Genomic DNA, 72089 nt, shown 5'->3' on the forward strand with positions numbered 1-72089 from the left:
TTCCTAATTAGCAGCGGCCAATATGTCATACAATCTCTGAGTAGATTGGTTTGGAGGCTCAATACTTATTGATGGGGAGAAACTAGGCCCTGCTGCATCTGCAACTAGTTGCTCATAAGCATTAGAGAACTCACCATGTTGATATTCCACATTGCAAGTGTTGTCAGTCGAATCATTACTTCTTCTATGGACCGCATTGTAGTTTTGAATTTTGCCATGCAAATACCATACGTAATAGTCTCTAACAAACCCATATTTCATCAGATGAAACCTAACTGTATTCTCATCTTCAAAACTGCGATTTTGGCACTTAAATCGATTACATGGACACCTAATTAGTTCTCCATTCAAACAGTCTGGAAACTGTTTGGCAGCTGATATGAATTCATTTAATCCTTCAAGGAATAAAGAATTTAGTAGACCATCTTTTAGTCTTGCATACATCCAACCTCTATCAGAATGCATATTGTACCTATTGTACCTAGAAAAGAGTTGGTCATAATGGTCAAAACGACTATCAATATTTGCATATTGAATTTCAATCACAATCTAAGTTATTGAAAGATGACTATATCAATTAATTCATCCAACCAAAGAAAATGACTATCAATTTGAAAGTTGATGAAGACAAAGAGAAGCTCCCTTCAACTCAACCAGACTAGGAAAATATACAATGTCCAATATACCTTATGTTCATTTGATTAAACTTTTGTCACTCCAAAACCAGGAAAATCTACCAAGTCCAATATACTTTAAGTTCATTTGACTACACTTCATGTAAATAATCAAGTGAAAATAAAATGTAACTACCATGAAATATTTTTAAATTTAAGGAAGAGGTGACCATAAGTCTTGTTATCATTTTCTGTACTTTTGGCAATTTTTTTAACACATCTATGTATAAATTTATTAATATATTTTATTTTTAAATTAAAATTAAAAAATTGAAAATAAGTTAGTTTTTGAGAAGGAGGACTTACAGGGAAAGGCATCCCCAAAAGTATATATTTTATTTTTAAATAAGAAGATAAGTTAGTTTTTGAAAATTAAATAAAATTAATATATTTTATTTTTAAATTTATCAATTATGGAGTAACTTATCATTGTGTTGATTTTTTTAAATTTTAATTTAGCTTTTAGAATTTTTAATGAAAGACATATTGCTCAAAATATCATTCTTGCTCAAAAGACTTATTTTTGAAACAGCTTTAAATAAGAAAATAAGTTAGTTTTTGAAAATTAAATAAAATTAATATATTTTATTTTTAAATTTATCAATTATGGAGTAACTTATCATTCTGTTGATTTTTTTTAATTTTAGTTTAGTCTTTAGAATTTTTAATGAAAGACATATTGCTCAAAATATCATTCTTCTATATTTAATTTCAGAAGATCTTAATATTTCCTCCAGTTATGAGTTTTATGGATTTTCTTCAAAAGCTACTGGAATCACACAACAAGAAAACAAGAAGAATTGAAATCACAATCTACTGGAATCATTGAAATCACAACAACTGCAGCATCTCTTCATTCCAGAATGCTACAAGAAGTTGTTGGCAGGTTAACATTTAACCATACCTTAGATTTAAAGGGAAAAAGAAGACACTTAGGATGAAAATTTTTTTAAGGTTCATGGGTGGTGCATTGGAATGTGTCAATTTAAAAATGATCATGATGCATGTGATAGTATGTCTTATAATAGATATCTAAAAATAAACAAATTAATCAAATGTGTTCTAGTATGACAAACAATGGAGTTAATGAAGAAGCTAACTCTCTAAATGAATTGCATTATTCAGTCGCGCATCAGATATTTTGCTGCACAGCTATCATAGGAGTTTCAATGGTTTTGTTGCTAAATTGACTGAAGAGGAGAAGCAGAAACTGGCAGGTGGGTGTGCCCTCTAAAATATTATGCTGAAACAAAAGAGAATACACACGATTTAGTAATCTTGACTGAACTTCTTTTTCAGCCATGGAAGGTGTAGTGTCCATGTTTCCTAGTCAAAAGAAGAAACTCCATACGACAAGGTCTTGGACCTTCATGGGGTTCCACCAAAATGTTACAAGATCTACTAAAGAAAGTGATATCATTATTGGAGTCCTCGATATAGGAATTTGGCCTGAATCTGAAAGTTTTAACGATGAAGGATTTGGTCCACCTCCTGCCAAATGGAAGGGAACTTGCCAAACATCCTCTAATTTCACTTGCAACAAGTAAATTTTAAATTGCTATAGAACTTACAAAAGGACACACCACATATGTATATTGTTTTCTTATCTTCTAACATTTTTCCCCCATAATCACAGCAAAATAATTGGAGCTCGATACTATGGCTCTGAAGGAAACCTTCCCCAGGGGAATTTGTTTCCCCCAGAGATTTAGAAGGCCACGGCAGTCACACTGCATCAACTGCTGCTGGGGACATTGTTAATGAAGCAAGCTTACTTGGTTTGGGCTCAGGGACTATTGAAACAACAAGAAAACAACACATAAGAATTGAAACAACAAGCTACTGAAATCATTGAAAAACAGCCACAACAAAGACCAACCAACCAAAGCATTAAACAGAAAGAGTGCAAATAAATTCACTTGATGAAAAATTCACAACAAGAATGCACAACAAGGAACAATGAAAACAGCAAACAGCAAGAAAACAACACATTATAATCACACAAAAAAATTCAATAACTCATTACAATAATCTCACATTAACATATCAATAAAATTCAACAACCCATTTCAATAATTTACACAAAAAAGAGAGCATTTGAAATCACAATCTCAAAATTAATTCAAACCTGCAGTGACTGGACCAGCGGATGAGGCGAAAATCAGCAGAGGCTTGCTTGAGGACGAGGAGCAGCACCGGACAGCAGAAGAACTAGACCAGCGGATGCGCCGATGAGAATTAGATGATGCAGCAACGATGACCAAAGGGAGTAGCGGAGGAAAGAGAAGAACTAACCACTACCAGCGGACGCAGCAGCGGCGTGACTGAGGACAAGGAGCAGCACCGAACGGCAGACGGACTAGACTGACGGAAGCAACGACGACGATCAGAGGGAGCGATAGCAAAAATAGAAGAAGCAGCCACCACCAGCGGACGCAGCAACGGTGTTGACAGCAGGAAGAGAGGTTTTGGAAAATTTTGTTGAAATGCCGGGAAAGGAGAAGTCAATTTGTGTGATTGAGAAAGGGAAAATACAGGATTTCATATATTAGGGATTTCAATTTTAGTAACGGACACATCCGTTGCTAAATTTAACTTCTGTAACGGATAGTTTATCCGTTACTAAATAAATTGAATAGAAAATAATTTAGTAACGGAGTAGTTCATCCGTTACTAATTTTGTGCCCATTGAACCAATTCTGTAACGGATATGTATCCGTTACAGAATTTAGTAACGGATTAATAACGGATTATTTAATCTGTTACTATTGTTGTTCTTTACATGATATCCGTTATTAATCCGTTACTAATCAGTAACATATATTTTCCGTTACTATTTTCCGTTACTATTCCGATAAATTTTTGTAGTGATTGGTTGAAATAGACTATGCAGTTAATTTATAAGAAAAAGAGGGAGATAGTTGGCGCTTATGGCAACTACTCTCACGCTTAAGTCAATAAACCGAAGAAAATGAGAGTGTAATGAGATGTTTTGAACTAAAGAGTAGTTGTGTAAGAATGCGTACATTGATTTCTGTATTTATCAACTTTTATATTATAAGAAGGTATAGTTAATTATCAAATCTCCTGAAAATTCGACTAGTACCAGCTAATAGATAAGGGATCTCGCAGTTATAGATGTAATAGGGATTTGTTAGATTGTATTATCTAATGGTAATTTTTCGTGAAGCCTCACTCTACTAAGGAGAGGACGAGTCTCAGCGAAGGACCGATGGCTACAACATCCAGATCTTCCTTTGAGTGGAACCATATATCACCTAATTAGACTTTTACCACGTGGTCTTGTCTTATGGTGACAATTCATGACTTATTTTGGGCGATTGTTATGTTACATGAGAAGTTCCTTCGTTGGACTTTGATTCTTCAGGTTCTAAGATTACAGTTGCCTTCACGATCATAGGCGCGTGGCACATTTAGATTAACTTTCTATGCTTGCGTCACTTTGCCAAAAATGACTGAAACAAACTTGCCAACCCCGCTTTGTGGCCTTAGCATAAAATGTCTTAGTTAGCGGGACTAATACTTGATTATGGGCGTTGCAGATACTCGCTTTATGGCCTTACTTGGCGATTACCCGACTTGTGGCGTTGTTCTTGTATCCACACTTTCATCTATCCAATATTTTTTATATCAAAAAAGGTTTAAAGAATACATCATAGTTTTATTTATAATATTTTCATAAATTACTAGTATTCTTTCAAGAATAATTAAAAGACACGGTCATAACTTGACCAATTTCAAAACTCAGGGTTTGACTCAAGAGTTGAAGATATGTGACATTATACTTCTATATGCCCTTATTGCCACTCGGTCCTCTGGCAATTACGTGAATAACCCCCACGGTCTCATTTTCATCAAGATTAACTGGTGTTCTTATCTCAAGGCCTGACCTCTTTTCTTTTCTCTCTTTTAAAGTAAACTTTTGGAGCGTGTCGTCTCTTATCAGTCTCTTAATTTTATCATTTAGTTGCTGACATTCTTTTGCGTGCCCATGATCCTAATGAAATCGACAATACTTTATTCTGTCTCGCATGTCTAATTTGTCCGGGTTAAGTTTCGTGGGCCATTTGATATATTTGCCATTTTTCCTTATCCACATTAAAATATGTGTTTGTGAGTCATTCAATGGAGTATAATTCTTATACTTACCTTGGTCATCCCTTCTTCGGGAGATTGGTTAATTTATGCGATCTCCTTCATACCCTTGCCTCTCTTGGACTTCATTATCTATCCTGATTTACTTCTGAGCTTTGTCTATTAGTTTTTGGTACGTAGCGGTTGGATTTTTTATTAGAAAATCCATGAACTTGATATTGTGTATTCCTTTCTTTAACAGCTCACATGCTATCTCATGATTTAATTCTCCCCCCTATATAACTGTGGGATAAAACTCCTTAAAGACTCGCCATTTCCTTGGCGGATCTTCCGTAAATCAAAGAGGAGATTTTTAGGAAGTATGCAAGTAATAAACCTAAATTTAAATAACATAGAGAGTTATGTAAAGTTCTGAATTGAACATGAGCTCATATGTTTGTACTATTTATGAGTCAAACCTGTGAATGTTGACGGAAACACTCGGCACAATACAAAATTATTGACATCTTGAAGTTGTATTGTTGTCCAAAAGATTACTAGGTGACTCGTGGGATCTGCTGTTTTATCGTATTTGTCTAAACTTGAAAGTTTGAACTTGGCAGGAAATGTCTGTGCCAAGATCTCTGCTGACAGGGGCGAGCCATCGTCCAACTCATAATCCTCCTCCTGCTCCTTCTGGTTCCTTTGCAGGCCCGTATCAGCTTCCATTTGATAGCCTTTGGAGCCTCATCTGATGACTTCTCTTCCTCCATCTTGGCCTTTCCGTTGGACTGCATTTGGATTGTCTCTGTTCGATTCCTTGGGGTGTCGATAGAAACTTCCTTCTTTATTTTGGAAGCCATGAAGGAGGCCTCCTCCTGAGTTTTATACTGCTCGAAAGTGGCCTGTAACCTCTCATTATTTAGATTGCTGAGATGAGCCTTATTGACCATTGATGGGTGTTTTGTACACTACTAGGAGTAGAGAAAATGATTACGCCCTTGTTGACAGCAGTTTTAGCAGCAGCTCGTGAATTGTCAACCATTTTAGAGAATAGAAAAGGAAAAAGTTTCTTTTTGGAAGAAAATGAATGAATGACCGGTTTCTATTCCAATTGAACAGAGAAAAAATCCAATGGAAAATCCCGGCAATGGAATCTAATGATATGGTTGAAACGAGATTGTGCTGCGATTGGTCAATCTGCAAGAAAAAGAAAGTGAGGTAATTAGCGTTTATGATAGCCACTCCAATACTCAAGTCAGTAAACTGAAGAAAATGGCAAGTATAATGATATACTTTGAATTCAAGAGTAGATGTGTAAGAATGTGTATCTTAATTTCTGTATTTATGAGCTTTTATACTATAAGAAGATGAAGTTGGTTATCAAATTTCCTGAAAATTCGACTAACACTGACTAATAGATAAGGGATCCCGCGATTATAGATATAATGGAGATCTGTTAGATTATATTCTCTAACAGTAACTTTTCATAAAATCTCACTCTATTGAGAAGAGAGCGAGTCTCAATGAAGGGGCCGAACACTACGATGTCCGGTCTTTCTTTCCATGAGTGAAACCACATATTGATTAATTAGATCTTTGTCACGTGACCATATAATATGGTGACGATCCTTACTTTGGGCCATCGTTGTATTACATCAATATATATATTTAAAAATTACATATCTATTATTTAATAAAATTAAAAAATAATAAAAATAAAATTCATATATAATAAATTAAATTAAAATTTATATATGAATTTATTACACTTTTTGGCCTATAATTTTTATTTTTTTTATTTTTTACACATATTAAGAAAGATTTTATTAATTTTTTAATTATATACATCTTAAAAATATTAAATTTTAGAGATAATTACAAAAAAATTATCATATAATTTTAACGCATTTTTTAAGTCGGGTTCAATTCTTTAATTTGTCATAAAAAGGTTATATACTTTTACTAATAGTTCTATACTTTTACTTTATCTAATACCGTTAAATATCATTCGTAATATTATTTATTTCTCAATATTTAATAAAAATTATATTTTAAATTTAATTTATTAAATTTTATTTGATTAAAAATAAATTTTTAATTTAAATTTTATATTTTTAATTAAAATTAATCTCTATAATTTTATAGATCGATCACTAAAATTATAATTATTAATAAGTAATTTTATTTACAAATTAATCAATCTGTTTATTAAATTTTAATATTTTAAATATGAAAAATAATAAAATAAAAATAAGATAAAAAATTAATATCTCTTTTTTTGTCCTGTTTAATAAAAAATTATTGAGAAAGAAAAAAATAGATGAGAAAGACCTCTCTTACTTGAATTTAGATAAATATTATACTAAAATTTTTTATTTAATTTTTATTTAATTAATTTATTTTTAAATATAAGATATAAAATTTAATAAATATGTGAGATTAATTTAAAAAAATATATAAGCACTTATTTATAAATAATTATAATATTTTAGAAATCAATTTATAAAAATATAAAGAAAAATTAATTAAAGAATTATTTTATTATAAAATAAAATTTTACACCTAAATTTATAAATATCTTAATTAAATTATATACTTTATAAAATTTTAAAAATTTAAATGTAATTATTTTAATTAAAATTATTTTTAATTAATTTTTAAATATTACATTAACATTTATTAATAATATTAAATAGAAAAATTTCAAGTAAAATTAAGTAAACTTTTTTTATCACAATTTAAATTATAAAATTTTGACAAAAAAATATTAAGATAATTTTTTATAGTTACTTTTAAATTTTATTAAATATTAAAAAATATTTTAAAAAATTTTAGAAAATAGATAAAAATTAATTTAATTTATATGTTATAATAATAAAAAAAATGACTAATAATTTTAAAATAATAGAAAAAAATTGACAAAGAGTAAAAAAAGTTCAGGGGATTGGCAATGTGCTGGACACTGATCACATCTCACCTGCATTATTGCTTCTAACGGTCCCTCGTTCAGTCACTTTAACGCAATTTTGCCACTGTAAGTTGTGGGACAGAATTCTTTTTTTTTTTTTTTTTTTTTTTTTTTTTTTTTTCCTTGAATTGGCTTCAATTTTGGAGATAATTATTAAAATAATGTTTTTAAAAAATTATTTATTAAATAGTATGAAATCAAAATAAATTATAAAATTAATATTTATTCTAAAAAAGGCAATTAAATTTTCAATATTTCTCAATAAAACTAATTTAAATTGCATTTTTAAAACCAAGCATTAATTTTACAAATTATTTTGAATTTATACTATTTTGGTAAATAATTTTTTTAAATAACATATTTTTAATAATTATCCCTTATTTTTGGTTTTTATGGATCACATGAACTTTATTCTGATATTTATCATGATTTATTTTAAAAAATAAAATTAATAAATTTATATATAATTTTATTTTTTAAAAAAATAAAATTTTTAATAAAATTTTTTTAATAAAATTTTTTAAAAAATAAAATTTTAAGTTAAAAATATATATAACTGTATTTTTAAAATATTTATTATATTTTTATTTTATTACTCTCTAAAATTAATTTAACTTATTAAAAATTATACTTTATTTTTATTAAATAAACTTTAGAACGACACGTGTTATTTATTAAAGTAAAATTAAAAACATCATAAAAAAATAGTGTAATAAATTAAGTTGAGAATTATAGGATAATTCGTAAAAAAAAAAATAAAGCAATTGGACACGTGTCACAAACACATCTAGTTGCTGGAATTTGAGGTTTGTTTTTCCCTCTTCTTTTAGCATAAATTCTTCTTTATCTGTTGCTTGTTTATATTGGTTTGTTATTGTGTTGAATGCTATTTCTTGATGGTTTATTTATGTTGTGATAATTATTTAAAAATAATAAAAAGAAATTTAATTGTGAATCGAGTAAGTTTATTTCATAATAAATTTATTAATAAAAAAATTATAATTATAAATTATTTCTTTTCTCTTAAAAAAATTTATTTATATTGTTTAATAACTCACAATTTAGTATATCAAAACAGCAATAATATTTAAAAAATTTAAAAATAATAATTTAAAAAACTTACCCGTAATAAATTTTTATATATTTTTAAATATTAAAATATAACTACATTATAATTGTTGACAGTTTATAAAATTTAAAACTTGATTCCTGTGCATTTTAAATAGTAAATAATTCAGTACTTAAATTTTTATTTTATTAATAAAATATATTTTTTCTTAAATTTTATTGTTAATTATAAAAAAATTAGTAAACTTTCAACTTTTTATATTTCAATTTTCTCAATTTCTAATATACATCAAAATATTTTACAATAATTTTATATTAAATATTTTTTCATTATATAATTCTTAAAATTTTATTTTTATTAACAAAATAGTTATTTTATTAAAATTTATTAATAAACTATAATAATTTGGTGATTTGAATTTTATTTTCTATAACAATGTAGTTCTTATATTTAAAATATATATAAATAAATTTTAGAGTTAATGGCAAAAAAATCCTCTACTTTTAATTTTATTATAATTACACTCGATTTTTTTTATCAATTAAAATTTAACTTTTTAAGTTAGTCCAATTATATCTATCGTTATTTATGCCGTAAAATTTAATTGAATTGTTACGTCACTCACTACATCAATATGCCATGTCAACAAATTTCAAAAAAAATTAATAATAATTTAAAAGTTTAGGGAATAATTATAATAAAATTAAAAGTATAGAATTTTTTTGATAATTATTTATTTTATTGATAATTTTTTTAGAAAATGGATGAATGGAGACTGAATTTATAATTTTAGATAAATTATATATTATTTTATTATTTTTTTTGAAATTCATTCTAAATATTAATATAATTTAAAAAAAGTGAGGATTAACATTATATGAAAGTTAAAAGAATAATTAAAAAAATATTCTAAAAAAATATTTTATTATTTTTAATATTTTTAATTAAATCATATTAAATATTATTTTAAATTATTTTTTAATACTTCATAACTAATATATTTAATAAAATTATTTTCTTAATGATAGTTTTAAAAGTAATACTAAATACTAAACATATTAGACAGATTTAACAAATAATCGGTTAATAATGATTTTAATCAAAATAAAATCAAGATAAATTATTATTATAAAATTATTGATAAAAATAAAAAAATTAAATAATAATATAAATAATAATTTTTAAATATATTTAATAGTGAAAAAGAGTAATTTGATAATTTTGTAAGTTTTTGACTGTACAAATAAGGGTAGGGTATATTTAGGTAGACATTAAAAAACAGAATTTAATTAGTAAAAGGTAAAAATATAAGATGCAATTACAATAAAAATAAAATATATAAATTTTTTTATGATTAATTTTAAATTTTATTAACATGGCGTGGTAATGTAGTGTTGATATGTCACTAACTTAGACAATTTCATTAATTTTTTAACCACATAAATAATCACCATGTAATATTGAAATAATTTTAAAAGATTAAATTTTATTTAATAAAAAAATATAGAATATAATTGTATAGAATTTTTTTAGTAATTATCTTTAAATTTTATAAAGATAATTATTACTTTAAATAATATCAAAAAATATTTAATATAAATCAGGAATGAAATATTTTTATATAAATTAAAAATTAGTAATTTTAAAGATTAAGGTTTTGAATTTATATAGTACAAAACTGCTATAAATATCTTGATATAAATTAAGAATTAAAGAATTTAGGTTTAAAGATTTAGGAGTTTATACAAAGAAGCAATATTTAATATAATATTACTATAAAATATTTTGATATATATTGAAAATTAAAAAAAGTTAGAGTTAGTAATTTTTTTTCATAAGTAACAGTAAATTTTAGAAAATAAAAATAAATTTAGATTTTAAAAATTAAATTATTTATTATTTAAAAAATATGAGTTAAATTATAAATTTCATTAAATTTTAAAAATCTTAGTTCAATATATATATATATATATATATATATATATATATATATATAAGCTTACTGTAATTTATAGGTACATCAAGTAAAATGTGAGAATTAGAGAAGGAAAGGTGGATTTCACTTGGTCTCATTGCCTTTGCTGTTTTGTGGCTCTTCTTGATCTTTTATTTTTGATTTTGCAATGGAGCCTTTCTTTGCCTTTGGGCAAGACGGGTTTCTCGTCCTTCTTTACTTCTCCCTTATCATAGAAAGATGATGTAAGTGTATTGTTTTGCTTTTATTTCTTTTGTTTTGATTTATTTTTTCATATTGTGGTATTCTCGGAGAGGAATGATTTTTATCAGATCTAGTTTTTGAGAGATTTGATGACTCTACTCTAAAAATTAAAGAGGTTTTGATTGGGGATCGCACCAAATGCACCCAGTAATTCACGCTCCCATAAATCGACAATCGGCTGAATTTGCGGGTCGCTTCTCTAATTGTTTCATTTTGTCTTGTGTCGCCTTTGTGAGTTCTCTTATGAACTTCCTTGTCATGTTTGGCATGCATGATTGCTATCTTCTTCTTGCTGTCCTTTGGTTGATTGCTAGCAAGGTTGGATGGCCTGCTTTGTTTGTTTGATGGACATTGGTGTTGCTAGTTGGCTATGGCGGTGAGGGGTGTGTTGGCAGAATCATGTGTTGCTTCTTGGCTGTGTACTCTTACAGATTATGGGCATGGGTCATTGTGGCTATTGTAAATTTCTGATTGTGTGCCTCTGGATTTTTTTTAGATTAAATTAGTGGGTTTTATTAGTTTTACGGTGGACTGTTATTGTATTTTAATTTTTTAGGTTGGACTCACACCCTCTTAATACTGTAATTAGCCAACATTAATCATGAAAAATGCAAGCTCTTGCATTGTTTAAAAATATGTTTATGTTTTTTAATTTTTTTTTTAATCAAGTATCACACTTATATTTAATTTTTTTAAATTTCAAGAGTATGGTAAATTTTATCTTGCTTTTTAAAGTGTAATAGATTTTAAATTCACCATGCTCTAGATTTTCTGAGAAAGGATTTAATAATTATTTTATCTTTATTGAATAGAATTTTTTTTATAATATATGAATTAAATAATAATTCTTTTTAATATTTATTTTTTTAAGACAAATAAGGGATACTCTAGCAAAAGTTATACGTAATACACCTAGTGTAAAGAAAGTTAGTGGAAAGCTCCAAAGAAAGACTTGCATGTTTTGGATTCGATACCCAACTAAAAATATTTATTTTTCCCCTTTATTTTTACTAAAAATAAATTTAACTATTATTCTTGAATTAATCTTAGCCCTATAATGTTACAAACACTCAAATTTTTACATAATTTAAAGGTAAAAAAATTTATTTTTCCATTGTAAAAGAAATCATTATGAAAAAATAACTTTTTCATAATAAATACTATTATATAATCACATCGTATTTTACGATCAACTATAATAGTTTTCACTAAATATTTTTTTATCATAGCGTTAATAAAATTTTACGAGAATTTTTTTTTTTCGAAAAAAAAGAAAAACCTAGAGCAGCCTTCAATGTGTCCAGCAAATTGTGCTGTCGCAGGAATTTTTTTATAAATACATCTACAATTTTCAATTTTATTTTATTACACTCAAATTTTATTTTTTTAATTAATTTTATAATTTTGCTTTAACAAATAATTAATATGTAATTCTAAAATTTATATATAAAAATACAAAATTTAATAAGTTAAAATTAGAGTATAAATGAACAAACCGAATGAAATTTTGGAGAATTTAAATTTTATTTTTTAAAATTTGTAATATGTTTAAATTTGGATCCTTAGTAAAAGAGTTTAAATGAGTCAAGTTTTTATTAAGTTTAAACGAGTTGAGTTTAGTTTCAAATAATTTATAAAGATTTCATTTATTTATATGTATAATAAGTTTTAGTTTAAAATTAATAAATTTAAAATTAAATAATTTTAGTTAAATAAGTATATATAGAAATTAGCTCGTAAATTTATAAAAAATAACTTTTAAATTTTAACGATCTGAATGTCTATAAAATTTAAGAGTGTAATTAAATTACGTAGAGTTAAACTTTAAAAAATTTAAATTTAACTCATGAAAGTATAAGCATGATTAATATATTCGCGATCCTACTTATTAACTCGGAAATAAATCGAGCTCACAAGTCTTAATAAGTCTTAACGAACCGAATATTATATAGTTCAAATTTGACCTATTTACTAAACGAATCTAAAAATTAAGTTCGAGATTAACTCATTTAGAAATCGAGTTAAGACTGGTCAAGTTTTTATCGAGTCAAATCTGGAGTAGATCATAAACAGTTTGGTTTATTTATTTTGCAGTAAAATTAAGTTTTGTTTGAGTTTACTCTAATATCATAGATAAATTTGAATTTTATTTATAAATAAAAAATCATTTTTATGAAAAATTAAATTAAATTAAATTAAATTACTTTTGCAGTTTTGTCCATATCATGGACAACAACATGACTGGGGAGACATTTTTTTTTTTTTTTCTCTCATATATAAAGTTGATTCAATTAACAGAAACGGTCCCATTCTCACAAATGAAGCCACAATTGATTAAGGAGATTTTTTTTTTTTCTGTCCACCCTTACACATCAATTCTCATTCTTATATCCCACATGATAAAACTGTGGATGAGGTAAACTATTAACAGTTACAAGCAATAGGTGTCCTGTTGCTATTCCACCTGTAATACAACTATGGACAATGTCTATATATATTGCAACTCACTTCTTTTTTCTTCCATGCATATCTGAGATTTCAGTTCTTTGCTTTCATTGTAATTGCTTTGTCTTCTCTTTCACGTTCAGAGTTCAAATGGAGTTTCATCTCCAACACATCTTTGTTTTTCTCACTGTAAGCTCCGAATCTCTCTCTAGTTCTACCTATATTATAAGAAAGATTTCTTTCTTTCCTGAATTTAGTTTTCGGGTACGTATATTTCTATTTATTTATTATCATTATCTTAAATCTGTTCTGTTGCAGATTATGGCAGTGACAAGCCATGCTGCTTTATCTCCTGAGCAATACTGGAAAACTGTTCTGCCCAGCACTCCAATGCCAGGAATTGTGAAACATCTTCTACATCCAGGTCTGTATTGAAGGCCTCAGCTACTCTTTTACATAACTTTCAACCGAATATATATATATATATATATATATATAGAGTTTCATGCAATATACAATATCAGTAGAGAGGAGATCATGTCCGACTTAATTCTTTGTTGTTGACTCAATTCACATATCGATTTTCTAAAAATGGAAGTAAGTGCTAAAATTAATGACAACTCTTTCTTGTCTAAGATCTTCTAACTTAGCTAAATTTCAGACTTCATGGATGAGAAAAGCACTTCCGTTATTGTGGGAGGTAAAGGAGTTGGAGTTGACGCTGAAAAGACTGAACATAAGGGAAACCCTATATATGTTGCCAAATTTCCATTTTTCTTCCCCCTACAATGGAGGTAAAAGAGTTGGGGTTGACGCTGAAAAGCCTGAACATAAGGGAAACCCTATATATGTTGCCAAATTTCCATTTTTCTTCCCCTACAACAATGTTGCTGCTGCCCCTGAAAATCAACTCCCTGACCCAAATGCAACTGTTTTTTTCTTGAAAAAGGACATGTATCCCGGCAAAACCATGAACTTGCACTTTCCTGAAATCCTAAATGTTGTAACATTCTTACCACGTCGAATTGCCAATTCCATTCCCTTTTCTTCCAACAAGTTGCCAAAAATTTATAACCAATTTTCAATAAAGCAAGGATCTATGGAAGCTGAGATAATGAAGAAAACAATAAGAGATTGTGAAGATCCTGGAATTAAAGGAGAGGTAAAGTATTGTGCTACTTCGGTAGAGTCTATGATTGACTTCAGCACAAATATCCTAGGAAAGAATGTCCAGACAATCTCCACAGACGTGAACCAAATCCAATTGCAGAAGTATACAATTACAACTGGAGCAAAGAAGATTGGAAGTGACAAAATGGTAACGTGCCACATGATGAGCTATACATACGCCGTCTTTTACTGCCATACAACACAAAACACGACGGTTTACAGGGTTTCTTTAGAGGGTGCTGATGGAACAAAGACTCAAGTAGCCGCCGTCTGCCATTCAGATACATCAGCTTGGGATCCCAAGCACTTGGCTTTTCAGTTGTTAAAGGTCAAGCCAGGAACAGTTTCTATTTGCCATTTCCTTCCTCAGGACCACTTGGCTTGGGTTCCCAAATAAAGGCCTGAATAATGGCTATAATGAAATTATTGCATGTAACGGTCCGCATAACACAACGGCCGAATGTAAGATTGATCATGGTAAGTCCTCCATGGTTTTCCCCATGATTGATAGCTATATAAAATAAACCGGTGTATTCGTATGTAATAATTGTCCCAAATAAAAGCCCGACTAATGGCTATATACAACGCGTTTTATGTAATAAATGTAAAGATAACATTGATCATGATCGAGTCTATATAGAACTCCTTATGGTTAATGGCTATATATATGTAAAATAATTGTTGTACTTATATGTAATAATTGTCCGAGTTAGAATGTATTTTTCGTTTTGAAATAATATGACATGGAGTAACTAATTTTGGATTCACGGCAGACTTGGACCGGATCTAATTTTTGTTGTCGACATCCGTTAAGATTCATGATAACTTTTCGGAAAGAGAATTTTGAGACGCACGACTTTCAAAAGTGTGACGAGGGTTGCGGACCTTATCACAAAATTCGATATAAAAATTCCATCGTTTAGAGTTAATTTTGCATTTTAATTATTTTTTTGAATATTTTAAATATTTTTATAATTTTACTTATTAGAGTTTTATTTTTATTATAAATAGACTCTCTTAATTATTAGAAATTCACTTTTTTGAAATTTTAATAAGATTTTTAGTTGTTTAACTTATATTTTTTCTTATTTCGTTTTAATCAAACAATATTTATTAAAATTTATAACGAAGTATTGTATAAAAATTTATATATTATTCTCTCTGTAAGGATAAATAAGGCCATTTACGATCTAAAGATTTAGCAATTAAATTATATATATAACATCCAAGAAAAAAAAAAAGAAAAATGCAAGGAAGAAGGTTGGCTCGACCTCTAGTAAGTACAACACTCTGCTGAAGTGTTGCTAAAACGAAAGGAAACATTAAAAATAAAATATAATCTTTACAAAATTTAAATTGAATTATTTTATTGAATTAAAAAAAAGTTCCTTGATGAATTGTGGCCTTTATTTGATTTTGGTAAAAGAATGGGACCAGTTAAGAAATAAGTATGTGAGCTTTTGATTTGCTTTAGCTTGTAATGATAGTGATAATACACAGATTCAACACATATTAAATTGCAATAAATCTCTAGTTGTTTGGGCATTTTGTGATGTTTTATAGAGAATTAGAAGAGTTGGTTAAGATTAATTAGCAACTGTTAAGATTATTTTTTTATTAAATTTATTTGGATATATTAATTTTTACAGTTTGGACAACCGTCAAGTAATACGTGGAGTTTCAAAGCTATGTTGTTTAAAACCTAACAAAAAAAAATAACATGTAAAAAATTTATAATGAAAAATTAATATTAAACTAAATTTACTTGCAGTCAAAAGTTATCTGCTAAAATTCGTAAATAATTTATTTTTTATAAAAAAAATTCTATAGAAAATATTTTCTTAATTTTAATTTTAAAAATAAAATTTATTAATAAATCTTTTTAAAAAATAAAGTTATTTTTATTTTTCTAAATAAAAAAATATTTTTCGTTAATTAAAATTTTTCAATACTCTAAATATAAATATTTTTCATAAACGGAACTGCTTTTTCTAATAAAATAAATAGATATACTTTTTAAGAAATTATAAATTTGGTATGGATAATAATACGTTAGGTATGTTTTGTTAAAATTTTGATGGATTTCATACTTGTACTTTTTGAGATAAAAAATTTATTCTTATAAGCTACCAGATAAAGATTTAATTTCTAAAATTTTCAGTAGAGTTAAATATATTTTTTAATATTTTGAGATGTAGAGTCGAGGTTAATATTTTTACTGTTATTGTGTTTATATGTGTAAAATGTATGATTGATATATGTATTGGATTTCAATGATAATCAACGCAGTAAGAAATAGAAAAATAAAATTTTTTATCAATATGAATCACAATTAAATTGAAAAGTAATAATAAATAAAAAAAATAAATAATTTTTATTTTTTTTACAGTAAAATATGATATCGTTTATTTTAGTTGGATTATCACAATTCACAAACCATCAAAATGTCCGGTCTCTAATGATATCCATACAGGATGACATTCGAAAAACTTTAGAACAGTTCTAAAGGATTGAGAAGGAAAAAAGTTTCGAGTGCTAACTCTCCACCTTTTTTCTATAAATTCTAGAGTATCTCAAAAGGTTTTTATCAGCAATCGGCTATCATAAAATGTCATTTTATACTAAAACACTAAAGTTTTAGTATAATAATATTTATTTATTTATTTAACTAATTAAATAAATAAATTATAATTATGATCCAGAACGTTAATAAACAAACAATATAAATCTTAGATAAAAATTATAATTTTATCCAAATATTAATTTATATGCAATAAAGTCTTACTTGATTTTTTTTTTTTGAAATAGGGGGTGGGGGAGTCGAACCTTTGACCTCACAAGGCTACAATGATGCACTTTCCACCAGGCTAAGCCTCGGAGTGCAAAGTCTTACTTGATTTAACTTTTCCTTTTATTTTCTTATAAAATTCTTTATATATATGACTTATTAGATTTCAAATATGTTGGCAATAAATATAATTAACTAATTAATTAATTTGAATGTTAAGATCATTGTCTAGCAACATGTCAATACTAGTTAAATATTTGAAATATTAAAAGTGGTTTGACTTAACCTTTCAGTACATAATTTGTCAGTGTAATTAATATCTTTTCATCACAAATGTTCCGATTTAATATTGCAGAAATTTAATATTTGATACATGAATTATGTCTGCAATATTAAATCATATTAATTCTCATTTATTAACCATTAACCTATTGAATAAAATCTTAAATCTCCTAATTTTATTCCACATTGAGAAATGATTTCATGATCAATACTAGCAGAGAACAAATGAAACATTTACTAATTTATCTTAGGGTGATAATTCTATTTCAATCACATAAACACCTTCATACAATTTCTAATATATTCAATTTATTCCCATTTGTTACTCATAAACTAAGCAACATGTAAGATGAATCAAAATATAAAAATCTATATATAAAATTATTTATTAGTTTCAAGTCAAATGATCACTTACACAACTATCACTTGAGTAATCCATAAATACAAGTTATTTTCCATATGGATTTCTGGGCAAGTTTAATATACTTATTCATAAAATAAATACCTAAATATTAGTTTTAGATATATCACATATCTCTATTTATGAGATCAGTTGCTTTCTCTAAAGAAAAGGGTGTAATATATATCAGTTTCAACAGTTTTAATCATTGTCTAATTATGATAAGAATATAGACAAGAAACATTTGGAGACGTTACTTAAATGTACTAGAAATCACATAATTATAATCACATTATAATTTTCTTTGCACAGTAATATAGTCTTATATACTTTATTTTTACTCGAGATTGAATTAAATTAACACTAAAAATAAAAAACAGTCTTTATACAGTGTATTTGAATACTTAAAATATATATAAAAAATAATATTCAGCTATAACTAACAGATTAGTTGTAGGGTATATTATTAAGAATATGGAATGGATCTAATAGTTGAAATCTTTTTTATTTATTTGAATATATTTATTTGAATATATTTACTGGCAAGCTGAGAGTTTGTGTTAAAATATTAAATTAATTATAGAAATAAATTATTTTTAATATTTAGATGTGTTGTTTTGACTTTAAAATATATATATATATATATATATATATATATATATATATATGATATTTGATATATTTAGAAACTTGTTATTTATTTATTTATTTTCAATTGAAGTGTTAAGAATCATAGTAAGTTTTTCAAAGAAGTTTTAAATGTATTATTTCTCAGAAAGTTAAAAGAAGAAATGATAACTAAACAGAAATAATTTTTACACTTTGTAGAAACTTTAAGTTTCTTAATTGAATTATCTCCAATCAAATAAGATTTAAGTATTAAGGATTAAGTGAAGTTATATGAATTACTTTGATGAAATTAATATTATTTTAAGATAATTAGATATATTTTTCAAATATTTTAATTCTTGTGAAATAGTTTTGAGAGAAATATACATGTGAATGTCTATTTCGTTTGGTTGGATTTTTAATATATGGGTATTGATTAAATATTTTGATTAAGATTTGGGTAATGGAATGATGATATAAAATTTGTATCAATCATGAAGAACGTTAAGTTTGTAGATGCAATTATTGAGTAGTTGATTTGAGTTTGTGACAAGAAGTTAGCCAATATTAAGAAGAAATATGTATTATCAAGATTTTGTTAGATATTGTATTTGAAAAAGAAAAAATTTAGTAATTATTAACGGTCGAGTTTATTGAATGCATTTTTAAATTATATTATAAAATTTTTAATGCACTCATATATTTAGTCTAGTGATAAGTACATCTGAGTAAATCGGAGAGGTCTCATATTTTACTCCCTCAATTTTCAAACTCCATTGGAAAAAAAAAAAAAATTCTTACTCTTTATTAAATTGTTAAGGAAATGAATTGAGAGCTTGGATAATGGCTGTGGTTCCATTAATGATATCAACTTTATATCTGATTGAGAGCGCCCATTTATCCTTTCTTTCCCTGTCTTTTCATTTTTCTGTGAGGCAGCAGGCCTTAGATCTTGATCTTGTTAGTGTCGTCGCCACTTCTACCCTTTGTGGATAAAGGTAGCTTCTCTGTCCTTGTCTGATTGTTTACTTTCGTTTTGGATGAGACTATTTTTATTTCTTTTATTTTTATTTTTAGTTTAGCAAGCGGTGATTATTATCGGAAGTTTTATAATTCCTCCCTTGTTTTTTCTCTTATGATTGGTTGTTTTAAACCCATGTCGATGGAAATTGCCTCAACTTCGGGTGACAACAAACGTCGTTTTCAAATTTGATTTTTGGCCGTTCTCCCTTCTCATCGATGTCTGAGCTTGTTTTGTGGCTGCTATCTAATCTCTAGCAACGGTAATTAGCAATGATTGTAGAAGGAATCTTCTCTTTAATAGCCAGTGGTTCTATCGCTAGTCCAGACCAATATTTTATTGCATGCAGCAGTTTTTCTCCATGTTTTGAAGCTGTGGATTGTCTGAATTTTTCTTTCTTTCTCCAAATGTTTCTGCTGGTCGGGAAGGATAAATTTTAGTGATAAAGATTTTCTAATAAGCCTTTGAGACGTTTACTGCTTGGGCGGCTGCCGATTTCTAGTGAAGAGGCGGCATTGCTACTTGCTTGATTGAAGAGTTTTATTTTTGTACCTATTTTCTTTTATATTGGGCTTTAATTTTTTTTTATTGCAAAATGTGTCCACACATGTCCATATCAACTTTAGGGTGCACATTTTTTTCCATAAGATTGATATTATTTAATAAAAAAGATAAATTATTATTAAATCTTTAAATTTTTATAAAATTAATTAATTTATTCTTATTTTAAAATTATTCAATTAAAACATTTGTATTTTATATAATTTAATTTTTTAAAAAAATTTATTAATTACTGTGTTATTTAATTTTTATAATTTTAAATATTTTTATTATTTAATTTCTCTAAAATAAATTAACTAACCGTTTTAACAAATTACTAAAGAATTTAATTTGATAAAATATAATGAATTTTCATCGTTGATTGCTTAATTGTTTAATGAATTTTCATCATCATTTAGTTCCTACGCTTTAATTGCTTAATGAATTTTCTAAAATTCTAAAAATTTAAAGATTTAATAATAATTTCCCTATAAAATAAATGAAAGATGGTTGTCCTAACTAAATCCAATTCTTTGCTAATTAAAAAAAAAAAGATACAAACATAATAAATATTTTTAAAATGTGGTTACAATTTTAATTTAATTTATTAAGCTAAAATGTTATTTTGTTTTATTAAATTTCAATTTCACCTTAATAACATATTTAATTTTATATTTTATTTATATATGAAAATAAGTCATTTGTTATAATAAATTAAATTTTTTGAGTTTGCAAAATAAAAATATATAATAAATACTTTGAAAATAATTTAAAGATATTAAATTATAATTATTAAAGTAATTATATATTTAATTGTAATAATACATAAAAATTGCATCTATAATACCTTAATAAAATTTAATGAATAGGGGTAATTTTTATCCTATTTTAAAATTAAAATTTTTTTAAGAATTTAATATTATAGACAACAAGAGAGTAAAAACATGTAATGTTTTATTATTCTTCATAAATGTATACTTTCAGCAATCTATGAGTTTATTAATGCCAATACCCTAAAAAAAAAATTACCCATGGTATTGTTAAATTGACTAAAAATAAGTAATTTTTCTTAATGTTTAACTTAAAAATAATAATAAAAAAAAAATCTTTTTCCAGTTTGGATAAAAACCCAAATTTATGCAAGTTGGGTTCCTGTAAGAAAAAGAAGGAATTTCTTCTTCCAACTGTTGCATCGGTTATATCAATCTTGAACCTTCTAGCCCTTATGCATGGCTCTTGGAGATGTAGAAGACAACAAGGTAATCTATATATCCTCTATCTGCAGTTAGCAACTCAACTATATCTGTATATTTTCAAACTGTTTTGGTACATATAGAGCAATAGTAAGAATCAGACCTTTAGTTACTCAGAGATTGTGAATATTACTGATGGCTTTAAGACGACCATTGGAGGAGGAGGCTTTAGAAAAGTTTACTTTGGAACTCTAAAAGATGGAACTCAGGTTGCAATTAAGCTGTTATCTCAGTCATCAAAGCAAGGCTATAAGGAATTTCAACCAGATGTTGGATGTAGGATTTTCAACTCAATTTAATCAATTATTTTCATCGCCATTACAAGCCAGATAGATAGATATTGTATGTGGTTTTTCAGGTGCAACTCTTGATAATAGTTCATCATAGGAATTTGGTTTCACTAATTGGGTACAGTAATGATAATCATAACATGGCATTGGTATAAGAGTATCAGTAGAGTGAATAGTATGGTTTAAATCAAAATAACCGATCGAATCATAAAAATTTATTGCTATTTTATTTTTTAATCGGTTTAATTCTGTTTAAATTTTTAAAAATTTTGATTTAATCGATTCGATTTAATTTTAATAAAAAAATCTATTAGAATTAAACCTACTGAACTTAAAAGAAATGATGTCGTATTATTTTGATGGCTTTTCTTACTTGAGATCTTAGTCCCACGATGTAGACTCACATGCAGACCTCCTTCTTCCTCAATCATTCTCTCCTTTCCTTCTCGATCTCTCAGACTCTCACAGAGCCACGCCGCCTGCCACACTCCTTTCGCCTCGATCTCTCTCTCCCTTCTCAGTCTCTCACTGCTCTCAGTCTTCCTTGCCATCGGCCGCCGAATCACTCTCTGTTGGCGCCGAGATTAGAGCAATTGACGGTAAGTTTTTGATCCTTCTTATTAATTTTTTTTTTTTTAAATTAGCATCAATTGAATTGATTTTGCGATATTGTTCTTTAATTAGCATCAATTGTTACGTAAAGTTCTTTGCAAAGCACTAATATTGCTCTTTCCTTTACACAGCAAAGCCAATGCCTAGAGATAAAATGAGGATTTTGCTTTGGGGAGTTAAGGAATAAGAAAGCGGATTAGGAAAAGTGGGATTGTATTTGAAAATATAAAGTAAATTACTTCACTTGATGTGTCTTTTTTTTTCTTTCAATTTTTATGATGGTTATATAGTTGGTTACCTCTCCAAACTCACACCTGATAAATCCATAATGTTAAGTATGGATTTGTTCAAGTTCATGTTTAGGTTGATGGCATTCACAACTATCATAAGCAAATGACAAATTTTAATCAACTGTACAATCCATCTTGTTATGAAAATATAAAGCAAGCAGGTTAGAGAATATAAATGTGTCTATGGGTTGTCCATGGAATTATCAAAACATTTCGTTATTGTTGAAGGAACTCAAACCTAATGAAAACCCTCGTCAGGTTGAACTTACAAAATTGTTATTTCGGGTTCAGATTCATAACATACCTAGAGGATTTTGGTCTCAGTGTGTGGAAAAGGATGTTGGAAATCACTTGGGAGATTTTGTGGCAGCTGATCCCACTAATTTTCTATCTATTTGGCAAGAATACATGCGTGTTAGGGTGGAGGTGGATGTTAGAGTACCTATCAAACGCAAGCTGCTTATTCGATGCCCTAAAAAGAATGCATGGGTTGATTTTGTTTATGAAAAGCTAATACCTTTTGCCATTTTTGTGGGATGATTAGTCATACCGATAGATTTTGCAGGAAACTTTTTGATTTACCTATTAAAATCCCTAGAGACAAATATGCTTATGGTCCATAGGCTTACTGCGGATTTTCGTCAGCAAAAGAATTCTGGTGCTAAATGGCTGCATACTAAAAAAGATTTGCTCCTGGAATCCACTACGGTGGCTGGAGAAAGTTCAAAATCGAAGATGAAACTGGAGAAGGACAGTGCCGTGAGGAATACAGATAAAGGTGTTGATTACCTTCCTGATCAGAATAGGCCTCTTGGTTTGAATATGAAAGTAAAGGATAAAGGGGGAAATTCAGTTGTTTTGCCAGCTGGAGTAGGTGAGCCAAGTAATGTGGTATTGCAGCCTTGGTTATGAGGGTCCTTTCTTCACTTGGGATGAGCTTATAAGGGAATGGCTGGATGGAGCTGTGGCTACAGGTTTATGATCTACGAAATTCAGGATGGCTAAGTTATAAATTTTGGCTACTGATTCTTCTGATCATTTACTAATATTCTTATCTTTGGGAGTCCAGCTTTATCGTTTTTTTTTAAAACGATTTATGTTTGAAAATTCATGGGTATCCAAAATTGATTGTAAGGAGATGATGTGGAAGGGTTGGCAGAAAGGTGAAGACTGAGAGGCTGTTCTCCTGCAACCTCTTCAGCTGATCTCGTAAATGCAAGTGATCACTCTACACTAGCTCTAGCCGAGCTTTCGACCTCCTGTAACTCTGCAGCAGGTCTTGCCGAGCTCGCCGACCTCCTGTAACTCTGCAGCAACTCTTGCCGAGCTCGCCGACCTCCTGTAACTCTGCAGCAAATCTTGCCAAGCTCTCCTACCTGGTGTAATTCTGCAGTAGATCAGCTTTAACGAGTGTGAGCACTCTTCTTCTAGAAATGCGAATACAATTGCCGGACTGCCGAGCTTGTAATACCCGGCTAGACTCCGGTATCGGAATTCCTACCGTCCGGTGGAATCTCGGATGTCGGAAGCCTCTAGTAGGGTAGAAACATGTTTTCATAAAATGTTTTAAGGTATTTCATGGTTTTAAGTAAAATGGAAATGAGTTTTTGCATAAAAACAACCTTGGAGGAAAACTCAGGTTCGGCCGCCGAACCTCAAATTCGGCCGCCAAACATGCATGCCTTCGGGAGCGCCTTTAGGCCCCCAAAAGCATAAGTGAGGGAAGTCCAGGTTCGGCCGCCGAACATGGCATGCATGCGGAGGCACGTTCGGCCCCCGAACGTGGCCTGGCCAGCCACTATAAAAGGGTCCCTTAGCCGAAAATGGGCGAGCTTTTTCCCCATTTCTGGCCAAGGTGAGCTCTCCGCCGTTCCTCACCGATCTTGAGTTCTTTTCTTCCAATCCTACTCGATTTTCATGAGTTTTCACTTGTTTTGAAGATTTTCAAGCTTTGAGCAAAGTTTTGGAGCTTTGAGGTCCAAGGGAACTCAACCCCTCCCACCTCCGAGTTTAGGACGTCTCTCTCTCGATCTTCAAGAGGTAAGAGCCGATCTTAAGCTCATTTCATGTTTAAAGTAAGTTTTATGCAAGATCTATGGGGTAGAATGCATGTTTAGCTCATAGTTAGGTTTTTGAATTTATGTTATGTTTTGAGCAATGTATGATGGATTGTGTTGTTGTTGTGTGTTGTAGTTGGAGTTTAAGTTAGTTTGAAGCCCCTAGGAGCCAATGTATGTATATTTGCATGTTTTGGTTGAGCTAAATGCATGATTGGAAGTTTTGGAGGCATAAATGCATAGGGGAGCTGAGTTTCTGCCATTCTGGGAGAAACCAGGTTCGGCAGCCGAAGGAACTTTCGGCCGCCGAACGTGCTTGTGGAGGCAGCCTTCGGCTGCCGAAGCTTGCCCCCGAAAGGAGACTTTCGTCTCTGTCTGGGAGTTTCGGCCGCCAAAAGTGCCGCCGAACATGCATGAGTTTCGCCTCTGTTTGGGAGTTTCGGCCGCCGAACCTGCCTGACTTTCGGCTCTGGAGGGACTTTCGGCCGCCGAACCTGCCGCCGAAAGTGCCCTGTCCAGCCCTTTCTTGCATGTTTTTCTATGATTATTCTATGATGTTTTAGGGGGTTTTTGGGGAATAGTTTAGAGTTATGTTCATGTATGTTTGGTCCCTCATTTGAGTCCACCTGTGTAGGTTCGGACCCGAGGAACCGAGGACCTCCGCAGTGAGTCTGTTGCCCCAGTGTCTGGTCAGAGCTATCCAGAGGTGAGTGGGATAAACCTTTATGTTTTTAAGCAAATTAATCGTATAGTTTTGAGCATGTTCATGCATCATGAATGCCATGTGATGAATTAGGTTGCTTGCATTAGAATTCACGAATATGTTGCATTGCACATTTTAAATGTTGATGTGGATGAATGCTGGATGATCCATAGCCCTCGATCTATGATATGACGATGTGATATGTACGGTACGGAATGTAAGACCAGTGGGACCCATTCTACGTTCGCTGGCACTATGTAAGGGAAAGACCAGGACCCATTCTACGTTCTGGCACAGTTGGACACTGTTATGTTATGATATGTAAGGGAAAGACCAGGACCCATTCTACGTTCTGGCACAGTTGGACCATGTAGAGGGCTATTGGTGACAGGTTCATCCTTGATGTGATTTAGCTGTGATGTGATGCATTCCATGTTATCATATGTTTTTAAATGTTTTATTATTCTGCTCACTGGGCTCTAGTAGCTCATCCCTCTCCCATTTCCCCCAGGATTGCAGGTACAGGGTAGACCAGGAGATCCATAAGAGTATTGAAGTCCTGTGTATGTAATAGATAGTGTGGACATGATAGATGTATTAATGTTATGTAACAGTACAGTTTCAGTCATGTAATGATATTGAGGATTAGATATTGTGCTTGACATTGTGTATGAGGTATCCCTTTTATTACATGATCAAAAATGTTTTATAATGTTCATGAAAGCCAACTCATCTGATGTTGTATCGCCCGTTGGGGCATTGATGAGATCCCACAGAGGGATCACGATTATGATCATGACTATGTACATGTATGTTTAGGTTGAGTTGGATGTTTGAAGGAAAAGTTTTAAATTTTTATGCATGTTGTTGATCATGTATGGGATTAAACAGGTTTTCAGGTTGCATGTTAGGCTAGCTACGGGTCCCGGCAGCCTTAAGCCGATCTGGATCCTAGCGCCGGTAGCGGTTCGATTTTCGGATCGTTACAGAGCTCCTGTAATTTACTCCTACCAAAACTTACGAGAATGTGGAAATTGTTCTGTGCAGAGTGCACACTCTTTTTTTGAAAAATAATTAGCCGCTAGCTGTTTCGGCTTTTCATTCTTATTTATACTGAATCAAATCAACCATTACAAACTGAAAACAAAACTTACTCCGATCTTGAAGCCACATCCCGCAAGATTCGGATTACAAAACACGTGGGCAACAGACTCTTAACAAATTGAAAAACATGCAGAAACACGTGGGTACGTGTTTTATTAATAAAACAGAAAAACAGAGCACGTGAGTACATGCTTAATAGAAAAATGGTGCGAACAGGCTTACTTTCATCATTTCTCCCCCGTAAGCTTGTTCTTCACATCTCCGATCCCGATCATCATGCTCAGCTCGTCGATCTTGTCCCGAGACAATGGCTTTGTCAGAATGTCAGCCAGTTGTTCTTCAGTCTTGACATATTCGACTTCGACTTCTCCTCTTCGAACACATTCCCGAATAAAATGAAACTTAATGTCTATATGCTTACTTTTGTTATGATAAACGGGATTCTTTGTGAGTGCGATTGCAGATTTATTGTCCACTCTTAACACGAACTTGTTTGTCTTCCAACCGATCAGCTCATGTAACAGTCTACTAATCCAAGTGCCTTGACAAGTCCCTATTGTTACAGCAATATACTCGGCTTCACATGAAGATAGGGCTACGACTTTCTGCTTCTGTGAAATCCAGGTGACTAGGCTTTGGCCGAGAAAATAGATTACCCCTGTCGTACTTTTCCGATCATCTACGTCTCCGGCTAAGTCACTATCACTATAGCCTACCAGCTTGAACTCCTCCTCTTCAACTTTGTTGTAATTGCAGCCATGATACAAAGTGCCTTTTACATAGCGTAATATCTGTTTTACAGCTACTAGATGTTTCGTTGTTGGGGCTTCCATGAAGCGACTTACCATCCCAACTGAGTATGCGAGATCGGGACGGGTGTTCACCAAGTACCTTAAACTTCCGATTGCACTCCTGTAAAGTGTTGCATCTACTGGAGGACTTCCGTATGATTTGCTCAGCTTTACTCGTGTATCCATTGGAACCCGACATGGCTTACACTCAGCCATGCCAAGCTTCTCGAGTATCTTCTCTGCATACCCTGCCTGGTTAAGAGTGATACTATACGACCTCTACTTGACTTCTATTCCCAGATAATAGCTTAGCTTTCCCAGATCACTCATCTCGAAGTTCTCTCTCATCTTAGCTTTGAAATCCTCCACTGCTTTCAGCTTTGAACCCATGATTATCAAATCATCTACGTACACTCCCACAATCTGCACTTCATCTCCTTTGTGTTTCTTGTAGACTGCATGTTCGATCACACATCTTTGAAGCCCTAGTTCACGGAGACATTTGTCTAACTTTATATTCCATGCACGAGGCTCCTATTTAAGACCATACAGGGCCTTCCGTAGCTTCAGAACCTTTTTCTCTTTCCCTTGTTCTACGAATCCGTCGGGTTGTGTTACGTAAACCTCTTCTTCTATCTCACCATTCAAGAATGCAGATTTGACATCCATATTATGCACTATCCAGCCTTCTTGAGCGGCTACAGCAAGTAATACTCTCACAGTCTCCAGCCTGGCTACGGGAGCAAAGACTTCTTCAAAGTCTATGCCTTGTTTCTGCACATACCCCTTCGCAACAAGTCTCGCTTTATATTTAATGATCTCCCCTTCCGGATTCTTCTTTAGTTTGAAGATCCATTTCAGACCAATAGCTTTCTGATCCTTTGGTAGTTCTGCTAGTTCCCATGTTCCATTTCTTCGGATAGCCTTCATTTCTTCTATCATCGCTCACTACAACATTATCCATATCTTGTCACAAAATAAATTGTAGCTAAAAATAGAATTTTGGTGGCTAGATGATTTTGCCACAACATATTTTTTCCGTGACATACCGTAGCTAGAAGTGGCGTAACTAAAGTTTAGTTACAGGATTTACCTGTGTTGTGGCTAAAATAAATATTTATAGTCACACTTTTTATTTAAATGAAGCAAAAATATTGCCATTAAAAATAAATATTGTGGCTAGTTATTAGCCACAAATGGAATATTTGTAACCACATTTTCTTTTTGCCACAACAACTTTTTTTTGTACGTGATTTTGCTATGATTATGTTACAAAAATAATAATGTGGCAATTTAAACTTATGTATAGTTACAAATTTAATTTTATGGCTAACATATCTAAATTTAGCCATAAACTTAATTGTATGAAAAAAAATATTTACTATTAGCCACATTTAAATAATTATAATGCAAGAATAAAATTTATAACCACAAAAATAAGAAAGTGACAAGTTCTAGTATAATTGTTACACTTAATTTTATTTTATAACTATTGAATAAAGCCACAAAATTATTAAATTAGAAGCTATTCTAAATATAGTACATACGGCTACTATTAATTATTTATAGCTAAAATGTAATATTTATTTAATTTATTATTATTTAATGGGATTATATTATAATTTACTATTACATATGTTATTTATCTATTAATAATTTTGGTAAAATTTATAATAGAATATAAAATTTATATAAAAAATTTAGCTAAAATTTAAATTTATAAAATAATTATATATTAATATTAAGACTCAATCAGAATGACAATTATAAAATAACAATACATTTAAGTCAAAATAACTAATATCCAAAATAAACTAATTTAAGTCATAAACCAATCACACTAAAAATACTTGAAATTATAATACCATACTAACACTAATATTAATATCTAAATTTTTTAAAAGTAGTATTATAAGGCTGCTGGCTGCTTCAAAATCCAAAACTTCAAATATACTGCAAATCATCCTCCAATTTCATCATATTGGGAATCCTCCATAGGCTGTATAAAATTTTATTTCAAAATATTAATAACAAAATTATATAAAATAGATAAGGTTCATACTAGTTATATAGCTTACAAAAATTCTTATATTAGAAAAAAAATGAGACTTAGTTTTTAATCACTTACTGATGCAATATTATTGTTTTTCTCCAAAAGCATCTTGAATTTCTGCTCTCATATTCTATTCATCTCTGCAAGTTTCTCATCCATTTGCTTCTTAACATCATTTACTTGTTCACTTGCTTCTTTTTGAATTTGTTGGACACGCTCGTTTGCTTCTCTTCTTGAAGTATCAAGTTGTTTAAGTAGTTCTATCTTTGTAGGTCTAGCACCAAAATATTCCGTGACATTTTTTCCAGGACCATAAGCACGTACATAACCATTTTTTCTGGCCCAAGTACATCAGCAAACATAGCATCATCATCCAGTGAAATTTGTCCTTCTTCTCGTTATTTCTTTAGTTGCTAAAACTTTTCCTGTAGAGATATTTATATTTATTGATATTAAAAAAAATCAAAATATAGCATAAAATACATAACAAATAAATAAAACATATGTAAAAAGTATTACAATGGCTTCTTGTGATATTGGATCAATTTCTTTGCCTTGCTTTCTCTTTCTAGATTCAAGAAAAAGCTCTAAGCGAGAAAGTGTTTTTCCATTTTTTTTGTTCTTCTGTTCAAATAAATATAACAATTAGTATTAGTTTATCATAGATCTATATCAATAAAAATTTGAGTTCAAGCAAAACCAAACTTTCCGTAAAAGAGTCAATTGACTTAACTACAAATATGCTGCAGATAAACAAAACTTGTATAAAAGAGCTAACATTTTTACAGCTAATGATATCAATTCAAGCGTTAAAATTCATAATACTGTTGATTATTATTTACTCTACAAGTTTGGATGCTCATAGGGTTGACCAATCATAATTCATTCCTATATTTAGAATATTAAACATGGTCAAATTTCACCATTAAATGAGTGAGTTATTAATGGTGTTTGCTGTCTAATCTAATACTACTAAAAAATTGTCATGTTTAACTTTAATGAGCATAAAGAAAAAGGGGATTTGTTTTGATGTGGGAAATGAAGGTTAATAATGGCAGTCTGAATCTAATTAGGCATTTACAGAAAAAATAATAAATGGCATATCAAAAAGTTCTAACAATCATATGAACTTCAAAAGGCATTATTTTTTTTTTTTTTTGATAAAAATAGCTTTTATTAGAACTTTGAGAGTTATAGCAGAATACAAAGAATAACAACAAGCAGCTAGCTTATACCATTACAGGTTGACCAGTTCTTGATTGTTGAACTACTAAAAAGAATTTGGATTAAGGAATAAGGAAAGCTAGGCACATCTTAAACCAAACAAAAGATCCATAAAAGATCAAATCATAAACTTTCTCAAGTTCTAAACTAGAATTATCAAATACTATTTTGTTTCTTTCTAGCCATAGTCCACAAAACGACAGCAGTAAAAAGGGATTATTTGTATATCATTTAATTAATAAAAAATACTATAATACTAATAAAATAAAAACAAACTCATACCATATGATCTCTCAGCCAAGCAAAGCTTTTTGTCCCCGTGTATGGCGGCATAAAACGCTTGCATCTATTTGTCTTATTTTTGTTGCTTCTCTCTAAAGAAAAACAATGAAAAATTTTCAGAATTTATGTTAGCTAACAAAAACTGAATTCATATAAAATAAATTATTAAATTTTACACGAATTTTTAATACCTGAAATGCATTTTCTGTCCAAAGCTTAACCAAATACTTCCAATCTTTTACATCCATATCCTTAGGCTTGTTTCGGAGACGAAGTGAATAAGTTGCCTTTGAATCAAAGTACTTCTTCTTCAACTTATGCCTATAATTCCTATATAATGCATTCATATGACCGAAAATTGCTCCCTTTCTTGCATCAGAATACTCAAAAGTGAACTTTCCTTTTAGCAAAGAAGTAAGAAATAAATATTATGATACTTAATAGAACTAAAAAAATTATAATCATTTTATAATGGATGTAATTTAATATAAATTTTCGTACTAATATGGTAGACCACATAAGGTCGAGCTTATCATCGGTAATCTTATTCCATTGTTTCACTTGCAATGGACAACACGACACACTTCTAATAATTTGTCCTAAAAACCAAACAAATGCAGTAGCATTATCACCAATAGCTTGATCATCTTCATCAAATTCTACTGGCAATTTTTGTCCATTCTCCAATTGTGTGATTTTCAAGCATCGTGTTGGTCCTCTAGTTTTTCTTTTAATTATATTGGAACCTATTTCAAAATAAAAGTAAAACAATAATCATATAATAACAAGAATTTCTGTACATAGAACAAGTAAACATAATCAATTGTTTAAATAAAATTAAATGAGTAAACCTGTTGCTGCAGTTGCATTTGGATTTTAAAGTTGATTAGAAGTGTGATCAACAGTAACTGCGGGTAGCTCGTCACCAAGTCCATTTGGTAAAATATCATAATCTCGAAATAGAGTGTATATATCAATGGGTTTCGAAGGGAACTTCTTATAACTATCCATCATATTTTTCACATCTGTATCATCTTTAACCTCTATCAATGCATCAAGATCACTAAGAGATTTATCAGCCTTCAAGTAATAAAATTTATCTCCTTTTATAACATCAAATCCACAATCCTTTTTCAAGTCATCCAATATATCAAAAAATGAGATGAAATCAACATCAAAATTAGGTTTCTCCATGAACCTACCATTTTCATATATTCTATTTGGTGAAAATATAAAATGACCTTCATAATGATACCTCATTGTCTTCTGACTAGTATTCCCTAAAAAAAAAATTGTAGTTAGCCATATAATTATTTATGAAAACAACTTAAAATTTATAAATCACATAAATATTATTTACCTTGAAAATTTGAAGCCTGATTTTGGTATAACTCTTGAGTTTCTTGAAAGTTCTGGTTAACATTATTTTCAGTCTCATTTTCCAAGTTAATATTGATGGAATTCCCTTTCCGCAACTTGCATCGTCGAGCCATGATGTTTGCTTCTGCTTCATGGAAAAAATTGAATATTACACATAGAGGATAAATTAATATAAAAATAGTGAATCAAAGCTTTTTAACAGATGAAAAACGAATGAAAAGTAAATATCAGATGCCTTTCACGTGTTTAACCTAGAACAATTACAATGAAACATTAATTTTAAGGCTTTTGTAATTTTAAACATGCCTGATTGGATTTGATAGTGGGAGCTTCTCCTTTTGATAGTGGATAGAAATTGAAAACTGAATGAATCATGAGTGAGAATGAATCAGTAGCGGCTGTAAGGAGGGAATTTTTAATTTTAAGGTTTTCATTCCCCCAAGCCAAAAAGCTTATCATTATATTGCCGCCACTAATTGATAGGGTTCCCTTTATTAATTAATATAATATTATTTATTTTTATTTTTTTGTAATTAAAATATTTTATATTTTTAATTAAATAAGCAAAATAAAATAATTTTAATTTGCTTAAGCAGATTCAAAATCAACGCTATGAATTTTTTTTTAAAAGAAAAAAAATCATGACCACACCTTCGTAGAGCTGTATTTTTAACATCAAAATAAATTTATTTTCAAAAAAAAAACTTTAAAATTAATTTATACGCAAAATACAAATATGTAGGTAAAAAAAAAATTCAAGTATGTAAAAAAAAAATTTTAAATGTGCCAAATTTGGCATAATTGTGTTTTTTGATGGAATAAGACCCTAAAAGTGTTAAATCGTTGGTTAAAAATTTGGAATAATTTTGGTATAAATTTAATTTATATATTGTGGATAAAGAATTTTGGTTTTTTGGTTACCGATTAGTAATTATGTTTAGTAATTAGTAATTCTGTAAAAAAATTTCAATTACCATAATTTCCAAATTTGCTAATTGGTCATGGTGATGGTTATAAAATGCTCACCTTTAAGCATATGGTAGTGTAAAGTTCATGTTACTAAGGGTGTGTAGTACCGGTTCTCAAACTGATTCCTAGAAGAAAGCGGTACTATATAAAAAAAACGATTCCTGGAAATTAAAATAAAACTTTAATTCTTTACTTAAATTAATTTAAAGTCAAGAACATTAAAAAAAAAGATGGGACGCAAAATAAACGATAGTGTCTTTCTTACTCCAAAATGTTATACTCATACATTATAAACAAAATTGTTATTTATTAGTAATCATTTATTCAAATATTCAATTAAAATAAAACTTTAATGGTTCACTTTAATTAGTTTAAAGTCAAGAACATTAAAAAAGAAATAATGGGGGCCAAAATAAATGACAGTGACTTGCTTACCCTAAAATATTATACTTATACATTATAAACAAAATATAATAATTATTAGTAATTATTTATTCAAATATTCATTTAAAATAAAACTTTAATTGTTCACTTTAATTAGTTTAAAGTCAATAACATTAAAAAAGAAATAACGTGGCGCACAATAAACAGCAGTGCATTTCTTACCCCAAAATATTATATTGTTAATCATTAGTAATCATTTATTCAAATATTCAATTAAAATAAAACTTTAATTCTTTACTTAAATTAGTTTAAAGTCAAGAACATTAAAAAAAAAGATGGAACGCACAATATAAACGACAGTGCCTTTCATACCCCAAAATATTATACTTATACATTATAAACAAACTTGTTATTTATTAGTAATCATTTATTCAAATATTCAATTAAAATAAAACTTTAATTATTCACTTTAATTAGTTTAAAGACAAGAACAATAAAAAAAGAAACAATCGGGTGCAAAATAAACGACAGTGTCTAAACATTAAAAAAGAAATGATGGGTGTAAAATAAATAACAATACTTTTTTTACCCCAAAGTATTATACTTATATATTATAAACAAACTTGTTATCTATTAGAAATTATTTATTCAAATTTTCAATTAAAATAAAACTAAAATTGATAATTATAACTAAAATTGATTCATTAATATGTAACTTTTTAAGTTAGAAAATAATTCTCAATAACTTTTCTATCTAAACAAATGGACAATAGGAGAAAAATTGATTGAGAGATAAAAAAAACATATTATATGAAATTTTTTAGAACCTCTAAGCATATTTTTTGAACTTGATAAACCAATATATAATACCTAGAGGACCTCAGAGTAATTCTCCAAATTATTTTATTAGTTATAGTATTCTATCATAGTTATATAATTGTGGCTAATTTGATAGCTAATTCAATGACTCTTTGATAATTATAACTAAAGTATCATAGTACTCATATAATTCATTTAGCTACGATATTGTGGCTAATGATTTAGTAATAGTTATGACAAACATAATTACATGACTAATATTTTTATGTTTCTGCCACAATTTTTTTGTAATGACTAATAAATTGTAGCTAATAAAATAATTATTACTACAATCATATTAGTTTCGTGGCTATTAAAAGTATTATCTATAATATTAATGTGTTGTGACTATAATGGTAGTAATTGTTACAAAAAAATTAAATTTATAGCTATTATATCTATTAGCTATGATATTACTTTGTAGCTAAAATTAATTGTGGCAAATAGTCAACAAATAGTTACATTATATATAAAATAAAACAAAAAATACATATTAGTTATAATTGTTGCATTCTTGTTACTAAATAGTTTAAATTAGCCATAATAGGTTTTTAGCCGTAATAAAATAAATATATTAGCCACAATAATTTTTTTTGTAGCTACGTATCGTAACTAGAGATGTAATATGTTGTAGTGGCTTGTCGCCAATGTTCACTGCAGGCAGCTTCCTGATAAGATGCTAGTTCTTCAATTGACATGAGGTAAAGACCGTAGTCTTGGTCGACCTCCACTGTGTTGTCATAAATTTCTTGAAGAGACCTGAACCTCCTTGGTCCTTCCGAGCTGCTTTCTTCTGTCTCTGAATGTTCTGGACCTGTCCCTGACATAGGCGATAAGGAAGCTGGCGTCAGTTCCTGACTTTGGAGGTTTTTGTCTTCTTGTATTAGTGCTTCCTTGTACGTGATGACAAGTGGTCCTTCTGTTGTGGAGTTTGATGTTGTCTGGCCTTGCCATTTCCACTTCTCTTCTTCCTGAAACACAACATCCCGACTTACCACAATTTAGTTAGAATTTGGATTCAATAATCGATATGCTTTGGATCCTGGTTCATATCCCAATAAAACCAGCTTCATGCTCCTGTCATCTAATTTTCTCAAGTGAGGAGCTGTGTTCTTGGCATATGCAATGCAACCAAAAACACGCATATGATGATCACTTAGGAGTCTTCCATGCCACGCTTGATAAGGAGTCATGCCTTGGACACTTTTTGTGGGTGATCTGTTCAATATGTATATTGCAGTATGTGTAGCTTCTCCCCAGTATGTAGCTGGCACCCCGGAGCTATTTAATAGACACCTCATCATCTCCACTACGGTTTGGTTTCTCCGTTCTACTACACCGTTTTGCTGTGGGGAGTAAGGTGCAGTGAGCTGGCGTTTGATGCCATGTAACTTGCAGTACTCTTCGAACTCATTCGATGCAAATTCACCTCCTCTGTCTGTTCTAAACATTTTGAGCTTACATTCGGACTGGACTTCGATCTGAGCTTTCACTTTCTTGAAAGCATTAAAAGCTTCATCTTTACTTCTAAGCATTTCAATCCACATATAATGACTATAGTCATCCACAAGCAAAAGAAAATACCTGTTTCCGCCGCATGTGGTAGGTGATATCGGCCCACACAGATCACCATGCATGAGTTCCAGAGGTTTAGTTGCTTGATACTCTCCTGCTTTTGGAAAACTTGTGCGATGCTGCTTACTGATCACACAAGGTTCACAAACTTCCTTCACTGTTTCTATCTCCGGCATTCCTTTCACCATGCTTTCTTGTGCAAGCTTGCGTAAAGCTTGATAGTTTAGGTGCCCATAGCGTGTATGCCATAAGCAAGACTTTTCTGACAACCTTGTCAAGTGGCACTCCGATTTTGCTTGTATTGTCTTCATCGTATACAAACGATTTTCAGCTCTCTGCACTTTGGCTATCAACCTGTCCTTTGCGTTATATACTCTGAGAATTCCTCCATTCACCACCACTTTTGCTCCTGATTCATCGAGTTGACCAAGGCTTATAATATTGGATCTTAATCGAGGAATGTAGTACACATTTGTTAGTTTAAAATGATCTCCATTTTTGCACTGAAACACTAAAGTGCCTCGGCCTTCTACCTTGACGACGGAACCATCACCAAACTTGACTTTCCCTTTGATTGTTTCATCGAGTTCGGTTAAGGCCTGCTTGTTTCCGGTCATATGGTTGCTTGCTCCCGTATCATAGTACCACATGGTTCCTTTTGTTTCTACACCTTCGAAGCCATGCATCTGTTCTTCATTCAGCATTAGCTCCTTTTCTTTCTCTTCACCAATGTGTCAGCTCACTGGTTTCTAGCATCAACAACGTCGACTCCTCTTCGAATTGCTCCACTAAATGTGCCTCATTTTTTCCCTTTCTTTCAGCTTTGCAATCAGATTGAAAATGGCCATATTCATTGCAATTGTAACACCTGACCTTTTTAATGTCGAACTTCTGACGGTGTTGTTCTTCATCATCCTGACCTCGACCCCTGCCGCGTCCACCTCCTCTACCTCTGCCACGTCCTCTACCACGCCCATTTCTGCGTCCTCGACCTCTACTCATGTCCTGCGGTTGCTTCTCATTGTTTTTTGAGGACTCAGCTCATGCTTTCCACTCTCCTTTAGTAAGTAGCACGTGTTCATCTATTCTGGAGTCGTAGCTCCGCAACCTCTCCTCGTGAGCTTTGAGAGAACCGGTTACTTCTTCAATCGTCTTTACAGACAGATTCCTGAATTCTTCTATGGTTGAGGCAATCTGAAGATACTTAGGGGACACTAATCGCAACATCTTCTTTACTACATACGTTTCATTAATGTAATATCCGGCTCGAGTCCGGCCTCAGAATTCCTGTAGTTCGGTGGAATCTCGAGTGTCGGAACCCTCGAGACGGGTAAGACATATGTTTTCATGTGTGTTTTAAGAGTTTTGAATGTTTTCAAGTGTGAAAGGAAATGAGTTTTGAAAGAAAAGCAATAAGGGAGAAATGCAAAGGTTCGGCCGCCGAAGGTCACTTTCGGCCGCCGAAGGTCACTTTCGGCCGCCGAACATTGCATGGTTTCGGATTCACGTTCGGCTGCCGAAGGTGGTCTGGCCAACCACCTATAAAAGGGCCAAGGGTCGGTGGAAGGAGGCTATTTCTCCTCCACTTGCAGCCAGAGGTGAGTTCCAGCCTCTCTCACGTTGACTTTCATGGTTTTTATGATTTTCTTCAAATCTTTCCAAGGTTTTAAGAGTTTTGATGATTTTTGAAGGTTTTAAGCAAAAAGAACAAAGTTTGAAGCTTGGAGAGTTTGAGAACGGATTTCTCTATATCTCCACGTTAGGATCGTGTAATCTCTTGTTTAGAAGAGGTGAGTACAGATCCTGAACCTTCTTTGTTGATTTTTGAAGGTTTTATGAAGTTTGTATGGGTAGTATGCATGTTTAGGTTTAGGTGAGGTTTTTGGTGATCTTTCATGTTTAAGTGTTATGTGCTATGTTTGTTTGGGGTTTAGGATAGTTTGAGACCCCTTTGTGCATATATATGTGTATGTGCTAGTTGGGAGTAGTTGATATGCATGTTGTAGGTTTTTGGGCAAAGTTTGCACGAAACAGAGCAAGGTTCTGTCCCCTGGACAAAACCAGGTTCGGCCGCCGAAAGAAGGTTCGGCCGCCGAACATGCTTGGAGGCAGTTTCGGCTGCCAAAGCTTGCCCTCGAAAGCTAAGCTTTCGGTTTAGAAAGGGACTTTCGGCCGCCGAAAGAGGGAGTTCGGCCGCCGAAAGTATGTGAGTTTCGTCTCTGGACGAGACCTTCAGCCGCCGAAGGTGCCGCCGAACATGCATGAGTTTCGTCTCTAGAGAGGGGTTTCGGCCGCCGAACCTGCCGCCGAAAGTGCCCTGTCCAGCCTTCTTTTGCATGTTTTCTGTGAATGTTCTAGGATGGATTAGAAGGGTTTTGGGGAGTTTCTTAGAAATGTTCTTGAGTGAGTTTGGTCCCTCATTTGAGTCCACCTGTGTAGGTACGGACCAGAGGAATCAGGGAGGTCAGCAGTGAGTCCAGTTTCAGAACCTGCAGAGTCAGTTCAGAGTCAACCCGAGGTGAGTAGAACTGAACTTAGTATTTTAATATGAGAAACGAGTATTTTATCATGCTTCATGCATCATGAATATGCTATAGGATGAGTGCATTAGTGTACACGAATATGATGCATTGCATTTATCCTTGATTCTATGACTGTATGGACATAGTAAGGATTCAATAGCCCTCAGAGGAAAGACCTGGAACAGCCCTACGGGGACCAGGCATAAAGACCTGGAACAGCCCTACGGGGACCAGGGACAAAGACCTGGAACAGCCCTACGGGGACCAGGCATATGGTATAGAGGGAGTGTTGATCCGTCCATGCTGAGATGTGATTACTTGTGATGTGATACATTGCATGAGTGCATGTTTTCTCACCTATTCTTTATTACTGTTCTACTCAATGGGCTATAGTAGCTCATCCCTCTCCCCTAACTCCAGTTGTGCAGGTTCAGAATTCAGAGGGAAGTCAGCAGGGTACAGGAAGAGTATATAGTTTGTAATAGTTAGTCAGTGTGGACATGTAAATGTAAAGAGATAATGTATGTGTACAGTGTATAGAATGGTGCTTGATTATAAGAGTTGTAATCCCTTTTTGTGTTTTCACATGATCAGTTTATGTTTATATATTGTTGTATGTTTATGAGAAAACCAGGTTTAACATTATGAGTTTTATCCGCCTAGAGCAATGAGGAGCTCTAGTAGGGATTGGTAGAGAACAGAGATAGTGCATGCACAGGTTAAGCCTTGGAATGAAGCAAAGTTTTATGTTTTTTACAGAAAATATATGATCATGTATGGGATGTCACAGGTTCACAGTCAGGATAGCAGGCTTACTACGGCTCCCGGCGACCTTAAGTCGATCTGGATCCTAGTGCCGGTGGCAGTTCGGTTTCCGGGCTGTTACAGATTGGTATCAGAGCATTAGGTTCACATGGTCGGACCTATATAGATAGAGTTGGGCCTATAGAGGTTTTAGCAGGTCAGGCACCATAGGGAAACATGTCCACTAGGATAGGATGTCAGTCATGTCGCTATATGCTGATGTGCAATGCCATGATTCATACATGTGCATTAGTTTATATGTGATGTATGCTGATATGTGTTGCTTATGTGCTCTGTGATGTGTTGTTTTCCAGAGAGAGTTAAGATGCGAGGAACTCGTCGATCCGCGAGATTGACTGGAGTCCCACCTGTAAGTGAGGGTACAGCTGCTCGTCCACCTGCCTTGCCAAGGGCAAGATCTCACAGGTCAAGCAGGGAGGGAACGTCAAGAGACCCTAGAAGGTCTTCTGACGAGAGCAGAAGAGGAATAGGCAGAGGGGGAAGATCATACGAAGAGAGAGTTTCTATGGAGGAGGATCAGAGGAGAGAGGTCAGTATGGGCATAGGAAGGTCAGAAGAAGGTATGGGGGAGTCCCAGGGAGGCGCACATGCCTCAGGGTTTGGCTATCCACCCTTTCCTCAGGGCCCAGAGTATCCGATGGGAGGCACGTCGGATTACTCCAGCTTTGCCCCATATCCACCCTACATGCCATATATGCCCTATCCTTCCTTCTATCCACCATATCATATGTATCCACCCCCACCTTTTCAGCCAAGTTCAGCATCGCCTGAATCCAGAGAAACAGTACCTCCACCACCACCACCTGAACCAGTAGCCCCTGTTGTTGAAGCACAACCCAGTTCTTCAGGGGGAACTAAGGTGAAGATGACTGAGTACTTAAAGTTGGATGCTCCTAAATTCAATACGGGAGATGATCCCTTTGAGTATCTCAGTGCAGTCAGAATGATAACAAGCGAGTTGGGAGCAGATGATAGCAGGGCCATTGAGATGGCAGGGTTCACATTAAAGTGCAAGAAAGCTAGAGAATGGTTCAAGAACTATGTGGACCCCAGAATTGACAGTATGACATGGGAAGAGTTCGCCAACGAATTTGCTGGGTGGGCTTTCCCTGACAGTTCCAGGGAGCTAAAGGTTGTGGAGTTTGAGCAGTTGAGACAGACGGAGGAGATGAGTGTTGATGAATATACAGATAAGTTCCTGGAATTGTTATCATACGTGGGTCAGGCGTATGATACAGATCAGAAGAAGGCAAAGAGATATGCCACAAGGCTTCATCCCCGGTATTTCTCTTTGATTCTCCACGCGGAGAAGGAGAGTTTCCACTCCATTGTGGATGCTGCTAGAAAGATGGAGGCCAGTGCCATAAGTCAAGGAGTAGTCAATCAACCAAAGGCACAGTCTTCTGGTACTAAACCAGGTTCCTCCTCACAGAGTACAGCAAGTGCGAGTAAGAATAGATGGGACAAACTCAGAGGAAAGAGAGGCAAGTTCTGGAACCGGATTAAAACGGGTCTGGGAATGAGGAGCGGCTCCAGTTCTGGCACAGATATTCCAGTTTGCAATAGGTGTGGGAGACCACATAGCGGAGCTTGTTTGCTGGGACCTACAGCCTGCTATAGATGTGGGCAGGAGGGACATTATGCACGGGAATGTCCTCAGGCGACTTTGGTTACACCATCCCAGCAGATGACCTCAGGTAATGTCGTTCAGTCAGCAGCTTCAGTCCGTCCACCAAGCAGTGGCAGAGGTAGAGGAAGAGGGGCAGCCTCTTCATCAGGGATGGGTTCCCGAGGTGCAGGTCCGTCAGCCCCAGCACGGATTTTCACCATGACTCAACAGGAGGCAGACACTTCGAACACAGTGGTGTCAGGTAATCTCATCATTGGGTGTTCAGAGGTGTATGCTTTGATGGACCCCGGTGCTTCTCACTCTTTCATTTCTTATAGAGCCGCAGAGAGATTGGGGTTGATAGTCTCCGAGTTAGAGTGTCCTCTTTGGGTCAGTGGACCTAGATGTGACCCATCATTAGCAGAGTCAGTCTGTCAGTTCAGTCCAGTGTTTATAGAGGATAGATGCATTCCAGCTGACCTTGTGGTTCTAGAGTTGACAGATTTTGATGTCATTCTAGGAATGGATTGGTTATCTACCTATAGTGCTACCTTGCACTGCAGGGACAAGGTAGTGAGTCTCAGAGACCAGGATGGGTCAGAGTGTGTCTTCAGAGGAGACAGGAGAGGGACACCTAGGGGTTTAATATCAGCCCTCCAGGCTCGTAGGATGTTGCGGAAAGGTTGTCAGGGGTTCCTAGCTTATGTGAGAGAGCTAGACAGTCGGGTTAGGGAACCGTCCTCAGTACCAGTTATGAACGAATTCCCAGATGTGTTTCCTGAAGAGCTTCCAGGACTACCACCCGATAGGGACATAGAGTTCGAGATAGAGTTGATGCCCGGTGCTAGACCGATCTCTATTCCTCCCTACCGGATGGCACTAGCAGAGTTGAGAGAGTTGAAAGAGCAGTTACAGGATTTAGTAGCTAAGGGTTTCATCCGTCCGAGTACCTCCCCTTGGGGTGCTCCAGTCTTGTTTGTCAAAAAGAAGGATGGACCTCTTAGACTTTGTGTCGACTACAGACAGTTGAACAAAGTCACTATCAAGAACAAGTATCCTTTACCCAGGATCGATGATCTATTCGACCAGCTGGCAGGAGCAGGTTGTTTTTCTAAAATAGATCTGAGATCCGGATACCACCGGTTGAAGATCAGGGAAGGAGATGTATCCAAAACTGCTTTTAGGACCAGATATGGGCATTATGAGTTCCTAGTAATGCCGTTCGGGTTGACTAATGCCCCTGCAGCATTCATGGATCTCATGAACAGGGTTTTCAGGGAGTACTTGGATCGTTTTGTGATCGTCTTTATAGATGATATCTTGGTGTACTCCAGGAATGCAGAGGAGCATGCCCAGCATCTGAGGATAGTTTTGCAAACGTTGAGAGAGCATGGCTTGTATGCCAAGTTCTCCAAGTGTGAGTTCTGGCTAAGGAGCATTGCCTTTTTGGGACATGTAGTCTCAGAGAAAGGAATAGCAGTAGATCCCAAGAAGGTAGAGGCAGTAGCCAATTGGCCTACACCCACGACAGTGACCGAGATCAAGAGTTTTCTGGGTTTGGCAGGCTACTATCGGAGGTTCGTTCAGGATTTTTCAAAAATAGCTGCTCCTATGACCAGACTGACCAGAAAGAATCAGAAATTTGTATGGTCAGAGGATTGTGATGTGAGTTTTGAAGAGTTGAAGAGACGGTTGACTTCAGCACCGGTGTTAGCTCTGCCGATTAATAATGAAGACTTCACAGTGTTCTGTGATGCATCCCGAGTGGGATTAGGTTGTGTGTTAATGCAGAATGACAAAGTGATAGCTTATGCTTCTAGACAGTTGAAGAAGCACGAGCTAAACTACCCGACACACGATCTTGAGATGGCAGCTGTTATCTTTGCACTTAAGACGTGGAGGCATTACCTCTATGGGGCAAAGTGTGAGATCTATACGGATCATAAAAGCCTGCAGCACATCTTGAGTCAAAGAGAGTTAAACTTGAGGCAGAGACGGTGGGTAGAATTGCTCAGTGATTACGATTGTAAGATCCAGTATCATCCGGGTAAGGCTAATGTTGTAGCTGATGCCTTAAGCCGGAAATCACTTGGCAGTTTATCCCACATTGCAGTAGAGAGAAGACCGGTGGTGAAGGACTTTTATAGACTCATGGATGAAGGACTACAGTTGCAGTTATCTGGTACAGGTGCTTTGCTTGCACAGATGAGAGTTACACCAGTGTTTCTAGAGCAAGTGGCCCTGAAACAGCACGAAGACCCTGAGTTAGTGAAGATTGCCAGGACTGTACAGTCTGGCAACAGTGCAGAGTTCAGATTTGACAGTGAGGGAATTCTTTGTCACGGTAAGAGATTATGTGTACCAGATGATGCCAGTTTAAAGGAATACATTATGAGGGAAGCTCATAATGCAAGATATAGCGTTCACCCTGGCGCCACCAAGATGTATCAAGACCTGAGAAGAGTATATTGGTGGCCAGCAATGAAGAAAGAAGTGGCACAGTTCGTGTCAGCCTGCGAGACATGTCAAAGGGTGAAACTAGAGCATCAGAAGCCAGCTGGAATGCTTAACCCACTGCCGATTCCAGAGTGGAAATGGGAGAACATAGCTATGGATTTTGTAGTGGGGTTACCGGCGACGTCTAACAGACTAGACTCCATATGGGTGATTGTGGATAGACTCACCAAATCTGCCCACTTCATTCCAGTCAGGAGTAACTATTCTGTGGACAAGTTGGCGCAGGTGTATGTAGACGAGATAGTGAGGCTGCATGGAGTTCCAGTGTTGATAGTATCAGATAGAGGACCTCAGTTCACCTCCAGGTTTTGGCGGAGTCTGCAGAGTGAATTGGGCACAAGATTGGATTTCAGCACTGCTTTCCATCCACAGACAGACGGTCAGTCAGAGAGGACCATCCAGATCATAGAAGATATGTTGAGAATGTGTGTTTTAGACTTTGGCGATTCTTGGAGGCAGCATCTACCTCTGGTGGAGTTTGCCTACAACAACAACCATCATGCTAGCATAGGGATGGCCCCTTATGAAGCTTTGTATGGGAGGAAGTGCCGAACACCTGTTTGCTGGGAAGAGGTAGGAGAGAAGGCTCTTGTAGGGCCAGAGCTAGTTGAGATTACCAGCAAGTTAGTGCCTATCATCAGAGAGAGGATCAAGACAGCTGTTAGCAGACAGAAAAGCTATGCAGACATCCGTAGGAAACAGATAGAGTTCCAGGAGGGGGATATGGTATTGTTAAAGGTGTCTCCAATGAAGGGAGTGGTTCGCTTTGGAAAGAAGGGTAAACTGGCCCCACGGTACATTGGTCCCTTTGAGATTTTGCAAAGGATCGGAAATGTGTCGTATAAGCTGGATTTACCTACCTCTATGGAAAGAATTCACCCGGTATTCCATGTTTCTATATTGAGGAAGTTTGTGTCAGATCCAGAGAAGGTTCTTAGTGAACCTGAGGTGAAAATCTTAAGTGATCTCACCTATGTAGAGCAGCCAGTGCGGATCTTAGACACCCAGATCAGAAAGCTGAGAAACAAGGAGATACCAATGGTGAAAGTCCTATGGAACCACCACAATCTAGAAGAGTGCACCTGGGAGACACGGGAGTCTATGCTCCAACAGTACCCATATCTGTTTTAAGGTTAATTTTTCCCCTTTTCTATGTGTTTTATGTTGTGTTAGGGACATTTGGGGACGAATGTACTTAAGGGGGGGAGAATGTAATATCCGGCTCGAGTCTGGCCTCGGAATTCCTGTAGTTCGGTGGAATCTCGAGTGTCGGAACCCTCGAGACGGGTAGGACATATGTTTTCATGTGTGTTTTAAGAGTTTTGAATGTTTTCAAGTGTGAAAGGAAATGAGTTTTGAAAGAAAAGCAACAAGGGAGAAATGCAAAGGTTCAGCCGCCGAAGGTCACTTTCGGCCGCCGAACATTGCATGGTTTCGGATTCACGTTCGGCTGCCGAAGGTGGTCTGGCCAGCCACCTATAAAAGGGCCAAGGGTCGGTGGAAGGAGGCTATTTCTCCTCCACTTGCAGCCAAAGGTGAGTTCCAGCCTCTCTCACGTTGACTTTCATGGTTTTTATGATTTCCTTCAAATCTTTCCAAGGTTTTAAGAGTTTTGATGATTTTTGAAGGTTTTAAGCAAAAAGAACAAAGTTTGAAGCTTGGAGAGTTTGAGAACGGATTTCTCTATATCTCCACGTTAGGATCGTGTAATCTCTTGTTTAGAAGAGGTGAGTACAGATCCTGAACCTTCTTTGTTGATTTTTGAAGGTTTTATGAAGTTTGTATGGGTAGTATGCATGTTTAGGTTTAGGTGAGGTTTTTGGTGATCTTTCATGTTTAAGTGTTATGTGCTATGTTTGTTTGGGGTTTAGGATAGTTTGAGACCCCTTTGTGCATATATATGTGTATGTGCTAGTTGGGAGTAGTTGATATGCATGTTGTAGGTTTTTGGGCAAAGTTTGCACGAAACAGAGCAAGGTTCTGTCCCCTGGACAAAACCAGGTTCGGCCGCCGAAAGAAGGTTCGGCCGCCGAACATGCTTGGAGGCAGTTTCGGCTGCCAAAGCTTGCCCTCGAAAGCTAAGCTTTCGGTTTAGAAAGGGACTTTCGGCCGCCGAAAGAGGGAGTTCGGCCGCCGAAAGTATGTGAGTTTCGTCTCTGGACGAGACCTTCGGCCGCCGAAGGTGCCGCCGAACATGCATGAGTTTCGTCTCTGGAGAGGGGTTTCGGCCGCCGAACCTGCCGCCGAAAGTGCCCTGTCCAGCCTTCTTTTGCATGTTTTCTGTGAATGTTCTAGGATGGTTTAGAAGGGTTTTGGGGAGTTTCTTAGAAATGTTCTTGAGTGAGTTTGGTCCCTCATTTGAGTCCACCTGTGTAGGTACGGACCAGAGGAATCAGGGAGGTCAGCAGTGAGTCCAGTTTCAGAACCTGCAGAGTCAGTTCAGAGTCAACCCGAGGTGAGTAGAACTGAACTTAGTATTTTAATATGAGAAACGAGTATTTTATCATGATTCATGCATCATGAATATGCTATAGGATGAGTGCATTAGTGTACACGAATATGATGCATTGCATTTATCCTTGATTCTATGACTGTATGGACATAGTAAGGATTCAATAACCCTCAGAGGAAAGACCTGGAACAGCCCTACGGGGACCAGGCATAAAGACCTGGAACAGCCCTATGGGGACCAGGCACAAAGACCTGGAACAGCCCTACGGGGACTAGGCATATGGTATAGAGGGAGTGTTCATCCGTCCATGCTGAGATGTGATTACTTGTGATGTGATACATTGCATGAGCGCATGTTTTCTCACCTGTTCTTTATTACTGTTCTACTCAATGGGCTATAGTAGCTCATCCCTCTCCCCTAACTCCAGTTGTGCAGGTTCAGAATTCAGAGGGAAGTCAGCAGGGTACAGGAAGAGTATATAGTTTGTAATAGTTAGTCAGTGTGGACATGTAAATGTAAAGAGATAATGTATGTGTACAGTGTATAGAATGGTGCTTGATTATAAGAGTTGTAATCCCTTTTTGTTTTTTCACATGATCAGTTTATATTTATATATTGTTGTATGTTTATGAGAAAACCAGGCTTAACATTATGAGTTTTATCCGCCTAGAGCAATGAGGAGCTCTAGTAGGGATTGGTAGAGAACAGAGATAGTGCATGCACAGGTTAAGCCTTGGAATGAAGAAAAGTTTTATGTTTTTTAAAGAAAATATATGATCATGTATGGGATGTCACAGGTTCACAGTCAGGATAGCAGGCTTACTACGGGTCCCGGCGACCTTAAGTCGATCTGGATCCTAGTGTCGGTGGCAGTTCGGTTTCCGGGCTGTTACAATTAACCTCTTCTCCAAGTGCTCGGAGCTTGTTGACAACAGTTGAGATTTTCCCGGTGAAATCATCTACTGACTCACCATTTTCCATTCTCATGCTTTCAAGCTCCCATCTAAGAGCTTGTGCTCGTACTTCTTTGACCCTCTCTGCACCGAGGTTCATAACCTTGAGAGCATCCCATGCCTCTTTAGCTGATTTCTTTACCCCCAACTGTAATAGGGTATCTTCGGTGATCCCTTGAAAGATTGCCGCCAATGCAATCCGATCTGAACTAGGATCAACTGGATCTTCCGACTTGACGACGTCCCAAACACCTTGAGCTTGCATATATACTTGCATCTTGATTGCCCAAGCCGCATAATTTGTCTTAGTTAGGAGCGAATACTGTAGAGAGACACCCCCTTCTCTTACGGGCGCTCTCACTACAGCTACTGCCATCTGTCCAGCTTCTGCCGTCTGTCCAGTTTCTGCCGTCTGACCACCATTGCCGCCGTTACCACTACGGACAGCACTCGACGATGATGATTCGTGCCGAGGCATGTATTTGGGCATAAACAAGGTCCCGGGCTCTGATACCAAGTGAAGACTGAGAGGCTGTTCTCCTGCAACCTCTTCAGCTGATCTCCTGAATGCAAGTGATCACTCTACACCAGCTCTAGCCGAGCTTCCGACCTCCTGTAACTCTGCAGCAGGTCTCGCCGAGCTTGCCGACCTCCTGTAACTCTGCAGCAACTCTTGCCGAGCTCGCCAACCTCCTGTAACTCTGCAGCAAATCTTGCCGAGCTCTCCGACCTGGTGTAATTCTGCAGTAGATCAGCTTTAACGAGTGTGAGCACTCTTCTTCTAGAAGTGCGAATACAATTGCCGGACTGCCGAGCTCCTGTAATTTACTCCTACCAAAACTTACGAGAATGTGGAAATTGTTCTGTGCAGAGTGCATACTCTGTTTTTGAAAAATAATTAGCCGCTAGCTGTTTCGGCTTTTCATTCTTATTTATACTGAATCAAATCAACCATTACAAACTGAAAATAAAACTTACTCCAATCTTGAAGCCACATCCCGCAAGATTCAGATTACAAAACACGTGGGCAACAGACTCTTAACAAATTGAAAAACATGCAGAAACACGTGGGTACGTGTTTTATTAATAAAACAGAAAAACAGAGCACGTGAGTACATGCTTAACAGAAAAATGGTGCGAACAGGCTTACTTTCATCAAAAGGTACTTCGGATTTGCTTCATGATCGAATTATTTCTTGTTCCCAAAGGATCATCATAAACATTTTACTAAGACTTTGCGGGAGGTTAAACAACAGCTAGCGTTCTTACAAAAATAAACTTTTCTGGATATGGATTTGTTGAAATTGAAAGAAGCCCGATATAGTGAGCTATTGTTACAAAATGAAAAGTATTGGAAACAGATATCAAAGCAACATTGCTAGTTGTGGGTGACTCAAAATGGAAAATTTTCCATGCTATGGCATCAAACAGAAACCAGAAAAATTTCATATCAAAGTTGAAGAATGACGAGGGAGTTTGGGTTGATTGGGATTCGGGGCTTCAAGAGGTAATTATGAACTTTTATTCAACTCTCTTTACCTCCTCCTGCATGGGTGAAACTGATCCAATTTTGCAGCATGTTTCGAGTAAAGTATCACAGCACCAGAATCAATTTCTCTTGTCTCCTTATACGCCTGATGAAGTTCAGACAACCTCGTTCTCTATGCATCCGGATAAGTCCCTTAAACCGGATGGACTTAATCCAGGGTTTTTCCAGACATATTGGGATATAGTGAGGTCTGATGTCATTACTGCTTGTTTGAACTGTCTTAACAGTGATGCTTGTTTACTTGGACAAAATAGGACGCATATAATCCTTATTCCATAGAAGTCGACTCCTACATCTATGGTAGACTTACGTCCTATTTTTTTAAGCAATGTAGTTGATCATGTTGTTTGTAAGGCTATCGCTAACATATTGAAACACATCCTTCCGCATGTCATCTCTGAAACCCAAAGTGCTTTTTTGCCTCAACGCCTGATAACAAATAATATAATCATTGCATATGAATTATTTCATTCATTAAAGCGACATACTCAAGACCATCAAATCTTTTTAACTCTAAAGACATATATGAGTAAGGCATATGACAGGATTGAATGGGGTTATTTACGGCTGATTTTGCTAAAATTGGGTTTTTGCGATAGCTTGAGTTCATAAAATCATGATGGTGTGACTACTATATCTTACTACTTTGTCTGTGGTAGTGAAGAGTATGGCCTATTGATCCTGGGAAGAGGTTTGAGGTAAGGAGATCCACTCTCTCCGTATTTATTTATCCTATGTGCAGAAGAGTTGTCGGCAATTTTATTAAAGTTCCAAGTCCAGGTTGTATTCATGGTGCTAAGGTATCAAAAATGCAATTTCAATTTCTCATCTTTTTTTTCGTTGACGATGCTTTGTTTTTCACTAAAGCGAAGCAAGAGGAGGCTGCCATATTAAAGGAGTGTTTGCACATGTATGCTCAAGCATTCAGACAGTAGGTCAATTTCATCAAATCGACTGTCTTGTTCTCTTCTAATATAAATAAGCATGATCCGCAATTTGTTTGTCAAATATTGGGAGTTGATGAAGTAGAGAGCCATGGAAATTATTTGGGTATGCCGTCAGTTATAGGACGGGACAAACGTCATGTATTCTATTATGTTGTTGAGAAGGTTACAAAGAGAATACAGAGGTGGAAAATGAAATTGCTTTCTAAAGCGAGTAAGGATGTACTCTTACATTTAGTGGCACAAGCAATGTTTAATTATTTGATGTCACTTTTCCTCCTTCCCTTGGATACTTGTAAAGATTTGAAAACTTTACTAAATGGATTTTTTTGGCATAATGGCAGTAATGATAATTCTGGCCTTAGATGGCTTCGATGGAAGCATATGACAGTGCCTAAAATCTGCGGTGGTATGGGATTCTAAGATCCTCGTCAATTTAATTTGGCGTTACTATCGAAGCAAGGATGGCATAGCAGCGAAGGTGTTGAAGGCATGTTATTTTCAGGATTGTGACTTCTTTCGGGCTAATGTTGGTTGCAATCATAGCCAAATATGGCATAGTATTTGTGCTGCAAGGGTCATTCTGGCTCAAGGCTGTAGGAAGCAAGTGGGGGATGGTTTGACAATTAATATTTAGCGTCATCCATGGCTATTTCATGTAGTGGAACCGAGGGTTCTTACTGAGCAAGATGATTCTCTTTCTTTGTTCCAGGTAGGTGATTTAATCCTTAACCGCCAATGGAACAAAGAGTTAATTACCAGCACTTTTTTACCACGTGATGCTAATCTAATTAGGAAGATTCCTTTGTCAAGGATTGAGCACTGGGACGAGTGGGCATGGTCTTTGAATTGATGTGGAGATTACTTTGTAAAGGAAGGTTATCAAGTGACCATGGATTTACAACTTGTTAATCAAGAAATTGAGGACTTTCCAGGGAATATATTATAAAAGGTGAAAGTTCCAAGTAAAGTTTTAATTTTGGTATGGTGTGTTGTGAAAGGTATCTTGCTTTATATAACTGTTCTTCAACGGCGCCACATTCCGGTGGATGAGTTTTGTTTGGTTTGTGGTTGCTTGTCGGAGATGGCTATGCATATTTTATATTCATGTCCCTTTGCCCAATCTGTGTGGTTGTTGTCTTTCTTAGGCTGCTATGTTGTTGACATCGGGTAGTAAGCAGCAGCTGTCGTATTCATTGGAAAACTCCATTACTAGGTCAGTATACACGCAACGTTGATATGGCTGTTTTGGCTACTGGTTCGCATGGTTTGGGAGTGATAATTCGGGACAGTAAAGGAATGTGTTGTGCTAGTCGTCTAAAGAAAAATAATGCGATTGGATGATAAAATAAATAATCAAATAAAAAAATTCAATTGAAGGTAATCAAAGTTGAGAGGTTTGGAGTTGATCATGGATTCAAAAGATGATTCATTTAATTGTCTATTATTTGGTTATAGTATTCAAACAAGCGAATCTCATCAATTCTTTCTTCATATTAAATTAATCTGTATAGCACTTAAATTAATTTCTAATTAATTAATAACTCCATCAAGTGTGTAGATTTAATTAATTAATTTTTTAAGAAGAAAAGAACCCAAATTTGATCAATAATTACAAGTGAATTATTTAAATCAAATCAATTATTTTCTTAATATAAATAAATATGCTAATTGCTATTCGTATTAATTCAATTAAACAATTACGTATTTAGTTGGGTTAATTAGTAATATGTTATCTATTTAGAAAATTCAATAAGTCTTTTGAATTCCTAAAAGGACAACAATGGTAGTGGTATTTTTCGAAAACAGAAAAAATTGAAAATAGAAATTAAGATGCATAAAAATTAAGAATAGATCTCATAACTTTAAATAAATTTCAACTTGATTAACCTTCAACTGAGGAAAAAAAAAAAAAGCCTTTCAAAGACATAATAAAATTACAGAAAAAAATAAAAGGAGGAGAAAGGGGCTTGGCTAGAGAGAAACCGGAGGGAAGAATGGGGAGATAGGATGAGAAGAGATGTACAGAGAGGATTATGGGAGATGATATCTTACTTTTAAAGCAGTATTTATATAGATTTTTTTCCAAATAAAAATATAATTATTTAAAATTTAAAAAAAAAAAGTAAAATAAATATAATATTTCTCTCATTATTTTCTAATTTTGATTTGATTGTATTTGCACTATTAGAAATAGTTTTAAATTATGTATAGCTAGCAAAACATAAATCCTGCAGCCTTTCCATTGAGCTTGGGTCATAATCTTAGGCAAAACTGTACCTTCCAGTAAAAAATAACTCTAAAACAATCTCTTTTAGTTTTTTTTACATTTTCAGCTCAAAATCTGTTCAAAATCAAAATTCAAGTAAAAAGACAATTGTTTGTGTCAAAATTATAGCAATATCATAAAATTTAATATAAAAAAAATAGTGAATTTTACGACTCATCAATCAGGCTTAACTCGATTTTTAAATAAGCCAAACTTGAATTTAATTTTTAGACTCGTTTAATAAACGGTCAAGTCAAGTTTGAGCTTTATAGCATTCAGCTCATTAAGACTCGTGAACTCGGCTCGTTTCCGAATTCATGAGCAAGCTCGTGAACAAATTTGTAAACAGTATCGTTAAACATGCTGAAATTAATATTATAAGAGAAATAAACTCAAACTCTACATATACTTTCACGAGTCAAATCTAAATTTTTTAAAATTTTATTTTACACAGTTTAATTATACTCTTAAAACTTATAGATATTTAGATCGTTAAAATTTAAGAGCTCACTTTTTACAAATTTACAAACTAATTTATATATATACTTATTTAACTAAAATTATTTAATTTTAAATTTAATAATTTTAAATTAAAATTCATTATACATATAAATAAATTAAATTATTTATAAATTATTCGAGATTAAGTTTAATAAAGATTCAGCTTGTATAAACTCATTTACTAAACGAACTAAATTGAGCTTATAATACTTTATTCAAGTTCGAGAGAGTATTCGATTCGTTTCGTTTACGCCCTAAAGATTGATAATATCAAGGAAAATGATATTATAAATTAATAATTATTATGATTTTATGAGATGATGTATTCATATTTTAGTGATTTTTTTTTATTTTGTGTGTTTTATAAGATAGCATAATTTTTTTTTAAAAGAAAATTGTGATTGATTCAATCTCTTTCTCATAAAGAAGACTTAGGAACATCTCTTTTGACCATAATATTAAGTTTCAATTCAGCGAAGAAAAACTTAATATAAAGATTAAGAAATAAAATATAATACTTGTTTAACATATTTAACATATTTAATGCTTTTTAATTAAAAAAAAAAAAAAAAAAAAAAAAAAAGGGAACTTTCATGTGGGCTTCAGCTAATTACTTGACTTGTATAGGGTTTGTCTACAAAGCTCAATTTTGGAGCCCAATTTGAAAGATATGTGTAATATTATGGGCTCTCCTCTTCCTTCTTTACAAATTGGGCCTAGATAATTTTTTTATTTATTTTAACATCAGCATTGGTCCAAATGTTCACAATATTCATTTTTTTTTAAAAAAATATTTTCTAGTTTAGAAATTTAAAAAATATGTTAATCCTAAAATTAACTCGTATTTTAGATTGTCAAAAAAAAAAAAAAGATTAATGAAACTACCCAGCCCAAAAGATTAAGCTTGTATTTTCAATAATTCACCCTGTTGAAAATCCAACTTTAAATGTGAATACTTTTTTAAAATTAGTAAGCCATTTGAAAGTTAAAGAGGGAAAAAGCTTAATTAGGTTTATGGATAATAATTAAATTAATTAATCATGTTTAGGCCTTTATGAACTAATCTTCAAAATCCTATCCCGTGGTGGGCTAAACCTAAGCGCACTATCTAAACTTTCTATCCCATGTAATCTAAATCCAAAAAAAAAAAAAAAAAAAAAAAAAAAAAAAAAATCATTTTGTCCACTAATCTCTTTCCCTTTTCTTTATTTATTAACTCTTTTTTCTATTAACACTCTCTTATTTGCATTGCTAATACTCATCTTTGGTGGGAATAGTGTCATCCATCATTAACAAAATTTTCTCTTTTTTATTTTAATTATTTTTGTATGAAGAGCTTAGTGATTCAATCTTCTTCTAGCTTATTTGGCAATCAAACATTGGTTGGACGGTTCAAATTATCCTGTGGTAATTATTATTATTATTATTATTAAATAAATGAGATTAAGCAACTAATTGACATTTGTTAGCATATTGAGATCTCATTGTTTTTGGACATTTTTGTCATCCATATAATCTTCTAGACCCATTTGTTAGTGTGTTTATATAAAACCTTTTCTTTTAAGTTAGGTACCCAAAATTTTCAACTAAGCCATTTTGAACTATTGAAAGGTTACAAGTTTTTTTATATTCTTATTATATAAAGATATTTTTTCATTTCCCACTATTATATTTTAGAGTTTATATAAAATTATTATTTTAATACCACTAAAATAATAATTTATTATTTAATATTATATTTTAAAATTTAAATAACGATATTCTGACATTTTGGCAACAGGTATAAAATTGTCACTTTAATACTATTATAATAGTTTGACAACAGTTTTAAATTATTATAAAAAAAATTATTTATTTTTAATTATATATAATAATATATTTTAATAAAAAGATGTATTTTATATTAAATAAAATTATAATTTTATTCATACTATTTATTCATTATAAAAAAATAATTAAACTATTGTTATATATTTAATAGCAGTTTTCAAACTATTACTACTGACTGATGGCTCCAGTTAAAATACAATTTATGACTATTATTTTAAATTTACTTTTATAGTAGTGATTGTAATTAATCAATAACTTATTTTATTCTTTTAAGAAATTATAATTTATTTGCGCTTTTATTTATTATAAAAAATAAATAAATTATTATTTGCCATAGCCCAAATAAATACAATATATTTCAACCATTACTATTCACGTATAACAATAGTTATTCTAAGAATTTATCAACTCAATTTTATATAAAATTAAATTTACAATAGACCATATTTTAAAAAATATATATAATTAAAATTAACGGCTTAACTAAGTCTTAAACATAGTGTCCCTTGGTGAATGGGAAGATGCCTAATTTTTTTATTTTTTTTTCATAAAAATAGTGATCAAGTTAAGCATGTAAATATAATTTTATTGGCCTAACCTATCAAGTTCCCAAGGGCATTTGCATCTTTCCCTTTATTTTTCTTTTTCTTTTGGCTGAACCCACCCACTTTGTAAAAAAAAAAAATTATTTAATTTTTAGATGCCTAAATTTTTTTTCATAAAAAATAGTGTGCAGTTTTTATTTATTTATTTTTTTTAATCTCTTGGTGTCATTAAGAAGCTAGGAGTGAGAAGTATAATAGCCTATTCCTTCAAGGGAACTAAAAGAAAAAAAAATTATAGAAAATTATGAATCTTTATCCTATTTCAACAAGACAAACATTTTATTTCCATCTCAGATATATATATCGATAACAAGATTCATGCATTAACATGAAGAAACCTGCAACTCAAGAAAATAATAAATAAATAAATTGAAATTCTTATTCATAGTAGTGCCTCCAAAAAGTGAAGAAAAGCCATAAAAAAATAAATCTTTTTATAGCAAATAAAATCAAGAATCTTGATAGTAGCATACAGTCACGAATAGGGAAGATGCAAAAATTTATGATTTTTTATCCTTTATTTTTAATTTTTTTTATTACATTTAAAATGGAATTTGAGTTTGTATGATTCTGATTTTATGTTTCTTTAAAATTTCTTCTTTTTATTGGATGAATTTTATTTATTTTCCATTGAAACAAACATGAGTAAGAAAAGTAAAGCAGCCATAGTTCCATATGTGCATGATTGGTTTATATTATCCTTCTGCCGCTCACTACATTTGGGATTAAGAATCTTTCACATTGTCTAATAATGGTTCCCTTAATTAATATAATAATAATAATAATAATAACGAATACTGTCGGGCCTCATTTGCATTGGGAGGCCAAGCCTAGAGAAAAGAAGCAGGCCCAAGGTCTCAGAGGCCCGTTTTATTGGATCGGTCCATCATCTTTAGTCCTGACCCAGATTCACGGAGTAGATCAGGTTGCCCGCGAGTTCAAAATCAGTAGAAAGGAGTCCAATCCGGTGACGTGACGTGAGGTGAGGAAGGACCTATCCGCATGCGTGCCGAAAAAATTAAATGGCCGTCTGGTGTGAAGAGATACTCTAACGCATCCGTATGTATGAATTTGGATGACAGAGACAAGTATTATTATAGTAGGGAGACCGTTAGGTATCACTAACAAACAGAAAAAAATAAATAAAAGTGAAGAAACGTCTTATTTCTTAAACTTACACATTAAAAAACTTAGTTCTCTAAATTTCAAAATATCAAATAATAATAATTTTTTTAAAAGACAAATATAATAAATCAATTGTATAAACTATACACTAAAAATGTATTTTTTTTTATAATTTTGAGAATTTTTTTATATTCCCATAAAAAAATTGAGAAATTCAATCTATTTTGAGTTTAATTGATATGTTATTTTTAAAATTGTTTCAATAATTTATTCTCTTCCAATCATAAAAAAGAAATTGAGGACAAATGCACTTTAAATCATAGAAAAGTTGAGTCCCCACAACAGTCTTATCAAGCTTTAAACCTTATTAGTGACTAAAGATCATAACACAAAAAAATTATATAAATAAAAATGAAAAAAAAAATAAATAAAAAAGAAAAGCTGATGCTGGAGTGGAAGATGTGACCCACAATTGATTCTATGCTATACATAAATATATATAAAGAGAATGTGTGGAGAATGATTAACCATGACTTTTGGAGAGTTGCCTCTCTATCTAGCTTTTAAGAGATATCACTTGCTTTTGATCTTTGTGTTTAAATTAATTAATTATTATTTTTAATTATAAATTAAGATGCAACATGTCCTAATCAAATAGATACATCATTTGTGCACAATGATCTTTGATGGAATATAAAGTGTTTTTGCAATGTTAAAAAGTTCTCTTTTGAACTTGTTTAATATGAGACTTGCAATCATAAGGACTCAGAATTTATAATTATAAACCTTTTTTTTTCTACATATAAAACAAATTCCACATGGATCTCAGTTTAATGCATTTGCAGTTATTTAATAAAAAAAAAAAAAAAAAAAAAACACACATGGATGTAAACCTATCATCAAAATGAAGCACTTGCAGAAATGCAGTAATATTTTTCTTTCAAGAAAATAAATAATAAATATATGTTAACTAATATGTGACTTAAATTATGAATTTTTTTTATTTTCCATTTGATGTAATTTATTTTTGAAAAATTAAATGAATTTTTATAAAATTAATTTTTTAAGTTAAAATGAATTGATTTTTATTTTAAATAAAAAGATTATTAAAAAAGAAATTAATAAAATTAAATTTTTATAAAATTATTGATTTCAAACTGATGATAAAAATAAATATGCTTTTAAATTAAACTGAGTGAATTCTCAACCCTATATGAGATTAATAAACTCAATATAAATGTTAAAAATCACATAGAAAAGTTTTATCAACGTCATAAATAATCATCATCCGAGCTCTGATTCTGCATGGCCTCCTCTATCCTTATTCCTACTGTCGATTTTTTTATCCAAAATAACAACCATAGTATTGAAGTTTCGATTCAAATATAATTAATAGTTTAAAATAAATTAAAAAGTTTATTATTATTAAAATTTGTGAAATATAACTGTTTATTAAATTTTTTATTAAATTCTCATAAATTGAAAAGTGTTAAACAATAAAAAAAATATTTATAATATAAAAAAATCTTAATATAAAAAATTATAAAAAAATTTAAAAAATAATAAAATTATAAAATTATAAAATTGATCCCTAAATAATAAAATTTTTACCTTGAACTTTATAACAGACCTATGATTCTTGTCACACTTTTAAAAGTTATGCGTTTTGAAATTTTCTTTCTGAAAAATTATTATAGGCCTCCAACAGACATCGACAGTAAAAATTAAGTCCGCTCCAAGTCTGCCATAAAATTCAAAACTAATTGCTCCGCATAATTTTCTTCTACTTGTAAAAAACTTGACCTTGAATTGTCATCAGCAGTATAGTATTGAAATAGATCTGCCACATTAAATGTCTTGAAAATTTTCACATAACTTGGGAGGTCAAAATATAGATATTGTCATTAGTCTTCTAAATAATCCAAAGTGTAATACCCGGTTAGACTCCGGTATCGGAATTCCTACCGTCCAGTGGAATCTCGGATGTCGGAGACCTCTAGATGGGTAAAACCATGTTTTCATGAAATGTTTTAAGGTTTTTCATGGTTTTAAGTGAAAAGGAAATGAGTTTTGAATGAAAAATAGCATTGGAGGAAAACTCAGGTTCGGCCGCCGAACCTCAAGTTCGGCCGCCGAACATGCATGCGTTGCAGGTGTGCTTTAGGCCCCCGAAAGCATAAGTGAGGAAAGTCCAGGTTCGGCCGCCGAACCTCAAGTTCGGCCGGCCGAACTTGGCATGCATGCGGAGGCACATTCGGCCCCCGAACGTGGCCTGGCCAGCCACTATAAAAGGGTCCCTTAGCCGAAAACGGGCGAGCTTTTCCCCATTTTCGGCCAAGGTGAGCTTTCCGCCGTCTCTCACCAATCTTTGATGTTTTTCCTCAAGATCTTTCAAGTTTTTCATGTGTTTTAACTTTGTTTTGAAGATTTGAGCTTTTGAGCAAAGTTTTGGAGCTTGGAGGTTCAAGAATCCAACTTCTCCCACCTTCGAGTTTTAGGTCGTCTCTCTCTCGATCTTCAAGAGGTAAGAGCCGATCTTAAGCTCATTGTATGTTTTAAATAAGTTTTATGCAAGATCTATGGGGTAGAAATGCATGTGTAGGTTTTTAGTGAGTTATGGATGATTGTTGAGTTTATGGACAATGTGGCTTGCAAATGCTTGTGTATGTGTGTTGTAGTTGGGGTTTAAGTTAGTTTGAGACCCCTAGGAGCTTGTGTGCATGTTTTGGTTGAGCTAAATGCATGTTGGTATGAGTTTGAGGCATTTTTGTGCATGTTTGAACCAAGTTTCTGCCCTTTGGGAGAAACCAGGTTCGGCAGCCGAAGGGACTTTCGGCCGCCGAACCCTCTTGTGGAAGCAGCCTTCGGCTGCCGAAGCTTGCCCCCGAAAGGAGACTTTCGTCTCTGTCTGGGAGTTTCGGCCGCCGAAAGTGTCGCCGAACATGCATGAGTTTCGTCCCTGTCTGGGAGTTTCGGCCGCCGAAGGTGCCGCCGAACCTGCCTGACTTTCGGCTCTGGAGGGACTTTCGGCCGCCGAACCTGCCGCCGAAAGTGCCCTGTCCAGCCTTCCTTTACATGTTTTGCATGAATGTTTTGAGGAGTTTTAGAGGGTTTTTGGGGGATGTTTTTAGAGTTATGTTATAGTATGTTGGTCCCTCATTTGAGTCCACCTGTGTAGGTTCGGACCCGAGGAACCGAGGACCTCAGCAGTGAGTCAGCTGCTTCAGTCAGTGTCAGAGCTAGCCAGAGGTGAGTGGAATAACCCTTATGCTTTTAAATAAATAAATCAGTTTTGAGCATGTTCATGCATCACGGTTGCCATGTGATATTTTAGGTTGTTTGCATTAGAAATCACGAATATGTTGCATTGCATAAAATGTTGTTGATGTGGATGAATGTTGAATGATCCATTAGCCCTCATATGTTATGACATGATGATATGATATGGAAGTCTAGATGTGGCCTGCACTACGCCCCTGGCACTATGTAAGAGAAAGACCGGACGTGGCCTGCACTACGCCCCCGGCACCATGGAATATGTATGTTACGTTATGTATAAGAGAAAGACCAGGTGTGGCCTGCACTACGCCCCTGGCATGATTGGATTATGTAGAGGGCTAGATGGTGACAAGTTCATCCTTGATATGATTAGTTGTGATGTGATGCATTCCATGATAGCATGTGTTTTAAATGCTTTATAATTCTGCTCACTGGGCTCTAGTAGCTCACCCCTCTCCCAAATTCCCCAGGTTTGCAGGTACGGGTTAGACAGGGAAGTCAAGAAGAGTAATGAAGTCATATGTATGTAATAGTTAGAATGTGGACATGACAGATTGTATAATGATGTATAGACATGTAATGTAACGATATTGAGGTTAGAAGTGTGCTTGACCATAGTATAATGTAATCCCTTGTTGAAGCATGATCTTAATGTTATTGATGTCCATATTTAGCCAACTCAACACATGTATATCGCCCATTAGGGCATTGATGAGATTCCGCAGAGGGATCAATGTTTATAGTTATGTTTATGTATAGTGCATGCACAGATTGAGTTTGGTATATGTTGAAAAGGAAAAGTTTTAATTTTTATGTATGTTGTTGATCATGTATGGGATTAATCAGGTTCACAGGATGTATGTTAGGCTTGCTATGGGTCCCGGCGGCCTTAAGTCGACCCGAATCCTAGCGCCGGTAGTGGTCCGATTTTCGAGTCGTTACAGAATGGTATCAGAGCCCTAGGTTCATATGGTCGGACCTAGAGTGTCGGGCTCATAGATGTTATAGAAGGTCAAGCACAATAGGAAAGATCATGTCCACTAGGATAGGATGTGGAGTCCTGTCTTGCATGATGATGTGAAATGCCATGATTATATACATGTGCATTGATGCTATGATATGAATGATGTATATGTGATGCGGGTTCATGTGTGCCCACATGAACCATATGATGCTAATGTTTATGTGATGTGTACTGTTTTTCAGAAAACAGGATGAGAGGAACTCGTCGATCAGCAAGATTGACTGGAGTACCACCTGAGGATGAGGGCACGAGCGCCCGTCCTCCAGCATTGCCTAGGGCAATGTCTAGTAGGTAGCAGAGAAAGAGCGGTAAGAGACCCTAGAAGGTCTTTGGATCTGGGTAGAAGCAGATCAGTCATAGAAACAGTTCAAGGAGGAGTGTCAGAGGATATGGGGGATGATATGGATGTAGAGCAGAGGAGAGATGGCAGTTTGGGAGTTAGTATGTCAGAAGAGGGAGTGGGAGAATCCCAAGGAGGCACTCAGGCCTCGAAATTTGTTCAGCCACCTTACTACCCACCCTTCTCACAAAACCCTGGGTATTCGATGGGAGGCACATCGGATTACCACAGCTTTAGCCCTTATCCCACACAGATGCCATACCCACCTTATTATCCACCATACCCACAGTACCCAATGTATCCACCTCCACCTTTCTATCCAAATCCAGCAAACCCTACCCCAGGGGATGCTGCACCTCCTCCTCCTCCAGCAGAACCAGCAGCCCCAGCTACCCAACCTCCTAGACCTAGCTCAGCCAGTGGGAGCATGGCCAAGATGACTGACTACATGAAGTTGTGTGCTCCCCAGTATGAAAAAGGGGATGACCCGTTTGTGTATCTGGAGAGGGTCAAGGTGATCACAGATGAGATTGGGGCTGATGATAGTAGAGCCATTCAGATGGCTGGGTTCACACTAAAGTGCAAAAAGGCACGGGAGTGGTTCAAGAATTATGTGAAACTGAAGGTGGATAGCATGTCTTGGGAGGAGTTTGCAAACGAGTTTGCAGGATGGGCTTTCCCAGATAGTTCAAGGGAACTGAAGATGATAGAGTTTGAGCAGTTGAGGCAGACTGATGAGATGGGTGTAGAGGAGTTCACAGACAGATTTTTGGAGCTGTTGCCTTTTTCAGGGCAAAGCCTTGACTCAGACCAGAAAAGGTCAAGGAGGTATATCATGAAACTCCACTCCAGATATTCCTCCTTGATCCAGTCAGGAGATAGGGAGAGCTTCCATGCCATAGTGGATATGGCCCGGAAAATGGAGGCCAGTGCCATCGTTCAGGGGACAGTTAAGCAGTCAGTGGCACAGCCTTTTGGTTCTAAGACCCCAGGCTCTTCTTCAATGAGTGCAGCAGCTTCAGGTAGCAAGAAGTGGGACAGAGGTCCCAGGAAGTCTAAGAAGAACAAGTTTTGGAACAAGGTTAAGTCCAGTCTGGGACTAGGGAGTGGCTCAAGCTCTGGTGCTGATAATGCAGTTTGTGCAAGGTGTGGTAAGCCACACAGAGGAGTATGTCGGTTTGGGATGACGGCCTGTTACAGATGTGGTCAGGAGGGGCATATGTCTCGAGATTGTCCAAGAGCATCCCCGATGGCACAGTCCCAGCAGACAGCTTCAGGTAGTGTAGCGCAGCCAGCAGCTCCAGCCATGACGCAGGCCAGTGCCAGAGGCAGAGGGAGAGGGGCAGCCTCTTCTTCAGCGGGTTTCAGAGGAGAAGGTCCATCAGCTCCAGCACGGATCTTCACCATGACTCAGCAGGAGGCAGATGCATCTAACACCGTGGTGGTAGGTAACTTAGTCATTGGTTGTTCAGATGTGTATGCCTTGATGGACCCTGGTGCATCTCATTCTTTTATTGCTCCAAGAGCCGTCCAGAGGTTAGGGTTGATGATCTCTGAGTTAGAGTGTCCTCTCTGGGTCAGTGGACCCAAGTGTGACCCATTAGTGGCAGAGTCAGTCTGCCAGTGTAGTCCCGTGTTTGTTGAGGGAAGATGCTTGTCCGTCGACCTTGTGGTTCTAGACTTGACAGATTTTGACGTCATTCTAGGGATGGACTGGTTATCTACCCATGGTGCTACCTTGGACTGCAGGGACAAGGTAGTCAGGTTCAGAGGTCAGGATGGGTCAGAGGTAGTCTTCAGAGGAGACAGGAGGGGTACACCTAGAGGTATGATATCAGCTCTTCAGGCTCGTAGGTTGCTTAGGAGGGGATGTCAGGGGTATTTGGCTCATGTGAGAGAGCTTAGCAGTCAGGTTAGAGAGCCCGCCTCGGTGCCAGTGGTTAGAGAGTTTCTAGATGTCTTCCCAGACGAGCTGCCAGGTTTACCACCTGCTAGGGAGATAGAGTTCGAGATAGAATTGATGCCTGGAACCCGACCGATCTCTATCCCTCCCTACAGGATGGCGCCAGCAGAGTTGAAAGAATTGAAAGAACAGTTGCAAGAGCTGGTAGACAAGGGCTTCATCCGACCGAGTACCTCACCCTGGGGTGCTCCAGTCTTGTTTGTCAGAAAGAAGGATGGATCCCTTAGACTTTGTATCGACTACAGACAGTTGAACAAAGTCACTACCAAGAACAAGTACCCTTTGCCAAGGATCGACGATCTATTTGACCAGCTAGCCGGAGCAGGTTGTTTCTCCAAAATAGATCTGAGATCGGGGTACCATCAGCTAAGGATAAGGGAAGAGGATGTGCCAAAGACAGCTTTCAGGACCAGATATGGGCATTTTGAGTTCCTTGTAATGCCGTTCGGGTTAACTAACGCCCCTGCAGCATTCATGGATCTCATGAACAGAGTGTTTAGCCAATACCTGGATCACTTCGTTATTGTCTTCATAGATGATATCTTGGTGTATTCCAGGAATGCAGAAGAGCATGCCCATCATCTGCGGTTGGTTTTGCAGACCTTGAGGGAACATGGCTTGTAAGCCAAGTTCTCTAAGTGTGAGTTCTGGCTGAGGAGCATTTCGTTCTTGGGGCATGTAGTGTCAGAGAATGGGATAGAGGTGGACCCCAAGAAGACAGAAACTGTGGCTAACTGGCCTAGACCCACTTCAGTGACAGAGATCAGGAGTTTCTTGGGTTTGGCAGGTTACTACAGGAGGTTCGTTCAGGACTTCTCGAAAATAGCAGCTCCTCTGACCAGACTAACCAGGAGGAATCAGAAGTTTCTGTGACCGACCAGTGCGAAGAGAGTTTCGAAGAGCTTAAGAAGAGGCTGACTTCAGCACCAGTTTTAGCTCTGCCATCTAGTGATGAGGATTTTACAGTCTTTTGTGATGCGTCCCGTGTGGGACTGGGTTGTGTACTGATGCAGAATGAGAGGGTGATTGCTTATGCTTCTAGGCAGCTGAAGAAGCATGAGTTGAATTACCCCACACATGACCTTGAGATGGCAGCAGTAATCTTTGCACTCAAGATGTGGAGGCACTACCTCTATGGGGTAAAATGTGAGATCTTCATAGATCATAAAAGTCTGCAGTACATCTTGAGTCAGAGGGATCTGAATCTGAGGCAGAGGAGATGGGTAGAGCTGCTGAGTGACTATGATTGCAAGATTCAGTATCATCCGGGTAAGGCGAATGTCGTGGCAGACGCCCTAAGCCGGAAGTCACTAGGCAGTCTATCCCACATCATGGCAGAGAGGAGACCAGTGGTGAAGGAGTTTTACAAGCTCATTGAGGAAGGTATACAGTTGGAGTTGTCTGGTACCGGTGCTTTAGTGGCCCAGATGAGAGTGACACCTGTGTTTCTGGAGCAAGTGGCTTATAAACAGCATGAGGACCCAGAGTTAGTGAAGATTGCCAGGACTGTTCAGTCAGGCAAGGACAGTGAGTTCAGATTTGACAGTAAGGGGATCCTCCGCTATGGGAGTCGATTGTGTGTACCAGATGACATAAGGCTAAAAGGAGACATTATGAGAGAGGCTCATAATGCAAGATACAGCGTTCACCCCGGAGCCACCAAGATGTATCAAGATTTGAAGAAAGTTTATTGGTGGCCAGCGATGAAGAAAGAAGTGGCACAGTTTGTGTCAGCCTGCGAAGTGTGTCAGAGGGTGAAGCTGGAACATCAGAAGCCGGCTGGAATGCTTAACCCGCTACCTATTCCAGAGTGGAAATGGGAGAATATAGCTATGGACTTCGTAGTGGGGTTACCGGCAGCGTCCAACAGAGTGGACTCCATATGGGTGATTGTGGACAGACTCACCAAATCTGCTCACTTCATCCCTGTCAGGAGTGGCTACTCTATGGACAAGTTGGCGCAGGTATATGTGGATGAGATTGTCAGGCTGCATGGGGTTCCGGTTTCGATAGTGTCGGATAGAGGGCCCCAGTTCACCTCCAGGTTTTGGCGGAGTCTGCAGAATGCCATGGGTACTAGATTGGATTTCAGTACTGCCTTCCATCCCCAGACGGACGGACAGTCCGAAAGGACCATCCAGACTATCGAGGATATGCTTAGAATGTGTGTACTGGACTTTGGCGGTTCTTGGAGGCAGCATCTACCTTTGGTGGAGTTTGCCTACAATAACAGCCATCATGCTAGCATCGGGATGGCTCCGTATGAAGCTTTATATGGGAGGAAGTGCAGGTCACCTGTTTGCTGGGAGGAAGTTGGAGAAAAGGCCTTGGCAGGGCCTGAGCTAGTAGAGATCACCAGCAGGGTGGTACCCATAATCAGAGAGAGAATCAAGACTGCTGCAAGCAGACAGAAGAGTTATGCAGACATCCGCAGAAGACAGGTAGAGTTTCAGGAGGGGGATCTGGTATTGCTCAAGGTGTCTCCAATGAAAGGAGTGGTTCGCTTTGGGAAGAAAGGTAAACTAGCCCCACGATACATCGGACCCTTTGAAATCTTGCAGAAGATTGGGAATGTGTCGTACAAGCTAGATTTGCCTGCTTCAATGGCAAGAATCCATCCGGTTTTCCATGTTTCAATGTTGAGGAAATTTGTGTCAGATCCGGGCAAGGTTCTTAGTGAGCCTGATGTGGAGATCCAATAGGATCTCACCTATGTTGAGCAGCCAGTGCGGATCTTAGACACCCAGATCAGAAAGCTAAGAAACAAGGAAATCCCGATGGTGAAAGTCCTATGGAACCACCACAATATGGAAGAGTGCACCTGGGAGACACGGGAGTCCATGCTCCAGCAATACCCTTATCTTTTCTAAGGTTAGTTTCTTATATGTTTCATGTGTTTTACGTGTATGATATGTTGTATGCCATGCTATGTGCTAGTTGAGGAACATTCGGGGATGAATGTTCTTAAGGGGGGGAGAATGTAATACCCGGTTAGACTCCGGTATCGGAATTCCTACCGTCCGGTGGAATCTCGGATGTCGGAGACCTCTAGATGGGTAAAACCATGTTTTCATGAAATGTTTTAAGGTTTTTCATGGTTTTAAGTGAAAAGGAAATGAGTTTTGAATGAAAAATAGCATTGGAGGAAAACTCAGGTTCGGCCGCCGAACCTCAAGTTCGGCCGCCGAACATGCATGAGTTGCGGGTGTGCTTTAGGCCCCCGAAAGCATAAGTGAGGAAAGTCCAGGTTAGGTCGTCTCTCTCTCGATCTTCAAGAGGTAAGAGCCGATCTTAAGCTCATTGTATGTTTTAAATAAGTTTTATGCAAGATCTATGGGGTAGAAATGCATGTGTAGGTTTTTAGTGAGTTATGGATGATTGTTGAGTTTATGGACAATGTGGCTTGCAAATGCTTGTGTATGTGTGTTGTAGTTGGGGTTTAAGTTAGTTTGAGACCCCTAGGAGCTTGTGTGCATGTTTTGGTTGAGCTAAATGCATGTTGGTATGAGTTTGAGGCGTTTTGTGCATGTTTGAACCAAGTTTCTGCCCTTTGGGAGAAACCAGGTTCGGCAGCCGAAGGGACTTTCGGCCGCCGAACCCTCTTGTGGAAGCAGCCTTCGGCTGCCGAAGCTTGCCCCCGAAAGGAGACTTTCGTCTCTGTCTGGGAGTTTCGGCCGCCGAAAGTGCCGCCGAACATGCATGAGTTTCGTCCCTGTCTGGGAGTTTCGGCCGCCGAAGGTGCCGCCGAACCTGCCTGACTTTCGGCTCTGGAGGGACTTTCGGCCGCCGAAAGTGCCCTGTCCAGCCTTCTTTTGCATGTTTTGCATGAATGTTTTGAGGAGTTTTAGAGGGTTTTTGGGGGATGTTTTTAGAGTTATGTTATAGTATGTTGGTCCCTCATTTGAGTCCACCTGTGTAGGTTCGGACCCGAGGAACCGAGGACCTCAGCAGTGAGTCAGCTGCTTCAGTCAGTGTCAGAGCTAGCCAGAGGTGAGTGGAATAACCCTTATGCTTTTAAATAAATAAATCAGTTTTGAGCATGTTCATGCATCACGGTTGCCATGTGATATTTTAGGTTGTTTGCATTAGAAATCACGAATATGTTGCATTGCATAAAATGTTGTTGATGTGGATGAATGTTGAATGATCCATTAGCCCTCATATGTTATGACATGATGATATGATATGGAAGTCCAGATGTGGCCTGCACTACGCCCCTGGCACTATGTAAGAGAAAGACCGGACGTGGCCTGCACTACGCCCTCGGCACCATGGAATATGTATGTTACGTTATGTATAAGAGAAAGACCAGGTGTGGCCTGCACTACGCCCCTGGCATGATTGGATTATGTAGAGGGCTAGATGGTGACAAGTTCATCCTTGATATGATTAGTTGTGATGTGATGCATTCCATGATAGCATGTGTTTTAAATGCTTTATAATTATGCTCACTGGGCTCTAGTAGCTCACCCCTCTCCCAAATTCCCCAGGTTTGCAGGTACGGGTTAGACAGGGAAGTCAAGAAGAGTAATGAAGTCATATGTATGTAATAGTTAGAATGTGGATATGACAGATTGTATAATGATGTATAGACATGTAATGTAACGATATTGAGGTTAGAAGTGTGCTTGACCATAGTATAATGTAATCCCTTGTTGAAGCATGATCTTAATGTTATTGATGTCCATATTTAGCCAACTCAACACATGTATATCGCCCATTGGGGCATTGATGAGATTCCGCAGAGGGATCAATGTTTATAGTTATGTTTATGTATAGAGCATGCACAGATTGAGTTTGGTGTATGTTGAAAAGGAAAAGTTTTAATTTTTATGTATGTTGTTGATCATGTATGGGATTAATCAGGTTCACAGGATGTATGTTAGGCTTGCTACGGGTCCCGGCGGCCTTAAGTCGACCCGGATCCTAGCGCCGGTAGCGGTCCGATTTTCGGGTCGTTACACAAAGTGAACCAATCTTCTTTAAGTCAAACTTTTTCTATCCTCCTCCACGTTCCTTGTGCAGATACACTATAACTTGATCATCGACATTAAAGAACTTGAAATGTCTATATTTGTCAGTCACAACTTTATACTTGCCATCCGCAAGGCACCATTGTACCTGTTTAAAAATGTCCACATATTGATTTGCCTAGTTATTTATTGCAATACTATTATGAAAACCTTTAGGAAAGGCAATAAGATCAACTGTATGCACTGACATTCTCCTGTACACAACTGCAAAGGGTGACATCTTTATAGAATTATGGACAGAACTGTTATAAACAAATTATGTTTGGGCACTAGCAAGATCCCAAGCAGTTTTTTTTATTATTGCAGATGAAATGCAGAAGATTTCCAAGAGTGCGGTTTATCACTTCAGTTTGGTCATTAGTTTGAGGATGAGCAGCACTATTGTATCGAAGTTCAGTTCTAAAATGCTTCTATAAAGTCACCTAAAAGTGGGCTAGAAACTTCATATTTCTGTCAGAAATAATGGTCTTAAGAATGCCATATAAACGAACAACTTCCTAAAAAAATAGTTTTGCAATATGAGAAGCATTATTAATTTTCTTGTAAGGAATGAAATGCACCATTTTGGAGAATCTGTTAACGATAACAAAAATAGAATCAGATCAATGTTGAGTATGTGGAAGACCAAGAATAAAATCTATAGTCAAGTCCTCCCAAGGATATTCTGGAATAGGTAATGGAGTATATAAGCCCGTGTTCTGGACATGATCCTTCTTAGTTTGACAAACTGGGCACCTTTGTACCATCCGTTCTATATCTTTTTTTAATTGTGGCCAATAAAAATGCTCCTCTAAATCAGCAATAGTCTTGTCACGCCCTAAATGATCACTCAAACCTCCACCATGGACCTCTCAAATTAATTTTTTTCCATAGAAAAGAACGAGAAATGCATAAGCTGTTCTCCTTAAAAAGAAATCTATCATGTATCAAGAATCTATCAGTAGGCTAACGAGCCTAGACCTTTACCCATATATCAGAAAAATCCATCCACAGCATATAAATCATTCAGAAATTCAAAATCCATGACCTCCTGACTAACTGTAATTAACAAAGTAGCCCTTCTACTTAAAGCGTCTGCTACCTTATTACTATGACCAGTCTTATATTTTATGACATAATTAAAAGCTCCAAAATACGCTGCTCATCGAGCATTCATCTTATTCACATGTTTTTTAATGTTAAAATGAATCAAAGATTGATAATCTGTGTGAATAATGAACTCCTGCCCCATTAAATATTGTTTTTAAGTTTTAAAGGCCCAAAATACTGCATATAACTATTGCTTATAAGTAGATCACTTCTTTCTAACATCATTCAATTTCTTACTAAAGAAGGCAATAGGCATATTACATTACGATAATACACCGCCAATCCCAATTCCACAAGCATCATATTCAATCTTAAATAGTTTATCAAAATCAAGTAGAGCAAGAATAGGGCAGAAGTAAGCTTATCTTTAATCTCATCAAAGCTTTTGTTGACAAAGTCAATCCAAGTAAATTTATGCACTCTCTCTTTTTCAAACAATCTATGATAGGGCAATGATGCTACTGAAATTTTTAATAAACTGCCAATAAAAAGTAGTAAGTCCATGAAAGCTGCAAACTTTTGAAATATTTCTAAGAATAGGAAAGTTCTGTATTGCTTCTACCTTCTTCTCATCAACATGTATTCCTTTTATACTAACAATAAATCCAAGAAATAGAATGCACTCTGTTATATAGATGTATTTTTTTAAATTAATAACCAGCTCATTTTCTTGCATGGCTGTCATGACTTGATAGATGTGTTATAAATATTTTTCTTCGCTGCAACTAAAAATCAAAATGTCATCAAAATAAAAAAACCATGAATTTACATAAGAAAGGACGCAGAACCTGGTTCATAAGTCACATGAATATACTAGGTGCATTCGTCAAACCAAATGGCATAACTAACTACTAGTACAAGCCTTCCTTAGTTTTAAAGGTTGTCTTCCATTCATCTCCCTCTTTAATTCAAACTTGGTGATAGCCACTTTTAAGGTTGATCTTAGAAAAGACTTTAGATCCTGATAACTGATCCATAATGTCATCTAAGTAAGGAATAGGAAATCAATACTGAACTGTAATCTTATTGATGGCTCTGTTATCCACACAAATTCTCCAAGTTCTATCTTCCTTTGGAACCAATAAGGCAGGGACTCCATAAGGGCTAATGTTCTCCCGAATGTACCCTTTCTTCAATAACTCTTCAACCTGTTCTTGAAGGATTTCGCTCTCCTTTGGGTTCATCTTGTAATGAGGCAGATTTGGTAATTTGGATTTAGGAATGAGATTAATTTGATATTGAATATCCCAGAAAGGTTGAAGTTTTGAAAGCTCCTCTACTACATTAGGAAACTCCTCCAATAGCTCTTTGACAGGTGGTGGTAAAGATGGTGCATCCTTCACTTCTTATTTTATTCTCACTAATAAAGCCAGTGTACCTCCAGACTTCTCAACTGTGTCTGATAGCCTTTGCACTCCCACAAAAATAGCAACAGTAGTTTTCCCTTCCACTTTAGAATGTTCCACAAAACCAGAAAGCAAAAAAGTAATTTTCTTCCTATTCCATATAAATGTGTATGAATTCTCCTTCCCCTTATGCAATGCATCAACATCAAACTGCCAAGAACAATCTAACAAAATTTTACAGCAATCCATATCCACAACATCACAATTAACAGATTCAGTATAAAATTTACCGATCAAAATAGGCACGTTGCAGATTCTATTAACTTTAATTGTCAGACCTTCCTTAATCCACCTCACTTTGTATGGCGAAGGGTGAGGCTGCTTAGGCAGCTACAGTTTCTCCACCAATTGCTTAACTATTAGATTCTTACAACTGCAACTATTTATATTTAGCCTGTAAATCGCTTCTCCCACTCGACACTTTGCTTGAAAAATCTTCTTTATTTGCGTTTTATACTCCTGTTTCGTCGAGCACAAAATTTTCTTCACCATATAGGTGACCTCCCCATCTTCAGAATCAGCAATAGACCTAGCATCTTTATCCACTTCCTCCTCAGATTCAACCACCTCCTCAACCACATTAACTTGTCGATTATCATCGTTAACTCCCCTGCGTTCTAGATAATTATTCGATCGATGTCTAGATTGCCTATAATGAACATATATCTCCAGTTAGTTTCTGATGAGGATTGGTTTTGCCTCCTTTGTCTGTTATATTGACGACTGCCTTTCCCCTACTGTCTCTCTTTTCTTCTACAGTATTCTGATGATTACCAGAATTTACAGCCTTAGAAGGTTGTCCGCTGTAATTACCTCTATACTGCTGAGATCCTGTCGAACCAGAATCTTTGTAATTTAAATTTCAATTAGATTGATATCGAGGCTGCCATTCAACACATTCTTCCACTCTTTTCGCCTTCTCAATGACATCTGTCAAAGTGAAAATCGCAGCTACTCTCATGATACCGTAAATTTCGTGATTCAGTCCCCTCTGATAATGACCAACCTGCTGAGCTTCGTTCGCACAATTATCACACCTCACCTGCAACCATTAAAACTCCTCTATATATTCATCCACCCTTTGACTCCCTTGAATACAGTCATGATACCGGTTATAAAAAATCTGGGCGTGATCACTAGGCAAGAATCGTTGTTCAATCATCTGCTTCATCAATAGCCAGTTTTGTATAGATTCCAACCTCCTGCGATAGTGTTCATTTTAAACAGAATTTCACCATGCTACTGCACCACCCTTTAATTTATAAGCCACAATCGGAACCTTTTGATCCTCCTCCACGTTCATAACCTTAAAAAACTGATCAACCTCCGCTAACCAATCAAGGACGTATTCTACATCCAACGAACCAGAAAATTTTTGAAGGTCTATCTTTATCTTGTAACCTTCGTAATAATCCTTTTGGGGATTTACGACCACAGGATTTGAAACTGGCTATGGGCATTCGGCTGGTTGGTTGTTACCCCATTGTAGGGCTAGCTGCTCGATTATCTCCCTCAATTCTGCTAAAAATGCCTCAATTGCAGTGAGTCGCGCCTCTTGGTTATCGGCCATGGATGAACTTCTCTCTGATACCAACTGAAATAGGGTTGTTTAGGCTCCATCAGGAGTTTTAACTAATAACGTTTGATTAAGATGAAATTTAGAAAATGAAAGGCTAGATATCGAAATTTCTTATTAAATTTTCAAAAATTGAAAAGTGTCTCAAATAGTCAAGAAAAGAACTATTTATACTAGAAAAATCCTAATATGAAAAATTATAAAAAATATTTGAAAAAATCTAAAAAAATAATAAAGTTACAAAATTAATCCTCTAAACGATGAAATTTTAGTGTCGAACTTTATGACAGGTCTGCGTCTCGAAATTTCCTTTTCAAAAAGTTATTGTGGGCCTCCAACGGACATCGGCAACAGAAGTTAAAACCGGTCCAAGTCTGCCATAAAATTCAAAACTAATTGCTTCGCATCAATTTATTTAGAAAGTTTTAAATAGATTTTTATTAAGAAGAAATTATGTTTAAAGGGTTCAATTTAAACTTCTATCCAACTACTGGTCAATTATAAAAGGAGAAAAATCTCCTTAATGTGGCATGTAGTAAGGATAAATTGTGAGTATTTAAACAATGTCAGT

At 34.8% G+C, this 72089-nt stretch overlaps 3 protein-coding genes and 1 long non-coding RNA gene across 4 annotated transcripts; 2 read left to right on the forward strand and 2 right to left on the reverse strand.

Annotated features, from left to right (window-relative positions):
* Nucleotides 1–1280: 1280 nt before the first annotated feature.
* On the forward strand, nt 1281–2440 carry LOC122722093 (cucumisin-like). The gene is made up of 5 exons (XM_043951751.1): nt 1281–1285; nt 1441–1560; nt 1800–1891; nt 1974–2217; nt 2311–2440. The coding sequence occupies exons 1-5, from the start codon at nt 1281–1283 to the stop codon at nt 2384–2386; spliced, it is 537 nt and encodes a 178-aa protein (XP_043807686.1). The 3' UTR covers nt 2387–2440.
* An 11040-nt stretch (nt 2441–13480) lies between these two features.
* LOC110604203 (BURP domain-containing protein 3-like) lies at nt 13481–15171 on the forward strand. Its single transcript, XM_043951752.1, has 4 exons — nt 13481–13661; nt 13791–13896; nt 14134–14266; nt 14319–15171. The coding sequence occupies exons 1-4, from the start codon at nt 13512–13514 to the stop codon at nt 15037–15039; spliced, it is 1110 nt and encodes a 369-aa protein (XP_043807687.1). The 5' UTR covers nt 13481–13511; the 3' UTR covers nt 15040–15171.
* A 14836-nt stretch (nt 15172–30007) lies between these two features.
* LOC122722104 lies at nt 30008–31156 on the reverse strand. Its single transcript, XR_006348953.1, has 3 exons — nt 31133–31156; nt 30942–31033; nt 30008–30059 (listed from the first exon to the last, which is right to left on the reverse strand). It is a non-coding gene; the product is annotated as an uncharacterized LOC122722104 (long non-coding RNA).
* A 10-nt stretch (nt 31157–31166) lies between these two features.
* On the reverse strand, nt 31167–32758 carry LOC122722105. The gene is made up of 3 exons (XM_043951803.1): nt 32628–32758; nt 32302–32445; nt 31167–32221 (listed from the first exon to the last, which is right to left on the reverse strand). The coding sequence occupies exons 2-3, from the start codon at nt 32432–32434 to the stop codon at nt 31818–31820; spliced, it is 537 nt and encodes a 178-aa protein (XP_043807738.1). The 5' UTR covers nt 32435–32445; nt 32628–32758; the 3' UTR covers nt 31167–31817.
* Nucleotides 32759–72089: the final 39331 nt, after the last annotated feature.

Source organism: Manihot esculenta, chromosome 16 (assembly GCF_001659605.2).
Source record: "Manihot esculenta cultivar AM560-2 chromosome 16, M.esculenta_v8, whole genome shotgun sequence".
Classification (NCBI taxonomy): Eukaryota; Viridiplantae; Streptophyta; class Magnoliopsida; order Malpighiales; family Euphorbiaceae; genus Manihot; species Manihot esculenta.

What these genes read in the sequence shown, in the direction of transcription:
- LOC122722093 (XM_043951751.1), top strand. An exon ending in CTACAAGAAGTTGTTGGCAG is followed by an intron (nt 1,561 to 1,799) that starts GTTAACATTTAA and finishes TGCATTATTCAG; the next exon opens with TCGCGCATCAGATATTTTGC. An exon ending in TCTAATTTCACTTGCAACAA is followed by an intron (nt 2,218 to 2,310) that starts GTAAATTTTAAA and finishes CCATAATCACAG; the next exon opens with CAAAATAATTGGAGCTCGAT.
- LOC110604203 (XM_043951752.1), top strand. Translation starts at nt 13,512, where the DNA reads ATGTCTATATATATTGCAACTCACTTCTTTTTTCTTCCATGCATATCT. An exon ending in ACATCTTTGTTTTTCTCACT is followed by an intron (nt 13,662 to 13,790) that starts GTAAGCTCCGAA and finishes GTTCTGTTGCAG; the next exon opens with ATTATGGCAGTGACAAGCCA. An exon ending in GAAACATCTTCTACATCCAG is followed by an intron (nt 13,897 to 14,133) that starts GTCTGTATTGAA and finishes GCTAAATTTCAG; the next exon opens with ACTTCATGGATGAGAAAAGC.
- LOC122722105 (XM_043951803.1), bottom strand. Translation starts at nt 32,434, where the DNA reads ATGGCTCGACGATGCAAGTTGCGGAAAGGGAATTCCATCAATATTAAC. An exon ending in TCAGGCTTCAAATTTTCAAG is followed by an intron (nt 32,222 to 32,301) that starts GTAAATAATATT and finishes TTTTTTTTTTAG; the next exon opens with GGAATACTAGTCAGAAGACA.